Source organism: Oncorhynchus clarkii, chromosome 5, assembly GCF_045791955.1.
Source record: "Oncorhynchus clarkii lewisi isolate Uvic-CL-2024 chromosome 5, UVic_Ocla_1.0, whole genome shotgun sequence".
NCBI lineage: Eukaryota > Metazoa > Chordata > Actinopteri > Salmoniformes > Salmonidae > Oncorhynchus > Oncorhynchus clarkii.
Genome location: NC_092151.1, coordinates 61,217,102 through 61,289,190, shown reverse-complemented (window position 1 = coordinate 61,289,190; position 72,089 = coordinate 61,217,102). Strand labels below are relative to the sequence as shown.

At 43.5% G+C, this 72,089-nt stretch overlaps 1 pseudogene; it reads left to right on the top strand.

Annotated features, from left to right (window-relative positions):
• The first annotated feature begins 44,971 nt into the window (after positions 1 to 44,971).
• On the top strand, positions 44,972 to 68,963 carry LOC139409731 (uncharacterized; annotated as a pseudogene).
• Positions 68,964 to 72,089: the final 3,126 nt, after the last annotated feature.

Genomic DNA, 72,089 nt, shown 5'->3' with positions numbered 1-72,089 from the left:
ACCATTCTCAAATTCCAGGAAATCTGTGTGCATTGACCTATTCTCACCAGGACTAGAACAGCACTAATGATTTAAGGTTCTTGAGATGGTAACACCATTTACACTCATATTATGAACACTCCAAAATATTACAAATATCATGATCTAGTATATTTTGAGAAAATCACATTCGGATGAAAATCACATTTGGATGAAAATCACATTTGGATGAAAATCACATTCGGATGAAAATCACATTCGGATGAAAATCACATTTGGATGAAAATCACTATGGTGAGAAAAAAAGCTATTTTGTCAGAGCAGCATCAAAGCTTTAAGTCTAAGATTGAAGGAGTCAGTATGATTGAGCTGCAATATGTGACCCCTCCTCAGCTCCTCCACTGCCCATCCACACAGATCTAAATGATATTGACAGTGGAATACATTTTCTGCATGAAATCTTGTCACCCCCCCCCCCCCCCCCCCCCCCCCCCCCCCCCACCTCTCCTACCCAGTGAAGTGCTAAATAATTACATTAATATCCAGAGCCTAATTTGACTGAGAGCAATAATCTAGTCACACAACGTCATTTATTTTTCCTTGATTTCAATGTCAGTTGTGGTAAATCAAATTGAACGATAGGTTGTGACCAATGGTCCCATAAGCACAGCTTCCATTGTAAAAATTCAGAAAGGTTGTATTCTCTTAAGAGTGATTTTTCTGTGGTTGACGGAAGTGTCCTAAAAATTGTCTGTTTATTTTTAATGGAACGTTAATCAAGTTCACTGCGTTTCCAAGTCCTACTGTGTCCTTTCTTCACAGTCTAGTGGATGCTGACCACTACAGACGGAGGCAAGTTTCTGAATGTTTGGTATCGTTGTTGTCTGCTTGGTGTCAGTGGGTGAATAAAGTAGTATGTGCCTCTGTGGTGTTCACTATTGCTGGTATGTAAGTAAAGTTGAGTCTGACTGGTATTTCCAGTGCGAGAGCAGGGAGTTTCCTGCCCCCTGGTATTTCAATCACTTTGTGTCTGACTTCTTTGACAGTGTGACTTCTTCTCTTTGTTATCTCTGGGAGGATAATGAGGCGTTACATCACCTCTGGAGGAGAGAAGCGCCTCTATCTCGCTCTCTCTCTTTGTCAATCTACTGAAAACCTACTGCTTCAATTAAAACTAGACAATGCTAGACTAATCTTGCAATTGCCTGATTGATCCAAGTGTAACCCAGACAAAATGTTGTTTAATGATTCAGGGAACCTAGACATTCAAGTGGATGAAGAAGCATTACTCCATTGTGTTATTGTTGTCCATTAGCGCACTATGCAATTCCATCTCAACAGATTTGTAGTGTAGTGAGAAACATGAGGTTTGGCATGGACAAAGGTAGTTTTCTGCAGGGTGAAAGCAACCTCGGCTAAGTACCATTCAAGCTTCCTCTGGCCGAAAAGCCTTTTAATCCCGACACGGACAAACAGCGTGCTGATGACAGAGCAAGGGGTAACACTGAAGGATGAATGATGATAATGATGAAAACAGAGAGCCTGACTGCCCCTTTCCCATGTGTAGACACACACACACACACACAGAAATGCATGCACATACGCACGCTGGTATACTCAAGCCTGAACCTAACACGCGCGTACACACGAACGAATGGGCACACAAACACACATACACACTCACACACACACTCAGCGAAAAAACACATTATATAAACAGACATCATTGTGTGTACAGGAAGCTAACATTCCCTGTTCTGAGGGAGTCACATTTCTCGCCCTCTTTGACACAAGCTCTCCCACCTCCAAATGTATTACATCTTACCATCATCATTGCCCCTGACCCCAAAGCTCAAGGCAGTTTTACCCAAACTTCCCTCCCTCCCTCCCGCTCCCTCACTTCCCTCCCTCTCTCTCTTCTTTCGCCTCCTTTGGCAGCTGTGTCAACACACACATGGCCCTGGCCTTAAACAAACCCTGACCAGCGCTATTGTACATTCTCCCCTTGTAGAACTAGCTACAGGAAGTCAGGACAGACAACTCTAGAAACGGCGAGAGTCAGCCCACAGAATAACATACATTTCACAAAATGTATTTTACTTGGTTTATTTTTAGGGAGTTGCTAATGGTTAAAGGAAAAAGGAGCTTATGGGGCCGATTGATATTTGTGTTCATTCTCCATTTTCCATTTTCTTTTTAACTTGTTCTTAAATAATTTTTGGAAACACTCATTTCCCTTTCGCTCAATGGGTCTTTATTGCTAACATAAATTGCGAGTGCAGGCTTTTTCTCCAAGATCAGGCCTCTCTGGTCAAGGAGTTTAGGTGGATATTATTCTAACTGCTGGACATTATTTATCTTTAATTTGGACATTCTCTCGTTTCCCCTTTAGTATGTTTTTTTTCCACCCCGCCTGTTGTTTTGTGTCATAACAAACTACCGTGCCCTAACCCAGTGGTTCTCAACCAGGGGTACTAGGACCTCTGGGGGTACTTGGCCTATCCACAGGGGGTACTTGAGAAGACTCATGTTTCCATAGGGTTGCTGGTCAAATGCACGTGAGGGGGTACTTCAGGGCTACTCCGGGCAGAGCAAAATTTATTTGGTGATACAGCAACCAAACAAAAATGGGAACCATTGCCCCAACCTATATTCCCTCATCTATTTTCATATGCTCTACTTGGAGTGAGATTGTGTGTGTGTGTGTGTGTGTGTGTGTGTGTGTGTGTGTGTGTGTGTGTGTGTGTGTGTGTGTCTTTTCACTCCACAGTGATTCTCTGCCTGATTTTCAGTGGAGCAGCGATGCACAACGCCTGGCTAGTTATTTCCTCTCCTGGTCATGGGGTGTTAGGCTATTTTATTTCACAAGGCATGTCTGTCGGGGTGGTATGACGACAGTGGCTTGGAGGGTCACTGGGAGCTGAGGTAGGTCTGTGCGTCTGTGGACCCATTACGGCTCCCCCTGTCCTGTCCTGAGACTACGTAGTGTAAGTGAGTCACATCTGCCATACCCTTTATGGGGCCGGTGCCACGGTGGAGCTGAGACCAGAGAGCCAGGTGATGATAGCCGCCTGCTGCCCCCTGACACTCCACAATATTCACGGTAGCTGCAGCCACTGCCAGCTCTCTGTTTCCACCACTCGGCCTGATGGCATGTAAAGGTTCTGGAGTTAGCGAGCTCCTCCTGGAACCGCCGCAGGCTTGGCTCAAGGCCCTGCCGGGATCATAGCGTCACACAGCCCGGTGAGTAATGGGCCTGGCTGGGTCTAGGGACACACACGCACAGATGCACGTAGACAGCACTTATGCACGCATGCATGCACTGAGGCACACACTCTCTCTCTCTCTCTCACACACACACACACACACACACACACCCACACGTACGCACAAGAGTACACACACACAGGGAAGGGCTCTGTCTGTCCCTCTTGTCTGTCCCTCTCTGCCAATGGCGACACAGGGGGATGCTGCAGGCAGGCCAGGACACAGGCCACAACAGTTCTAGAATACGACTTGCTCTCAGGATAAATTACATAATGTAGCTACCAAAGACAGCCTGCGACCCATCTAAACAGCCTGCAGCAGAGAACTGACTGAGAATTACATCACACATGAGTCACTGCGGCGAGAGGGCACCGGGAGCAGACATGATGTACTATCTATCTACAGTGCCTTCAGAAAGTATTCACACCCGTGACTTTTTCCAAATGTTGCTATATTACAGACTGAATTTAAAATGTATTAAATTAGGATTTATTTTTGTGACCAGCTTACACACAATACCCAATAACGTCAAAGTGGAATTATTTTTTCAAAATGTTTACTAACTAATTAAAAATGAAACGTTGAAATGTCTTGAGTCAATAAGTATTTAACCCCTTTGTGATGGCAAGCCTAAATAAGTTCAGGAGTACAAATGTGCTTAACAAGTCACTTGATAAGTTGCATTATCGGTAAGGTCCCTTAGCCAAACAGTGGATTTTAAGCACAGATTCAACCACAAAGACTATGGAGATTTTCCAATTCCTTCGCAAATAAGGTCACCGATTGGTAGATGGGTAAAAAAAAGCAGACATTGAATATCCCTTTGAGCATGGAGAAGTTATTAATTACACTTTCGATGGTGTATCAAAACACCCAGTCACTACAAAGATACAGGCATCCTTCCTAACTCAGTTGCAGGAGAGGAAGGAAACTGCTCAGGGATTTCACCATGAGACCAATGGTGACTTTAAAACAGTTACAGTTTAATGGCTGTGATAGCAGAAAACTCGGGATGGATCAACAACGTTGTAGTTACTCCACAATACTAACCTAAATGACAGAGTGAAAAGAAGGAAGCCTGCTAAATAAAAATATTCCAAAACATGCATCCTGTTTACAACAAGGCAATAATGTAGTACTGAAAAAAAATGAGGCAAAGCAATTAACTTTTTGTCCTGAATACAAAGTGTTATGTTTGAGGCAACTCCAATAAAACACATTGCTGAGCACCACTCTCCATATTTTCAAGCATAGTGGTGGCTGCATCGTGTTATGGGTATGCTTCTAATCGTAAAGGACAGGAAAGTTTTTCAGTAAAAAAATGTATGGAATGGAACTAAGCACAGGCAAAATCCTAAAGGAAAACCTGCTTCAGTCTACTTTCCACAAGACACTGGGAGATGATTCACCTTTCAGCAGGACAATAACCTTAAATACAAGGCCAAATCTACACTGGAGTTGCTTACCAAGAAGACAGTGAATGTTCTTTACAATTTTGACTTAAATCTACTTGAAAATCTATGGCAATACCTGAAAATGGTTGTCAAGCCATGATCAACAACCAATTTGACAGAGCTTGAAGAATTTTGAAAATAATAATGGGCAAATATTGTACAATCCAGGTGTGGAAAGCTCTTAGAGACTTAACCAGAAAAATTCACAGCTGTAATCACTGCCAAAGGTGCTTTTACAAATTAATGAATACTTATGTAAATTAGATATGAGATATTTCTGTGTTTTCAATCAACTTGAAAACATTTCTAAAAACATGTTTTCACTTTGTTGTTATGGGGTATTGTGCGTAGATGAGTGAGAAAAACATACATTTATTCAATTTTGAATTCAGGCTGTAACACAACAAAACGTGGAATAAGTAAAGGGGTATGAATAATTTCTGGAGGCACTGTACATGCAATGATAAGGACTCAGCTGGACTTCGAAAGAGTAAAGATAAACATTTTCTCTTCAGGTTACTTCCTGGCCCCGGTTCTAAGTTTGGTCCTGGCAAGAACCAAGCACATCTCACCCAGCCCAACATGTGGCTGGGGGCCATTTCCTGAAGTCTTTAACCTTTCTGTCTCTCTGCCGGAGATGAAGATCTGTGAGGCCCGGCTGCTGACACATCAAACCACAGAGAGAGAGAGAGAGAGACAGAGACAGAGCAAAAGAAAAGAACTGCATGGCTGACAATGCTCTTGAGCAGTGATTGTTGAATAAAATCCTGGTGAATGCTGAACTAGGGTACTGCTCCCTGGTCGCCCAGCACAGGAAGCTACCCTTTTGTGTTGAGCTTTTTAACAAAGAAACTAAATGCTGACCACACACCACAGACCCCGGCACACAGCGCAGGCACTTTTATTGGTGACCTTCAGATTGGTTGGTTGGCTCTCTGATACTAAAGTTTAGTTAAAAAAAAACCTCTCTTATCTTCCATTTTAAGGGATCTTTGAAAATGGCCTCTCCTCCTTGTGTGTTGACTCTGTTTGCTTTGTCCAGGGGTTCTCAACAGAAGTAATCTTTTCAGCTTCGCAGAGCGATAAACCATGACTGGGCAAAGAGAGAGAGGACTCAGAACTACTTGCAGATGTCAACAAAACTGCACTTCCCATGTCTATACCACTGTTGTTTTTCTCTATGGGGTTGCTTCCTCTTATTTCTTTGAAAGGTCCAATGCAGTTTTTACCTCAATATCAAATCATTTCTGGGTATAAATGAAGTACCTTACTGTGATTGTTTTCAATTACAATGGTCAAAAAGAAACAAAAATAGCTTCTTAGCAAAGAGCAATTTCTCAAGCAAGAATTTTGCTAGGACTGTCTGGGAGTGGTCGGATGGGGAGGGGAAAACTGACAATTAGCTGTTATCTTTTCAAAGAGCTCTTACACTATCATCATTTTCACAATTATTCCAACATGATATTGTGGAAATATATATAAAACACTGGAAATTCTAGTTTTTGACTGCACTGTGCCTTCAACAGCTACAGCATTAAATGTATCATGAATCAATGTGTTTTTCTCATGTAATCAGAGTAAACTCAGTCTGAAAATATGATTTACATTATATTAGGTTGTTCCATTACTACCATGTTCCAAATATGACCATTCTTCACCGAAATCAATATCCCACTGATGTGAAGCTTACATAAATATTGTTTTATACTGTGATCCATTTGTGTTGGACAGCACTATCCATGTGTTCAAACTATACTTTGACTGCCACAAAACCTCTCGTCTGTATGGTTTTGTCATTACATGCCCCATTGACTGAGCTTTCTGACCACAGCCCTCTAGTAGCGGTGCGTGGGTAAAATCAATGGGGAAGCCGAGCCAGTGGAAAAGCCATATTACAACCGGTGTTGTGATAATTGCATTGTTTTCTCTATAACCCGTTTGTACATTTGCCACCATGATATATACAGTGCCTTCAGAGAGTATACATACCCCTTGACTTATTCCACATTCTGTTGTGTTACTGCCTGAATTCAAAATGGATTAAATAGATTTTGTTTCTCACCCGTCTACACACAATTCCCAATAAAGACAATGTGACAAAATTAATTACAGAAATACAGTATTTAATTTACATAAATATTCACACCCCTGAGTCAATACATGTTAGAATCACCTTGGTCAGCCATTCAAATCAAATAAAACTTTATTTGTCACATGCGCCGAGTACAACAAGTGTAGACAGTGAAATGCTTACTTTACAAGCCCTTAACAAACAGTGCAGTTCAAGAAGAGTTAAGAAAATATTTACCAAATAAACTAAAGTAAAAATAATAAAGAGTAAGACAATAAAACAGCAATAACGATGTCAGGATGAAACAGAGGTCACCAAGCGCAACATAGCTTCAGCATGTAAATCAGCTGGAAAGATGTGTTGGCATCGAGTAATTGTCTTTGGCCCCCTCCCAGTTAGGAGGAGTGATGAGCTCTACAGCAGAGTCTCACAACTCAATCGCTGGTTGAAAACTGTATATGGCCTCCTGGGCCATATACAGCATTCCTCCACTGAGTTCGCCGAATTCCTATCGGACCTTGTAGTCATAGCAATAATATTCTAATTTTGGTGACTTTAATATTCACATGGAAAAGTCCACAGACCCACACCAAAAGTCTTTCGGAGCCATCTTCGACTCAGTGGTGTTTGTCCAACATGTTTCCGGACCTACTCACTGCCACAGTCATACTCCGCACCGAATTTTGTCCCATGGAATAAATATTGTGGATCTTAATATTTTCCCTAATAATCCTGGACTATCGGACCACCATTTTATTAAGTTTACAATCGCAACAAATAATCTTTTCAGACCCCAAACAAGGATCATCAAAAGTCGTGCTATAAATTCTCAGACAACCACAAAGATTCCACGATGCCCTTCCAGACTCCCTCTGCCTACCCAAGGACGGCAAAGGACAAAAATCAGTTAACCACCTAACTGAGGAACTCAATTTAATCTTGCGCAATACCGTAGATGCAGTCGCACCCCTAAAAAGTAAAAACATTTGTCATAAGAAACTAGCTCCCTGGTAAACAGAAAATACCCGAGCTCTGAAGCAAGCTTCCAGAAAATTGGAACGGAAATGGCACCACACCAAACTGGAAGTCTTCCGACTAGCAGTATCGAAGAGCCCTCACTGCTGCTCGATCATCCTATTTTTCCAACTTAATTGAGGAAAATAAGAACAATCCAACATTTATTTTTGATACTGTCGCAAAGCTAACTAAAAAGCAGAATTCCCCAAGAGAGGATGGCTTTCACTTCAGCAGTAATAAATTCATGAACTTCTTTGAGGAAAAGATCATGATCATTAGAAAGCAAATTATGGACTCCTCTTTAAATCTGCATATTCCTCCAAAGCTCAGTTGTCCTGAGTCTGCACAACTCTGCCAGGACCTAGGATCAAGGGAGACACTCAAGTGTTTTAGTACTATATCTCTTGACACAATGATGAAAATAGTCTTGGCCTCTAAACCTTCAAGCTGCATAATGGACCCTATTCCTACTAAACTACTGAAAGAGCTGCTTCCTCCTATGTTGAACATAATAAACGGCTCTCTATCCACCGGATGTGTACCAAACTCACTAAAAGTGGCAGTAATAAAGCCTCTCATGAAAATGCCAAACCTTGACCCAGAAAATATAAAAAAACTATCATCCTATATCGAATCTCCCATTCCTCTCAAAAAAATTGAAAAAGCTGTTGCGCAGCAACTCACTGCCTTCCTGAAGACAAACAATGTAAGCAAAATGTTTCAGTCTGGTTTTAGACCCCATCATAGCACTGAGACTGCACTTGTGAAGGTGGTAAATGACCTTTTAATGGCGTTAGACTGAAGCTCTGCATCTGTCCTCGTGCTCCTAGACCTTAGTGCTGCTTTTGATACCATCGATCACCACATTCTTTTGGAGAGATTGGAAACCCAAATTGGTCTACACGGACAAGTTCTGGCCTGGTTTAGATCTTATCTGTCGGAAAGATATCAGTTTGTCTCTGTGGATGGTTTGTCCTCTGACTAATCAACTGTACATTTCGGTGTTCCTCAAGGTTCCGTTTTAAGACCACTGTTGTCGACCACTATTTTACCTCGTGGGGATGTAATATGAAAACGTAATGTTAACTTGCCCTGCTATGCGGATGACACACAGCTGTACATTTCAATGAAACATGGTGAAGCCCCAATATTGCCCTCACTGGAAGCCTGTGTTTCAGACATAAGGAAGTGGATGGCTGCAAACGTTCTACATTTAAACTTGGACAAAACAGAGATGCTTGTTCAGGGTCCCAAGAAACAAAGAGATCTTCTGTTGAACCTGAAGTAATCTTGATGGTTTTATAGTCGTCTCAAATAAAACTGTGAAAGACCTCAGTGTTATTCAGGACCCTGATCTCTCTTTTGACGAACATATCAATACTGTTTCAAGGACAGCTTTTGTCCATCTACATAACATTGCAAAAATCTGAAATGTTCTGTCCAAAAATTAATCCATGCTTTTGTCACTTCTAGATTAGACTACTGCAATGCTCTACTTTCCGGCTACCCGGCTAAAGCACTAAATAAACTTCCGTTAGTGCTAAATACGGCTGCTAGAATCCTGACTAGAACCAAACAATTTGATCATATTACTCCAGTGCTAGCCTCCCTACACTGGCTTCCTGTTAAGGCAAGGGCTGATTACAAGGTTTTACTGCTAACCTACAAAGCATTACATGGGCTTGCTCCTAGCTATCTTTCCGATTCGGTCCTGCCGTACATACCCACACGTACGCTACGATCACAAGACGCAGGCCTCCTAATTGTCCCTAGAATTTCTAAGCAAAAAGCTGGAGGCAGGGCTTTCTCCTATAGAGCTCCATTTTTATGGAATGGTCTGCCTACCCATGTGAGAGACGCAGACTCGGTCTCAACTTTTAAGTCTGTATTGAAGACTCATCTCTTCAGTAGGTCCTATGATTGAGTGTAGTCTGGCCCAGGAGTGTGAAGGTGAACGGAAAGGCACTGGAGCAATGAACCGCCCTTGCTGTCTCTGCCTGGCCGGTTCCCCTCTCTCCACTGGGATTCCTCTGCCTCTAACCCTACTACAGGGGCTGAGTCACTGGCTTACTGGTGCTCTTCCATGCCGTCTTTAGGGGTGCGTCACTTGAGTGGGTTGAGTCACTGACGTGATCTTCCTGTCTGGTTTGGCGCCCCCCCTTGGATTGTGCCGTGGTGGAGATCTTTGTGGGCTATACTTGGCCTTGTCTCAGGATGGTAAGTTGGTGGTTGAAGATATCCCTCTAGTGGTGTGCGGGCTGTGCTTTGGCAAAGTGGGTGGGGTTATATCCTTCCCGTTTGGCCCTGTCCGGGGGTGTCATCGGATGGGGCCACAGTGTCTCCTGACCCCTCCTGTCACAGCCTCCAATATTTATGTTGCAGTAGTTTATGTGTCGGGGGGCTAGGGTTAGTCTGTTATATCTGGAGTATTTATCCTGTCTTATCCGGTGTCCTGTGTGAATTTAAGTATGCTCTCTCTAATTCTCTCTTTCTCTCTTTCTTTCTTTCTCTCTCTTGGAGGACCTGAGCCCTATGACCATGCCTCAGGACTACCTGGCATGATGACTTCTTGCTGTCCCCAGTCCACCTGGCTGTACTGCTGCTCCAGTTTCAACTGTTCAGCCTGTGGCTATGGAACCCTGACCTGTTAACCGGACATGCTACCTGTCCCAGACCTGCTGTTTTCAACTCTCTAGAGACAGCAGGAGTGGTAGAGATACTCTCAATGATCGGCTATGAAAAGCCAACTGACATTTACTCCTGAGGTGCTGACTTGCTGCACCCTCGACAACTACTGTGATTATTATTATTTGACCATGCTGGTCATTTATGAACATTTGAACATCTTGGCCATGTTCTGTTATAATCTCCACCTGGCACAGCCAGAAGAGGACTGGCCACCCCTCATAGCCTGGTTCCTCTCTAGGTTTATTCCTAGGTTTTGCCCTTTCTAGGGAGCTTTTCCTAGCCACCATGCTTCTACACCTGCATTGCTTGCTGTTTGGGGTTTTAGGCTGGGTTTCTGTACAGCACTTTGATATAAATACAAATACATTTGATTTGATTTGATTTGGGTACTGGTACTGAGTCTGTGTGTGGCGGTACAGGTTAGAGGTAATTTGTACATGTAGGTAGGGGTGAAGTGATTATGCATAGATAATAAACAGTGAGTTGCAGCAGTGTACAAAACAAATGGATGGGTGAGTGTCAATGTAAATAGTCCGGTGGCCATTTGATTAATTGTTCAGCAGTCTTATGGCTTGGGGGTAGAAGTTGTTTAGGAGCCTTTTGGTCCTATTCGCTTGTGGTAGGTATGGATGGCTACTACGATTTCCTATTTCTATCATGTTCAATATTAGCCACTATGAGTATCAACCTTCAGTAGGCCTAATAACAACACTTATTCAACTGCCAATTTACTGTTAGTTACCTTCAGTTTGTATAGCCTACATTATCATTCAATTTAAATCCATTGTTTAGTTCACCTTAATTTACTTCCTCTGTAAACGCCACCACGGTCGTGTGGTTGTTGCTGAGGATCATTATAAACAGTTGACACTATAAAAAATACATGAATTAAATCATTATGGAGCAGAGCGCAGACCAAGTCGTAACAGTTTAAACCCAACTCATGGCGCAACACTTAGCTGTGTCATCACACAGTTCCATAGTTAGTTCAGGCAATAGAGGAGGGTATAGCCTACTTTTGCACGCTGTTCTACCTATTTTAATTCTATGTACACTAATCTTCCAACATTGACATGGGTTAAAGAACTGAATGTGGCAATTTTCTGAATTAATCAAACCACTGTATTTCTTGTTCATCAATATATTTAGTGCGTGAAGGCTCTCCAAACCATTTTTTTAATGATTCATACATATCTTCCTAAACCTAAAATGTGCCTAAATAATCAACAAGACCAGAGTGTTTTTTAAATTTACCAGGTAGTGTTGAAACAGAGACTAATATACATATACATATACTTTCATTGATTCCTATTTTCTGAACCTGTTCTCTCAAAGTACTCTACTCTGTTGACACAATTTTAATTAAATTGTACAATGTATTTAAAGGGATGGCTTAAGATAAATGTAAAACTGATAAATGATCAACTGAAAACCCTATTGAATGAATACTCTGCCGGCCAGCAAGTGGGAGTGTTTTCAGCGGTTGAATTACATTTATCAGTGAGCGTAAGGGAACCAAGCCTGCAAAGCCCATTATGCACCTTCATAAGGTAAGTCTAAATACCAACTACTGAGAAGTGTGTAGGAAAGGCGTGCATAGGAAAGGAGAAATTTTAAAAGAGCTTTTCACACCTGGATTGTACAATATTTGCACATTATTCTTTGTAAAATTATTTGAGCTCTGTCAAGTTGGTTGTTGATCATTGATAGACAGCCGTTTTCAAGTCTTACCAAAGATTCTCAAGCTGGTTTATGTCAAAACCGTGGGGGGGCTGTCATTACGCACATCTGGTCCCTATTCCCATTTGATTAGTAATTGTATAAGTGTGCCTTTTGTTCACCATTGTCCTGTTGATTATTGTTCCAATGTCCGTTGGTTTGTGTGAGTACTTGTGTTGTTTTTGGCTTTTTTGTGCCACATATATTGTGCAGATGATTACGGGTCTCGTCCCGTGTGATAATCATTGTGCGATTGTGTATTTATTCGAGGAACTCCTGGCTCTTTGTTTGGGTTTCTACCCTGTGTTTTGTATACGTGTTTGTTTGGTCTTCGTCCCCGTGCCTTTACACAACACAATGTCATTTGGGAAATAAAAACCCCTATTACGCATTCCTTCGCCTGTCTCACGATCCCTTCATACCAACGTGACGCAATTCAATATTACTTTTCTAAAACAGTTAATGGCCAAAAGTTAAAGCTGTCTTACAAACTAATGTAACAGTATTTATTCAACCTTAAAAAGAGTAACACTTCCATGGCCACATTATGAGGCTACTGTCAATATAACTGTCCTCTTCTATAATCATAGACAGCGTGCATGTTCAACATAGCATGCAAAGGTCACAGATCTGTGGAAATCCTCACAATTGCTATAATAATCTGCACAGAATCTCGAACAGCATTGATCACTTTCATTATGTACTTTTAATGTAATATCAACTACAATCCAGGTCATTTGGTTGTGCTATTAGATGAAGCACAGTAATAACACATTCATTTGTTGCATAAATACAACATATCTGGCATTGTATTCCCATTTGAACTTTGTTGTGATTTTAAATGCAATCCCGTACCTTTCTGATTCAGAGGGGTTGGATGAAATGCGGAAGACACGTTTAGGTTGAATGCGGTCAGCTGTGCAACGGACTACGTGTTCCCTTTCCTTTTGTAAATGTATTTTGTAAACAATACAAACATCCACAAACATACAAACGGCAACATACAGACGCACAACATACAGACGCACACAAACATCCACAACATCACTGCTTCCCAGACCCACCTGCTCACACCCCCTGTCACGTTCTGACCATCGTTCGTGTGTGTTTTCCTTGTTTTAGTGTTGGTCAGGACGTGAACTGGGTGGGCATTCTATGTTGGATGTCTTGTTTGTCTATTTCTATGTCTGGCCTGATATGGTTCTCAATCAGAGGCAGGTGTTAGTCATTGTCTCTGATTGGGAACCATATTTAGGTAGCCTGGGTTTCACTGTGTGTTTGTGGGTGATTGTCCTTAGTGTTAGTTTGCACCAGTTTAGGCTGTTTCGGTTTTCATTACGTTTATTATTTTGCACCGTTTGTATTTAGATTCGTGTTGCTATAGTCACATTAAACATGGATCGCAATCTACACGCCGCATTTTGGTCCGACTCTCCTTCTCACCTAGAAAACCGTTACACCCCCATCTCCAGTGTCCGTATCACTCTCCGCCACATGGCCTCAAACTGCACCATTCTGTTTCTCTCTGTTACCCGCACACTTTTAAAAAAGGAAGCATTTGACCTTTCAATTGTGTTAACAATGGTGGGTTGGTTAAGTTCCAGTTTTTAAGTATACATTTTTTTCAAGATGATTGATGAGAAAAGTGTCGTCTGACCCATCGGTATCTTACTGTATTCTCATATGCCATGTTTTGAAATACGCAGACAGACAGATTAAACATACATTTACATTGTAATACTTCTGACAACCAACTTTCTAACTCCGCCCATAACTTGTGGACTGTTTAGCATTCCCAGAATGCATGGATTATTGAGTAATTGTTAGTTTTACACTTAAGACATGACTCTGCCATTGTGCTGTAAAATTTGTATTTTGTCTCTTGTGTATTAGACATGTTAAAAATATTATTGGGATGAGCATGTGCATTTTCCATAATGTACCCATTATTCCTCTTTAGTGCATTTCAAACCCTGGGTGGAGAGTTGATACAATTCCAAGTCCGGAAGGTTAAATCCACCCTCAGACTTAGGAAGATGTAAAACTGTCCTTTTTAGTCTATGAGTTTTATTTGCCTATATAAAGTCTGTTATGACCGAGTGTACTTTTTTAAAGAATGTCTTCGTTGGCGTAATTGGTATTACTGAGAATAAATATATAAACTTTAGGAGCCATGCCATTCTGACAAGGTTTATTCTACCTATAATGTTTATGTGTCACGAATCCCGTTTCCTGAGTCTGTTTTTTGCCTATGTTCTGTCCTGGAGTGTTTTTTCCGGCGTCCTGGAACGCACCCTGTCTGGTTGCTGGGCAATGTAGCCAGTTGGGGTTTCTGATTACCCGCACCTGTATCCCATCAGCTATCTGCACACCTGGTCCTGATCATCATCTCTCCTCTTCATAAGCCCGGACCTGACATCCATTCCCTGCCGGATCGTTAGCCATGAACAGTATGTTGTGCCATAGTATCAGCCTCAAGTTGGATAGAATTTGTTTTGTTGTTTTTTTTCGTATTGCTTGCCTTAAACTTACCTCCGTTTGTTCTGTCTTCAGTTACTCACCCGGATCATTTACCCCATTCCCGCCTGGTCGTCGGAGGATTCCGCTTCCCCATTGGATCCACCTATTTACTCCCATCAACTCACCATCGCTGCCCGCTACGCCACCTGGATATATCTACCCATTCACATTCACTTGTAAATAAATACTCACCTTCTTCCTACTCTCCTTGTCCTGGTCTGCTTCTGGGTTCGATTTTGAAGAAATGTGACATTATGAGAAGATTGTTCCATTTAATTCGATCTGCTTTCTTACGGTTGAGTAATGGGATAAAGTTATCTTTATATATTTGTTTGTTGTCACTTATTAAGCATCCTAAGTATTTGATAATTTTTTTTGTCCACTTACTGTAGATTATGAGTTATTGTTTTTCTTTATCCTATTGTCATTTTTCTCTTGCGAATTTTATATAGTATCCAGAGATTTTAGAGTATTCTGAAATTATTTTTTTGCAAGAGGGGCATTGAGATTTCAATATTGGTCAGGTATATCAGGAGATCATTTGCAAATCAGTTTAGTTTAAATTCATGTTTACCAATACCTGTTACATGTGGGTCCTGTCTAATTCTTTCTGCATGAGGTTCAATTGCCAGTGCAAACAGGAGGGGGGAGAGAGGACATCCCTGTCTTGTGTCCCTTTCTAAAGAAAATGTCATCCGTTTATGTATTATTTGTGTATATCTTTGCTTTAGGACATTTATGTAATATTTGTTATTTATAGCTTCTGAAGTTTTGAATAGAAAAGGTCATTCATGATGGTCAAAATTCTTTACAGCATCAACAGCTGTTATTGATTAATCTATATCTTATTTTTGCGTATTGTATTAAACTCAAACATGTTCTTGTATTTGTAAGTGTCTATTTTAATAAACCCTGTTTGATATGTATCAAGTCTGAGACGTTTGACATTATATTGCTTTTGAGCTTTGTTATTATTTCATCAAAATGTATTAAACTTATAGGTCTGTAATCAGCAGGGGACTCTCCAGATTTACATGTTTTTAAAATAACTGAATTAACTGTTTGATACATGGAGCTAGGAAGTGTGTTGTCATTTGTGTAAATAGGGGTGCTACTTTGTCCCAAAATGTAATATTTAATTCTTTGGGAAAGCAGTCCAATCCTGGTGCTTTTCTCCGTGCTAATGTTTTTTTTCGATGTCTAATATTTATTTTTGGGTGATCTCTGTTTTTAGTGGTGATTTTTTTTGTCTGCTGATAATTGCTTCAGTGTTGAGTCTAAGAAGGCTATAGGATCAGCCCAACTGTTGTTAAAATGTGTTTATTTATCATTAAGTATTATGCTTTATTTGTGTTTCACTTGTAGTTGTTGGCTCTCTTCAAAAGTTAAAGATCATATTCCTGGTTCGTTCAGACATTTAATATTTTTTAGGGGATTTTCTAAAATAGTAATTTATTTTTCTTAAAATTTTAATAATAATAAAAAATGTGTCTATATTTTAATATATTTGTATTTATTTTTTTATATTTTTTGCACTCCAAAAACAAACGTATACATATACTAAACAAAAATGTAAACAATTTCAAAGATTTTACTGAGTTACAGGTCATAAGCCTGGAAATCAGTCAAGTTAAATAAATAAATTAGGCCCCAATATATGGATTTCCCATATCTGGGAATACAGATATGCATATCTTGGTCACAGATTCCTTTTTAAAAAGTTAGGGGTGTCGATCAGAAAACCAGTCAGTATCTGGTGTGACCACCATTCGCCTCGTGCAACGCTACACATCTCCTTAGTTGATTAGGCTGGTGATTTTCTTAAATGTAACTCTTGCAGGAAAAAAACATCTACTGACAATCTCTTTAAGTGTTCAATAACCGTATGCTTTTTTTCCCCATCATGGAGCCCATGCACATTCCATGTAATAAGTTGGATTTTGCTGATCTTTACTTGCATAAAATCAAAGTTAACCTTGTCTGTTCCGTCCTCTTTCCCTTTCTCTTCCCTTAAATGGTTGAAAGCGTTGTAATAACACATTTAGATGACAAATAAACCAAAAAATATAAATGTTTTTGCCATTTGAATTTGGATGTGCTTTTAGAATGTTGAAAGCATAGTGATAACATTGTCACGTTCTGACCTTAGTTCCTTTTTTATGTCTTTGTGTTAGTTTGGTCAGGGCGTGAGTTGGGGTGGGTAGTCTATGTTCTTTTTTCTATGTTGTATTTCTGTGTTTGGCCTGGTATGGTTCTCAATCAGAGGCAGCTGTCGATCATTGTCTCTGACTGAGAATCATACTTAGGTAGCCTGTTTTCCCCATTTTGGGTGTGGGTGATTGTTTTCTGTTTAGTGTATGTCACCTTACAGAACTGTTTAGTTTCTTCTATTTCACTTTGTTATTTTGTTTTTTGTGCGTTCAGTCAATAAATTATGACGAACACTTACCACGCTGCATATTGGTCCGATCCTTCTTACTCTTCCTCAGATGAAGAAGAGATTCGTTACAAACTTATAGGAATTTAACAAACTTCTGGCTGTCCTTTTTGAGCTGGTGAAATCTCATTGATCAACATCTCAACCAAATATTACCCACATTTCCACATTGAAATGATGTGATGCGCCCAGTGTGACGTTTGAGTGAGAATAAAGATGACTTTTGAGTAGTAAGACGTCTATAATAGCAATAGATACCATTAATAAGAAGTGGCTAGAAGCGTCTTATGTGGTGAGCTACCGAGTGGCTAGGACAGGCAAGTCCACACTATTGTAGAGGACTTAATTTTCCCGTTGCCGGGGATATGGCTGGGACAATGCTGGGGGAAAAGGCCAAAAACCTATACAGACAATGTCTTCATCAAACAACATTGTCTCATGACGCACCAGTGACATAGCAGGAGATGTTTTGAAACAATTACTGCTTTGCATACAAGCCAGTGAATTCTATGTGTTACAGCTCGCACAGCTCCTGGTATATGTCCGTTACTTTTACGGGGGGTCAATTAAGGAAGACATCCTATTCTACAAACCTCTGAAAACCAGGACATCAGGAGAGGATATTTTTAAAGTACTGGACAGCTTTGTGACATCAAATGGACTTTGGTGGTCAAGATATGTTGGTACTGTACTGATGGCGCAAAAGCCATGACAGGGAGACATAGTGGAATGGTAACACATGTGCAAGCAGTTGCTCCCGAGGCCACTTGGGTAAACTGCAGCATCCACCAAGAGGCTCTTGCTGCCAAAGGAATACAGGTAGGACAGCTTGAAAGACTGTAGTTTTGGACACTACAGTGAAAATGGTTAACTTTGTTAAAGCAAGGCCCCTGAACTCTTGTGCATTATGCAATGATATGGGCAGCGACCATGTAACGCTTTTACAACATACAGAAGTGCGCTGGTTATCAAGGGTATTGACACGTTTTTTTAAAATTGAGAGACGAGCTTAAAGTTTTCTTTACTGATCATAGTTTTCACATGTCTGACCGCTTGCATTATGACGAGTTTCTCACACGACTGGCCTAACTGGGTGAAGTTTTTTCTCGCCTGAATGATCTGAATCATGGATTACAGGGACTCTCAGCAACTATATTCAATGTGCGGGACAAAATTGAGGCTATGATTAATAAGTTGGAGCTCTTTTCTGTCTGCATTAACAAGGACAACACACAGGTCTTCCCATCATTGTATGATTTTTTTTGTGCAAATGAAGTCAAGCTTAAGGACAATGTCAAATATGATATAGCGAAGGACCTGAGTGAGTTGGGTGCGCAATTACCCAGGTTATTTCCCGAAACGGACGACACAAACAACTGGATTCGTTATCCCTTTCATGCTCTGCCTCCAGTCCACTTACCGATATCTGAACATGATGCTGATTTCTATGTGTGTGTGTGTGTGTGTACTCCGTTCTGACACCATTGGTCTCTTGGCCCTCCCACACAGCACACTTCAAGCTCTTCTCTGTCCTGGCACCCTAATGGTGGAACCAGCCCCCCCCCTTCAAAGAGTATCTTAAATAATCCCTACTAAAATACTTGTTTGCATCAATGAGCCAGCTAGTTAACATTTTCATAGGCTACTACATCTAACTAGTTACATATTAAACTTCCATCCTCTCAGGCCAGGGGCACAATGTATGGATTAATGTTTGGATCAGAATCACCATAATAATTACTGTCCGGAACGGAGAATTAAGTAAAACCACAGGTCCAAATTCCCATCTCCATCCATTTAGGAAAACGATTATTTTAGCTAGCTAGCCACCGGAGGACAACGACACAACGAGATGCTACAATTATAGTTTTTTATGTCAATTATGTTTTGCTTTTGATGTGATGTGATTGGTGTGAAGCCAAATCCAAACTGGCTTCCCTTGACAGTTTTTTGGGGGGGGCACTAGGACCATTCACATTTGAGCTCACTCAGTTTAACTCAACGCTGATTGGCTATGCTTTTATACTTTTTTATCAAGGGAGACCAAATGCTCCCTGGTATTGAATTCAATGAAACAATGTCATACCATTTTTGGCCAGACAGCATCAGATACATGGGCTATGCATATTGAGACAGAGGGGAGCTGTTTCGCTCGCTCTGATGTTTTCTCTGGTGAGATACATTCAGCCATTTGCGAATTGAAGGACAATTATGAAACAGAAAGACGAAAGATACATTATTTCATGTGTTTTCTTTCTTTTTTAAAGTAAAATGTTTTAGGGAAGCCTGGCTTCCCTTGGCAACCATGAATACACGCCACTGCAGCTATCAGCCACTATATGTCCCATCTCCACCCCTCTCTTTCTCCCTGACCAGTCTCTCTACCAGGCCTTCTAACAGAGAGAGAGAGAGACATCATGGCCGACTAGTAACACCCCACTTCCCTCCACCACTGCTCTGTTTACCAAACACTAGTCTGGTACTGATTACTCAGACTGTACCAGGCCTTGTTGTGTGTATACGTTTACTGATAGGCTTTAGAGGGGGAGCTGCCCGGGCTTCTTCAAAAAGGCCTTGTTGTGAAATGTAGATGGCAGTTATCTGGGCGAGCGCTGTGGTCAATTCTTACATGACACTTACTTAAACACTCTCCACGATTAGGTCTGCAGTGTGGGCAGGATATTTAAAAAAATAAATAACCACAGTGAGAGTGGAGGAGAGGAGAGGAGGGGCGATGAGGAGGGGTGAGGATAAGTCTATGCCCACACAGGGGCACTTCCCACAGGCTCTGTGTCTCCCACGCTTGGCCCAGTCCCCTGTTCTGTGTCAAGGCTTGGGTCTGTCACACCTCAGCCCTATCCCTGGAGCTTCTGGCATGTCTGGCCTAGCCGCACGCTGGCGGTGCGTCACCACGCCTCGCTCTCTCTCTCTCTCTCTCCCTGTTTCTCTCTCTGTTGCTCTCTCTCTCTCTCTCTCTCTGTTGCTCTCTCTCTTGTTCTATCTCTCTCTCTCTCTCTCCCTCTCTATTTATCTCTGTTTCTCTCTCTGTTGCTCTCTCTCTCTCTCTCTCTCTCTGTTTCTCTCTCTCTTGTTCTATCTCCCTCTCACTCTCGCTCTCTTTCCCTCCTACTCTCTCTCAAACAGTGGGATGTAGACATCTACGGCTCAGATGTTTCTACAGACTGGGACACATCATTGTGCCCAGGATAGAATGGTCAGTCAGTGGCGGTCTGATAATATCATCTCCACTGGTGTCCCTTCTGGGCTATATCATCATGCAGAAATTCAAATATGCTTTAGACGCGCAGAGAGAGAGAAGTACAGATACTTAATTAACGTCATGCTGAATAAAGTGATTTATCTGAACACAGGGGTAAATAGGCAGTGTGTGTACAGTATCTAAATAGTCCCCTAGGCAAGACAAGAATGCATTAGCATATGACGCAGACTCCCTCACACTGTTGTGATTCAAACAGGAGAAGGATGATTGAGGAGGAACGATATAAGGAGGGATATATTGTACTGTATATCTGAGCTGGTTTTGTGAGGTGGTGCTGGTAGTGGTGGTGGTGGTGGTACTGCCTGGCTCTGAGTACTATGTTTATACCCTGAGTTTTAAGCGATGGGATTAGTCTCTGTGATTGTTGGCGGCATTGTGCACTTAGAGGATAGGCACCAAAATCCCTTTTTCAGCCACCACTACTTATCCTTGTCCCTGTGTTGTCTCATTCAAACAGAGGTGCCTCACTCTACACACATGTAATCTAGGTGACAAGAAGGAAAAGAAAGAGAATTGAATTTGTGTGAAGGGACTGGAAATGGGACGGCGGAGGGGTATGAGGAGGGATAGAAGACTGCGATGCGGAGGCAGGGGAAAGTGAAGGTGGATTAGCCGTTTGTCTTGGTGGCGGAGGTACCTCATCTTTTTAAGTACATTTCAAAGAGGGTGGGCAGCCTTGTAACGTGAGCACAGTGCACTTATGTCTGACATCAGCATGTGAATAATTCATACTCAACTTCAAACGTTAATTATTGATGTGTGAGGAGAACAGAGAGACAGGCAACAGAACACGAACTTGCTGTCTGTAGCTGTCTCTGCTGCCTGCCTATGGAGGCTAGCCAGACTGATGCAATGGAGAGAAAAACTATTGTTTTATCATTATATTCCATACTTATTCATACTTTTAGGGACGTTATTCCCAATTATTCACAGACACAGTGAACTAACCCAAGGGGATTGAGCAGCAACTGTAGTCTGAAAGGCTCCAATGGGTCAGCAGCCCCCCTACCTGCTATTGTCACATTACATTTTTACTATTTTATTTAACTAGGCAAGTCAGTTAAGAACAAATTGTTATTTATAATGACAGCATACCACTGCCAAATCCTAATGACGCTGTGGCAGTTGTACTCCGCCGGGCCAGTTGTACGCCGCCCTATGGGACTCCCAATCATGCCCGGTTGTGATACAGCCTGGAATCGAACCAGGGTCTGTAGTGACACCTCTATCAATGAGATGCAGTGCCCTAGAGCGCTGCGCCACTCAGGAGACCACTACGCCACATCGGATTGGTGCAGTGCAATGTGTTGTTTTACTGCAAAGGTCTCTAACCTTTTCTAGCATGAGAGCTTTCATATAGGCACTTTTTTTGCATTTTCCCAAATTCCGTTTTCTCTGTTTAATTTTTCCTGGTTTGGGAGGTTTTTTGATAGTTTTCCACTTTCAAAATTATAATTATTCATAGTGAAACAATGAAATTGTTCTGTTTCCATGTCAATGACTAAATCACATCAGAATACAATTCTTGAGGGCTGGGGAAAAAAATAACAAATTCAGATTTTTTTGTGTAATACCCCTTTAATTGCGAGAGTGGCATGCCGCTTCATATGTCATGACAGAGTTTGCAAAACAAAAGCCCATCCAATTGATACAAATAATCATGATATCATTCTGCCAGGTAAGCCTACTTTACATTTAACATTTAATAAAGAAGGTTTTGGGGAAAGTCTTTCTGTCTACCCAGAAGCCAGTTATCATTTACGCTAACTGTCTACACAAAGTGAACGATAGACAAACTGCACACAACACACACCACACAAACATACAGAGGCAATATTGCTGGAAATTAATTGACAGATATTGTGTTACGTTTGTTTTTTTTAAGCTAATTGTGACCAACTAGCTATAATGTCAATGTGGATTGAATTGGACAGTAGCCGGGAGCTTGAGGTGTCTGATACTTGAAAGTTTGCATAGAGTTCTCATTCTCAGGCCACCTGACAGGCACAACCGCCCAGACCGATCTTATAGCCTACAGAATAATAAAATGCTTGATTGTACGTATTTAAAAGCATTGATTGATTGATTATATTGAAGTAGACTAAGTTACGTTAAGACAGATAAAACAGGACACGCTCTCACAGCTTGATGGTGGATAGATTATATAAGGCCACTATGTGGTGAGTCAAAAGATAAATAATACATATGATTCGGGCTATATTATTGCATGCTAAATGTTTCTGATCAGTGATAGATGAGAAAACAAATAAATGAGCTACCACTTCCACTCGTTCATCCATATTTAACCAAATATACAGACAGAGATTCAGTGAAACAAAACAACATTGATTATCAGACAGGCATTTGGTCGGGTGTAGGACAGGCTACTACGTGAGTGGAGAGCAAGCTACATAACATGCTAGCAAAATCAGCTAACATGTGAGCAAAGTAAAATAAAGATGATGAGCACTCACCTCATTTTAGCTAACATTTTCACAGCCTAATTGTTAACAAATATCCGAACGGAGATTAATAGAAAACAAAAACATGACATTGATTGATTTATAAAGAAGAGTCCTCCACGCTCGTCGCAAATCAGCGCGATGGCACTGTCCCAATCAAAATGTGCTGAAATGATCACACACATGACCATTGCTTTAAACAATTCTGAAAAAAATCACAAATTTTTCAGAATTATTTGCTACTCAAAGGTGAACTGTGAGCTCACGATTGACCTGTTGGAGACCCCTGTTTTACAGGGTCAGCCATAGAAGGACTGTACCCTTGGAGCAAATTACATTTAAGTGCCTTGCACAAGGGCACATCAACCAATTTTTCACCTTGTTAACTCAGGTATTCAACCCAGCAACCTTTCAGTTACTGGCCCAACGCTCTAACCACTAGGCTACCTGCTGTTCATAACTGCCCAAATCACCATGAGAAGAGAAACAGAGAGAATATATAAATAAATAAATATAAATAAAAAAAGAGAAAACAAATTGAGTGAGTGGGATAAATAAATAGAAAGCGAGGCAGGGAGAGGGGGACCTTCCCCTTCTCTCCAAGTCTGTGTTCTGGGAGGCCACAGAGAGGCCACAGAGAGGCCAAAAGCAGGTCAGTCAGTCGCTGTGCTGAGGGGATTGCTGCTTGGTGAGCTGGAGGGGAACACTACTAAGAGTTAATGAAGCACTCTCTCTTTCTTTGTCCTGTTATCCCCTACCCACAGCTCTGTGTGTGTGTGTGTGTGTGTGTGTGTGTGTGTGTGTGTGTGTGTGTGTGTGTGTGTGTGTGTGTGTGTGTGTGTGTGTGTGCGCGCGTGTGCGTGCACGTGCGCATGCGCGTGTACATGTGTGTTTGTATGTGTGTGTATCTGTGTGTGTGCGCATGTGCGTCTATGCTTGTGTGTGTGTCGGCTGCTCGGAGAGGCACGGGGCCCAGACACTTGGAATCATTTAGTGAGAATGTCGAGTGTGGGAGGAAAGGAATGTGCACCCAGATAAAAAGAAAGAAAGTGAAAGAAAAACAGAGTGGAGAGAGGGGGTGGAGAGCGAGAGAGATAGACACAGATAGGCAGAGAGAGCGAGGGCAAGGAGAGTGAGGTGGGTGAGGAGAAGTGGATGGATGGAAGGAGGGAGGGGTGGGGTGGATGTGCCACCTGAGAGAGAAACATTTGGAGTGGAGGAAGACAGGCGTGGGGTTGAAGAACATGGAGGTGAAAGAGAGGGCATTGAGAGAGGGGGGAGAGAAGAGGGAGAGTGGGAGAAGGGGATAGGGAGAGAATGACAGACAGCGGGAGAAGGGAATGGGGAGAGAATGACAGACAGTGGGAGAAGGGAATGGGGAGAGAATGACAGACAGTGGGAGAAGGGAATGGGTAGAGAATGACAGACAGTGGGAGAAGGGGATGGGGAGAGAATGACAGACAGTGGGAGAAGGGAATGGGGAGACAGACAGTGGGAGAAGGGAATGGGGAGAGAATGACAGACAGTGGGAGAAGGGAATGGGGAGAGAATGACAGACAGTGGGAGAAGGGGATGGGGAGAGAATGACAGACAGTGGGAGAAGGGAATGGGGAGAGAATGACAGACAGTAGGAGAAGGGAATGGGGAGAGAATGACAGACAGTGGGAGAAAAGGAGAGAGAAAGCAGTGAAAAGCATCGAGCAGTGCAGCCCACTCCTTACCTACTGTTCTCCATTAAGCAGATTTTCAAATGGCTTTTGCAGGTCTCGCTTAGGGGAACATCTATTCCTATCACAATGCAGCCTACACACCTCGCCGTGACAGGCAGAACGTGGGGGAGACAGAGAAAGGAGAGAGAAGGAGAAGGAGAGGGACTCTTGTATGGCTCTCTAACGATGCAAGCAGAGTAAACAGAGCATGGAGACTGATTATCCCCCCAGGTTAAAGTGAGCAGAATGAAGGACAGAGATCAGATCTCCCAGATCTCATTCTAAAGGTTGGAGAAAGGTCTCTACTAAGATCTGTCCTTCCATTGTTCTCTCTCTCTCTCTTTCTTTCTCTCTCTCTCTCTCTCTCTCTCTCTCTCTCACACGCACGTGCGCTCTCTAAACGCTCTTATCTGTCTTTCATTTCTCATACCCTCTTTTTGTAGCTGGCCCCCTCTTCCTTTTTTCTCCCGAATCATTCCTTTCTCCTCAATCCGGCCCCTCTTCCCTCGCTGCCTGTCAAAGCTAACAGTTCCATGTGAGCATCGCTCTATCTCCTTCTCTCTCTCCCCCTTCTCTCGCTCTCTCTTTCTCCCACTGTGTAGGACTGCAGTGGAGTGAGTCTGCCTTTGCTGCCAGAGAATTCCAACAAAATGTGAATGATATCTCCGCTTTTCGGTATCTCCGCTTTTCAGAGCGGGAGAAGGGGATGGGGAGAGAGGCCCAGTGTGCGGGGAACGGACACCTGTCCAATTTAGCTTCTGATCCAGACATGGATGATATTCTAAGGCTGATATCGCCGAGCTGGAGATGGGAGGAATTCCAATGAGAGGATTTTGCAGTGCTTCCAATATACTGCCATACTGGTTCATAATATTGTTGGGTGATCAGTTGTTGTGATAAATTGTTTTGTATGTTTTTGTAAGTTTCAAATCCAGAGACATTCTCCAGTAGCAATTTGATTGACAAAGGTTTAAATGAATAGGCTTTGATGATGTTTTGATGAAATTTGCCTGCCCATGCACAGCTAGCATTGGCCTTGTGACCCAGTTGATGAGGTATGCAGCGGTTGGGGAGACAGTGAAAGCAACACCAAATCAGCCACCATTGTTGGTTATTGACCAGACGATTCCCTAGCCAGCACCCTGCCTGCAGGTCAAGATGATTGCCATCCAAAATCAATCTGCCAGAGTGTGCATATGTGTGGCCTAGCCTTATCTAGCAGGGATATATGCGCAGGCTGCAAATTAAAAAATCTAATGACAAATCACAGTTCCATTGATGTACGTAAGGTGCTATTCACTCACAAAGGCAGCAAAATGAACTGGCCAACCTGACCCCGTGGCCTGGCAACGAAGCGGGCACATTCAATCTCACTTGACCCACTCAGCTTTCACCTTTGACCACTGGCCAAGCCCATGCAGCATGAACTTTCACCCTTGAAGATCAATGGTTCTTGACCATTGCCCGGGGCCCGGGGACCTGATAGTGAGGAGGGATGACCTCTGAGGTGCGTAGGCCAGTAGGGCTAGTGTCTAATGATGATGATGATGCAGGCTTTCATAGTGGAATGGGCCTGTGGGGATGAGGGGGCCGCTGTGAGGGAGAATAGCATGGGTATGTGGATTTGCAATCTACCATCTACCCTTTAGCCTATATTAAATAACTATCATTCTCACCATGACTTTGGATGTGACTTGTTCCTGTGGTGTTACGAAATAATACTTTTTCCCAACTCAAATTGTTTGGATTTTGTCTGTCTGTTTGTTTGTTTTTGTCATCTAGTTTAGAATGAAAGCGAAGCTAATCCTCTTATGCTGGAACAGAGTGCCAGTATCTGCAAGTTGAGGTGCCCTGCTCATTAACGAACAAAGAGAACAGGGCTTTGATCCTTTGTAATGAAAATACTCTCCCGTCATTGCTTGAATTGCACTGGATTTCAATGTCACTCACAGCAACATAACCTCAAACAGACTCAAATACCTCAGCTGGTCACATCCTTTGGCCAATGGGAACTTATCTAATGTCATATAGAGCCCCACGGTGGAAGTGTCATAATACCTAGCGGTCAAACAGGGAAATGGTTCCAATCGTTTTTCCCATTAGGGGATTTTAGAAATATTTTTTTTCCAATCAAATCAAATCAAATGTTATTGTCAGATGTTATTGTCGGTGTAGTGAAATGCTGTGTTTGGTGTAGTCTTACCCTGGCATGACATTTTGATAACCATGTAAATCTCTTGGACAAGGTGACTTTTATCAATATGTTCGGCTCAATGTACTCTCAGATTAGAAAACGCTAATTAGCATCAACATCAGACATCGTGCGAGACTACACATCCATGCAAGCTCCTGCAATGTCATCTCTAGCTGACACCTTTGCTAACAGATAATGTGTCACGGGAGGCTGGTGGCATCTTAATTGGGGAGGACAGGCTCGTGATCATGGCTGGAGCAGAATGGGTGGAATGGGATCAAATACATCAAACACATGGTTTCTATGTGTTGGATGCCATTCCATTCGCTCCGTTCGAGACAGTATTATGAGCCGTCCTCCCCTCAGCAGCCTCCTGTGTATTGTGTTTGGCCGCTACACGCATGTAAATGAAACGGAATTCCATTTATATAAACTTTTCTCGTATTCTGAAATTGAACTTAAGTATGGGGAAATGCATGTGCCAGCCAGGTATTGGTTTGGCGTGGAGATCACGGAAATTGAGGTGTGGCAGAGGTGTGTCTACAGATACACCGTATTCTGACGTTGACTTAATTTCCTAATAATTCCACCACCTTTACACATGAGGAAATTACGAGTAATTTACGAATTACGAGTAAGGTTGACCTGCTGCTTCCAAGTGATAAAAACAGCGAATACATTTTTTTCCCCGATAGAAATAACACCATTCTCCATGCAATGTAATTCATACATTTATAAGAGGTATTGATTGATAAGAGCTAGGTAAACGACAAATCCGTTTGGATAAGGGGATTGTAAATATGAATACAATTTGTTTTAGATCTATTTTACCTTATGATCCCTGGAGGCATATCAGTTCTATGATCGGTGAGGATAAGGGTAGATGTATAGGACTACAGGTAAACCCTTACTGTTGCAGTCTTCTCCCCTTCCAATATTGAACCACTGAATGGCAACTTACAGGATTAATCAAAGCTGTATTTTTGATTCCCTAATATATTTTGTGTGTAAAGGCTCTGAAAACCATTTTTTTATGAAGTAGGTTCCTTACCCAAAATAATCAACAAGATCAAATCCTTCTTACATCTGCCAATTGGTGCGGAAACAGAGATGTGCATGGGCCTATAGTTTGATGGCTTTATTTCATTGATCTGGTCTACTATAGTGAGTCTGTCAAGAAAGTTTAAGGTATACGGTATTTAAAAGGATGGCTCTAGATAAGTGTACTGAAAACCCCGTTGAATGAAAACTCTACGATGAAATCTGTTGGCCATCAAGTTGGAGAGTTTTCAGCGCTTGAATGAAATGTATTCAGTGTGCATAATGGAGCTACTCCCAAACAGTTGTTGCACACCAGCGTAAAGTAAGTCTGCATACCAAATACTGAGGATTGCGTGAATCAAAAAGCGTAGGAAATGCATACATTTCCTTTGTCTAAATCAGGTCCATACTGCATTGTCATATCCGTCTCCATGGCAACGCGAGCCATACTAAATGAAAACAATGTTTGGTTGTCTTTAGTGAGAGGCTGAGTGAGTGGAATGCTATCTCTGCATCTCTGTGCAGATAGACAGACCAGCTATGTCTCAGTGGGGAACAAAAACAAAAGCCTGGGTGGTGTTACAACACCACTGAGTCACTGACAGCAGCCTGGCAGAACACAGAGAGAGCAGCTCCCGTCTCTGAACGCAGCCTGACTGGCCCTGGAGACCTGGACCCAAAGACAGACTCTGACCCACATCTAAAGTTATTCAGACAAAGTTCAAGAAAACATCCTCCAAGAACTGAAGTTGCATCCATTTAGAACTATCTTTGTCAGAAAGGTTGAATATCTTCTGTAGATCCAGTTTACTCTCTCCATTTCATGCATTCAATTGTAATGCATCTTGTCTGCAAGGTTGAAACAATAGCCTATGTCTCAATACTCTTCCTAACCAACAAGAACTTGGAATGTAGGTCTAATTAAAGCTCATCACAGGTCATCCAGTTCCTCTCTGGCTCCAATCTGACTCATCCTAGAGAGCTCATAATGTGACCCATGTCTGTCTGCTCTCATTTCCCATGCTGTCTGTCTGTCTATTTGTGGGTTGAGAGACAGCAGAGTCCATCTCACGAGATGAGAACCATGACTCACATGGCTCGCAGGGCGGTGAGTCAGAGAGGAACGAGGGAAGAGAAAAAGAGAGAGCGGCAGAGAGAGAGGGAGAGAAAGAAAGAGAGGCAGAGAGATGGCATGCATTCACCTCACCCATCCAGGGTACCACAGAAGAGCAGCTGGACATGAATAGATGAGTTACAGCATTACCCCCATTCCACACGCACACAGACACACGCTCACACTCGAGCCAGAGCAGGCTGAATATAGGCTGTGTCGAAACAGAGACCCTCCTCAACATCTGCTAATTATCTGGCAGATAACCGGGATGGGCTGTGGATCAAAGCTCTGCTCTCACAGCTGTGGCATAGGGAGAATGGCGTTTTTCAATAGCAGACAAAGGGCTGTACCAAAAACCAACCCGCCTAGCCCACTGCGGCCAGAGCATGGATCAGTCTGTCATAAACACACAGATTTATTTGATCCATATGTGCTGTGGAGAAACAACCAGGGCCCAAACCCCCAGCCCAGCCCAGCCCAGCCCAGCCTTCCAACTCCATTGGCAGGCATCGCAATATCCTTGACAGGCGTCCACCCTCCTCCACTGCCTCTAGCTCTCTCCCTTCCTCCCCCTCTCGCTCCGTCCCTCCCTCCATTGCTCTCCTCTGCTCTCAGAAAAAGAAAGACAAACTAATTTCCATACAAATGGAGTGTGAGCCTGCAGCCCAGGGACCCTGTGGAATTGCAAATATTTCATCTTTGCCTAGGAGCCTGCTGCTATTACTCCTTAGCCATTACCCTTTCTCCTCCACTCCCTCCTTCCCTCTCTCAATCCATCCCTCCATTCTCTACCCAGTGCCCACATTCCTGGCCACAATGGGTGCCCAGCAGCTGCAGGGTCAACACAGGTGCCCGAGCACAATTTACATTGGCATTGCCCTCCCCACAGACTAGCTGCCAGTTGTGGAGACAGGCACATCAGAGGTTTACTACGGTAAAGAGGATTAAAGAATCTAAAAGCTTTTCCCTCCAACCCACCAGGTATCCCATCCTCCAACCCACCAGGTATCCCATCCTCCAACCCACCAGGTATCCCATCCTCTCTCCCAGGTCTTTACTTCCAATTAGTCCACAGGAAGCCCCTGTTGGCAGCAGTGATGGATGCAGTGTCTTATTTTGATCATTTTCCTCTGACTTTTCTATCAGGTGGAACAGAGGGAGGACATGAGAGGCCCAGGTGATCAGTGTGTAATGCAGTTAGTTATAGTTAGCCAATTTGCCCACACTGCCAGCAGCTCCAATTACATGATCTATTTATCCCTCGCTCTTTGGCCCCTTTGTTCCTGTCCCACTCGTCCCGCAGCACCCAGGCCACACACAGGCCAGAGATGAAGGGAGACAGAAGGACATGGTTTTTATTTAATACAACTAATAAACCTAAGCACCTGAAATATATATACAGTATACTGTACATACATACATGTTTATAAATATATTCACATGATGATGTTTCTACTAGTTAAAAACACAAACAGTTTGTTCTTAACATTTGAAAAATATCTTTCTTAAATGAACTATGTGATTGTAATACCCTGAATTCTATCTGTAAATGATTCCAGTCAGTTGGGCCTTGATCTGAAAGATCTTACTCCAACCTCATGATGTACCCTTGGAATTTCTAGTTGCTGCTGTTTGTAGTTGCTGCTGTTTGTAATTGCTGCTGTTTGTAATTGCTGCTGTTTGTAATTGCTGCTGTTTGTAGTTGATGCTGTTTGTAATTGCTGCTGTTTGCAGTTGCTGTTCTTTGTAATTGCTGCTGTTTGTAATTGCTGCTGTTTGTAATTGCTGCTGTTTGTAATTGCTGCTGTTTGTAATTGCTGCTGTTTGTAGTTGCTGCTGTTTGTAATTGCTGCTGTTTGTAATTGCTGCTGTTTGTAATTGCTGCTGTTTGTAGTTGATGCTGTTTGTAATTGCTGCTGTTTGTAATTGCTGCTGTTTGTAATTGCTGCTGTTTGTAATTGCTGCTGTTTGTAATTGCTGCTGTTTGTAATTGCTGCTGTTTGTAATTGCTGCTGTTTGTAATTGCTGTTGTTTGTATGCATGCAGCTGTAGAGAGGATCCACAGCAGCACACGGTGTGAAGGACTCCACAGCTTATTTAGGAATCTTTATTTTCTAACAGGGGAGCAACATAAAAATGCAATGAAGGTATTAATAATTCAGTCTCAGTTTTCACCAAGAAAACGGGTTTTCTGGGAAGATAGAGAAGAAATCAATGCTGCTTCTCTCTCTCTCCTCATACGTGCAAAGCAGAGAGAAATGGAGATTCGTTATGTGTGTTTGTGCGTGTGTTTTCTGTGTGTGTGGGCTGTGTGCTTGATTGTTCGTCTTCGTGTGTGTGTGCACTTCTCAATGTGAGTGTGTGGTGTGGACGTCAGCAGTTTGCATGATTGGCCCTGCTGCTCTTACTCAATATATCTCCCCAGAGGAGCAGATTCATACCCAGTCATCACCATGTCTTCAGGAATTTTGAGACATATCTTAGAAAATGAAGAAGTCTTTAAATACCAATGTCTTGAGACATCCGACTCTGCTCTGGAACTCTAGCAACTACTAAGGTAGTTGATCAGATCAAGCGTTAATTCTTAAAAGTCTAAGGCGTTGGAGGGGTGGGGGCATGTCTAAGCAGCCATATGGAATTGTTTTAAGACGGACATACCATGGGCCATTTAGCTATTAGATTTAGAATTTCAGGGCCCCTTTAGGTATAAAGAACAAATATAAACATTTTTTTTTATAAAATATTGAATTTGGCCTTTACATATTGAATAACACATTCATAAATGGAAAAAATTAGAGTAAAAAAAAATAATGATAAGGAATAAGGATTTTGTTAAATGATAAGGAATACGTGTCTGTTCTATATCTAGGAGATATAAGAAAGCTCAGGAAATATATACAGTATGTATATATATATATATATATTATGTATATATGTATATATATATTTTTTTTACATATATTGAACCCCTTTTTTGGGGGTAGGCACAAAACTACCTCCATACTTCCATTCATTTTCTAAACCGGTACAGGTAACCTTCAGATGAGTCCCGTGGCACTTGTGGGGGTCGTAGAGAAAAACGGAGAACACAGTTGTGTTTGTGAGAGTCTCATCTTTCAATGGAGTGGACACTTGTGGACGTTTGTGTGAGAAGACCAATTTTTCGGGATCATGGTCTCATGGTCTGCCAGTGCTCCAGAGTCCCTCGTTGCAATGGGAGAACCTTCCAGAAGGACAACCATCTCTGCAGCACTCGACCAATCAGGCCTTTATGGTAGAGTGGCCAGATGGAAGCCACTCCTCAGTAAAACGCACATGACAGCCCGCTTTGAGTTTTCCAAAAGGCACCTAAAGGACTCTCAGACCATGAGAAACAAGATTCTCTGGTCTCATGAAACCAAGATTGAACTCTTTGGCCTGAATTCCAAGCGTCACATCTGGAGGAAACCTGGCACCATCCCTACGGTGAAGCATGGTGGTGGCAGCATCATTTAAAAAAAAAAAACTTTTATTTAACTAAGCAAATCAGTTAAGAACAAATTATTATGTTCAATGATGGCCTTGGAACAGTGAGTTAACTGCCTTGTTCAGAGGCAGAACAACAGATTTTTCCTTGTCAGCTCAGGGATTCGATCTTGCAACCTTTCGGTTACTAGTCCAACACTCTAAACACTAGGCTACCTGCCACTCCAGCATGCTGTGAGGATGTTTTCCAGCAGCAGGGACTTGGAGACTAGTCAGGATCGAGGGAAAAATGAACGGAGCAAAGTACAGAGAGATCCTTGATGCAAACCTACCCTTGATGCAAACCTACCCAAAGTGCTCAGGACTTGGGGCGAAGGTTCACCTTCCAACAGGACAATGACCCTAAGCACACAGCCAAGACAAAACAGGAGTGGCTTCGGGACAAGTCTCTGAATGTCCTTCAGAGTGCCAGCCAGAGCACGGACTTGAACACGATCGAACATCTCTGGAGAGACCTGAAAATAGCTGTGCAGCAACGCTCCCCACCCAACCTTACAGAGCATGAGAGGATCTGCGGAGAGGAATGGGAGAAACTCTCCAAATACAGGTGTGCCAAGCTTGTAGCATCATACCCAAGAAGACTCTGGGCTGTAATTGCTGCCAAAGGTTCTTCAACAAAGTCCTGAGTAAAGGATCTGAATACTTATGTAAATGTGATATTTCAGTAGTTTTTTTTATACATTTGTCAAAATGTCTAAAAACCTGTTTTTGCTTTTTCATTATGGGGTATTGTGTATAGATTGATGAGGGGGAAAAACAATTGAATCAATTTTACAATAAGGCTGTAACGTAACAAAATGTGGAAAAAGTGAAGGGGTCTGAAAACTTTCCGAATGCACTGTTATAAGTACTTCCCAGCTAACATGACCCCATTGGCCCCATGTGGGTATTCAGTGGGCAAGGTGGGTACGGGCTAGCCCACACTAACGCCACACCAGCCCAACACAGGCTGGCCCACACCAGCCCAACACAGGCTGGCCCACACCAGCCCAACACAGGCTGGCCCACACCAGCCCGACACAGGCTGGCCCACACCAGCCCAACACAGGCTGGCCCACACCAGCCCAACACAGGCTCGGCCACACCAGCCCAACACAGGCTGGCCCTCACCAGCCCAACACAGGCTAGCCCACACCAGCACAAAACAAGCTAGCCCACACCAGCCCAACACAGGCTGGCCCACACCAGCCCAACACAGGCTAGCCCACACCAGCACACAACAAGCTAGCCCACACCAGCCCAACACGATACAATGTATCACGTTACCTAAATAGCTATAAGGCTTGAAAATTATGCAATTTATGCATTTTATCAATGCGCATCGGCTCTATGTGGGCAGCCTACATGGGGCCAATACTTTAGGCCGCATTGGGCCCACATCGTGTCAATGGCAGGTTGACTTTATGGTCATGAATCTTGCCCTTGAGGCAGCACTGCGCCAGCTGCAAAGTCAAAATTGGCTATATTGTAAACATTTTTGTTCTTAATTTAAGGTTGGGTTAGGCATTAGGGTTAGCAGTGTTAGCAGTGTGGTTAAGGTTAGGGTTAAGTTTAGGGTTAAGTTTAACATCAGATTTTATGACCGATCTGCAGAACTGCCTCCAAGTACATGAGTCTTGACAACATATGCCAACCTGCGTGCCAATGTGGGCATGTTTGCTGGGAAAAGATTGGCTTATTTCAGGTAAAGTGAGGGCTGCCCCCACCTGACATGGACTACCCACACCGGGCCACACTGGGCAAAGGCGTTGGGGGGCCAACGTGGAACCGATGAGCAAAGGCGCATTGGCCCAATGTTGGTAGCCTACATGTTGGGCCAATATTCTAGCCCGCATTGGACCCACATTGTGCCAATGTAGGCATGTTTGCTGGGTTGACACCTTGCAGGGCCGTACAATTACCCAATTGGCAATTACATTCACTTATCCATTATGCACAACCAGAATGACACAGACATATGGAAACCAGAGAAACCCCAGGAACCATACATTGAATGAAATAAGCAGAACTTCTACTTCATTAGATTTGTGAATGTTCATTTAAACATTGCGACCACTCAGAAGGCAAGAAATGGTCAATAAAAATGTATCGTCTGTAACATGAAACAGAAAAGTGGTGCAATAAACTGTACGGGATGTACTGATTAAACATTAGCAATTATTATCACATATGCATTAAAACGTGGGAAAGCAACAGCAAACATTTCAACAAGAGAACAAAGCGCTCTCCACTGGCGGGACTTTGGAGATCCCAAGTGGATAGACACGCCTTAGGTGCGTCTTTGCCACAGTAATAATGGATTTTAACAACAAATTCCAAATCTAAGCTTCATAAATAAATCCTCAATTTCCAGCAATTATCTCCATGCCAAAAGATCAGTATGCTAGTAATTGTTGCTTGGTGACCCATTGCTGGTGAGCTTGCAAAGTAAACAGTTAACGTTCTTGATCACCCACATTTTTTTGGAACAGCGCATTTGTTTATGACAATCCTTTCCCTACAATTTGGCATTTGCGCTGCAACCGATCCTATAGCTGTACAGCAAATCAGATATCTGTTCGCTAGCTCACCCGACCTGTGGTGATTGACAGTTTGCTGGTCCAATCAGAGGCTAAAGCGCATCTGATTGAATTAAATATTTTTTAAACCTCCCACTTTGGGATGGATGTGTCAATGTGTTGTTCAAACATGCATAATCTATTAACATAATTTCTGAGACTGTTTTTCTGGAAGCTGTGCTGCGCCATTTTCCCTACATTTTCCCCCACGTGGGCCAGCACCCTAGCAATTTGAGTTCAACCAATGAACTTCAGCCCCTCACCATATGAGTGACAGTAAGCAAGATGCACACACATGATGCACACACAGCAGAGCGAGGGAGAGAGAGAGAGAGAGAGAGAGAGAGAGAGAGAGAGAGAGAGAGAGAGAGAGAGAGAGAGAGAGAGAGAGAGAGAGAGAGAGAGAGAGTAATGACTTAGTGCAAATATTTGCACATATGTGACGTAGTATGCCATTTTCCGGGACCATCTCCAGATCATTGATCATTTATTGTAGTTTTCATGTTTTATTAGTTATTAATACTTATCACTCACTATAGAACTCTCGTGCACATCCAAAAGCACAAATTGTATTTCACACCCAATCAAAGTAATCGAGATTTATTAACCAAAATAACAATTTCAGATGCAACAAAATAACTTTTGGTAACGGCGGTTTAGAGCTCCAAACAACGGCTATCTTCAAGTCTTTACAAACAGATAGTCATGTCTTTTTGGGTATCTCAGATCTTAGAGCAGCTCTTCTTAATCTCCAGGGGGGGGGGAAATGCCATTAGGTATCATATCATACGCATAGCAACATCAACAACAATACCATATCTACCTTGCTATTTTCCTGTACTTTAATTTGAAAGAACAAAGCCCTACTGTCCATGAGGGCTTAATGTTTGACACCAGATTTATTACATACCCATTCTGAAAATAGAACGAATCAGTTAAGCGCTGTGTGTTCTCATAGAAGAAATGAACATGTGTTCCTTTTTTTGCAATGCAGTGTTGTAACTTGTATTTGCCGGGTGACACTTGTATATGCTGGATGACAGTTTACCTTGATTGAGTTGAGTTGCTGACGTGTCTTCCATTCTCGTATCCTGACACGAGAGAAATAGGCCATGTTCAATTACACAATAACTATCAAAGCATTCCAGTATCCAATCGTAACAAACCTCCTCAGTGTACCCATGTCTAGAGGTCAGCACTCAGATACGTCCAGTCTACTCTGCAGCATGAGAGGTTAGTGTCCCTGATCAATAAAACAAAACAAAACAAAATAAATAAATGCTCGAGCCATTTATCTATCATTTAATTTGGGGCTATAGTTGATGTAACATTTCAATGAATTCTCTATTTAATAAAACTGCGCAGAAAGTACCAAAATTGCAGTCACCTGTTAACTAAGGTACTCTACTTTATGTCTCAAGTGTTTACGAAGGTACTCCACTTTATGTCTCAAGTGTTTACGAAGGTACTCTACTTTATGTCTCAAGTGTTTACGAAGGTACTCTACTTTATGTCTCAAGTGTTTACAAAGGTACTCTACTTTATGTCTCAAGTGTTTACAACGGTACTCTACTTTATGTCTCAAGTGTTCACTAAGGTACTCTACTTTATGTCTCAAGTGTTAACAAAGGTACTCCACTTGATGTCTCAAGTGTTCACTAAGGTACTCTACTTTATGTCTCAAGTGTTAACAAAGGTACTCTACTTTATGTCTCAAGTGTTAACAAAGGTACTCTACTTCATGTCTCAAGATGGCTGTGATGGCTGAGCTATCATCGAGGTTGAGACGTTTGACATGATTCCCTTCCCCACGCAAGCTTCAGCCTCACCACTGACAGAAAGGGTCAGGGGAGAAAGATTCAGTGGGCCAGGACAAAGACGAACAAAACAAAAGGGAGCACGTGCAGAGAAAAACAGGCTGCACATTGACTCCCATTCAGAATGAGCTTCTCTTGACGATCAAAAGCTATTTTGAGGTCGATGCATTAGCTGAATAGACAAAGAAGCGGATTATCACTCCTGTCAAAGAGACATGGGAGATTGGAAAGACAGCCAGGCAGACATGCTACTGGTGCATGGTCTAGATTTATTGCCAGCTCTTCAAGGTTTCGATATACTGACCCTGCCCGACTCCTACTGAACCCACAGGGAACTACATTTTATTAACAATCCGTATTATCTGAGCCTTGCACGCTGCCTGGTCTCTTCTCTCTCTCCCGGCTTACTCACTGCTCCCACTGCGCTGGGTTGTTGTCACTTGTCCTCCACAGTAATTGACGGATGGGAGTTTAAACAGATGCTAAAAGAGCATGTGGGCATCAAAGCTCATAAATGGTTTCAGAACACTTCAATTCTTGGTTAGGAGGATTTTTGTGACGTGAGGCTTTGACGTGAGGTGGAGATGTAGGACAGGGAGATCTGTGGGAGGAAGGCTGTTGCCCTCTGGTTCTAGTTCACTTCTTTAAAGAGAAGAGAGGCTCTAATTCAATCCGCATCTCAGAAGTTCAGCGTAACAGCGTGATTGTCTTTAAATTTCAATGTTTCCGCTTTAGTGGAGACGACATTTCCGGTAAATGTCGCATATGTCACCTCAATCAGAAATTACCTACATTTCTATCTCTCAATCTGTAATGTTTCAGCATTACAGACTGAATAGAGCACTTTGTGTAGAAGGGCTTGATGTTGTTGGGAGAGAGAGAAAGCATCGATGACAGATGAAGGCTGTTGGTCTTATTTGGTGGTACATAGGCCTCCAGAGGCAGATAACAGTCAACATGGACTTCCTGGGATTGTGGAGGGGAAGCCTTGTGCGGCGTGAGCATCTGGCACCGGGATATGAGTGTGTGTGTGTGTGTGTGTGTGTGTGTGTGTTTGAAAGATGGGGAGGCTGTGCACCTCTGAGATGGGCACTGTGTCATACAGACATATCCAGGGTAGAAAAAAATCATTAATGTTTTTTCACAATAATAAATTAGTCAGTTGAAGTAACCCAAGGCAAGGAAATACAAGGTTAATAATGTGCTGTTATTTCCCACTGGCAGAAGTAAACAATCTCCTCTGTTTATTTGCCTTTTTCTACTCCCATGAGATGAGAGAAGAAGCAGGACAAAGGAGAGAGAGAGAGAGAGAGAGAGAGAGAGAGAGAGAGAGAGAGAGAGAGAGAGAGGGAGGGCGTTTGGGGGGAGATGGAGAAAAAGAGAGACAGGGTGAGAGAAAGTGGGAAAAAAGCAGAAAGATGACAGATGGATGATGTTCCAATCCCACTCTGCCTCCCACCTCCCCATCCTGCTGGGCCCTCGGTCCAACCGTTGCTGCTGTGAAAGAAACAGGTCGACCCACGTCTTTCCTTTCTCTCCATCGGTCTGCTTCCCTCTCTCTCTCTTTCTCCCTCCCTTTCCCTCCCACACCTGCCCATTGTGTAGGTCAGGAGTCACCACTGGCTCCTTTGAACACTCCCCCCCCCCAAACTCCTCCTCCCTCCCCCTCCTCACTTTCATTCATCCATCACTTCCTACAACTGACAGCAGCTGTCGGCCCACTCTCCTATCAGTTCTCCATTTCTCACGGAAGACAAAATGAACTTCATTGATTTCCATGTACTGTATTTAGTCTTCTATGTGAATATTTTATGTTGTAACATTTGATGTTTTTTGGAGGTATTATTGTAATGACACCATTAATAATGCATATCATAATCATCATTATCATAATACCACATTATCCTAATCACTCCCATACATTACCTCAATCAAGCAGGTTCTGTAGCCTCTTCCGTTTGTGCTTGCCAACCCATATAAGTGTTCCACGGTGCCTCTTTCATATACGAGCTGAAATCACACACACACACACACACACACACACACACACACACACACACACACACACACACACACACACACACACACACACACACACACCCACACTACACAACCTAATTGGCTCAGCTCATAACGCAGTCATCACCAGCAGGTGTAATCACACATTGTAGGCTGCGCTTCTCAAATGACACTCTGTGCCCTATACCCTACATGGTGTATTACATTAGACTAAAGCCATTCCCTATGTAGTGCACTTGACCACATCCTTTCGTGGCCCTGGTCTATAGAGGAATAAAGTGTCAATTGAGATTTGCAGTTGAGTAGAACATAGCTGAGGGAGGAACTAGCTTCCACCGACAGAATCTGTTCCTGTGACCATGTCACACCAGGCAGGGTACGTGTGTGTGTGCATGGTGAGACCCCTGGCCATTATTCACAGTGAGGTTTCTTCATTAGGCAGGCTGTGTGTGGTTCACTGTTAATTACACCAATCAGATGTAGGGACAGAGGAATGTTCTGATAGAGCACAGGCCTATTATCAGCCCCCCTGGACCAGAGACGAGAGGGGTGGAAGGACTGAGACAGTGTTTTACATCTCAGAGACTTGTAGTGCACAATAGTGTCTCTAACCTACTGTTTCTATTCACACACTCCAGTTTCTATCAGTAAAGTCTTTCATTCTGAAGGCTCGGAGAGCCAGTGTCACTTTTGAACTTCTCAAAGTTCGGCAACCACACTTTCAGATGAGAGCGATCCATAGAAAAACCAGTGTAGTAATGGACCAAAAGGCCCATGCTTTGAGGCTATGTCCTCTTCCATGTCTCTGTTTCTCACCTCACCTCCCCTCTCACTCTCTCTCTCTCTCTGACACTCTGGCATAACAGGATGTTCCCTAGTGATTAGATGGGGGAACAAGTTACAGCATGTGGAGAGAACAGTGGCTGGCAATGAGAACACACACAGACATCCAGGCAGACAGTTGTGACCTCAATACTCCAGAAGCGCCGCTTCTCAGAACCGTTTACCTTCCGAGGAAACCTGTGATGCATATGGAGGCCTAATGGGAGCTTTGCTTCCAGGTGAAATAAAGGAACAAAAAAGCCTGAACGTAAAGAGAGATCTTCAGGTTTATTAAATCAAATCGAATGTTATTTGTCACATGCGCCGAATGCAACAGACCTTACAGTGAAGTGCTTACTTCCTACAAGCCCTTGTAAGGCTTTAACCAACAATGCAGTTTTAAGAAAATCCCCCCAAAAATAACAGATAAGAATAACAAATCATTAAAGAGCAGCAGTAAATGACAATAGCGGGGCTACATACAGGGGGTACCGGTACAGAGTCAATGTATCAATGTGCGGGGGGCACCGGTGTCGAGGTAATTGAGGTAATTATGTACATGTAGGCAGAGTTATTAAAGTGGCTATGCATAGATAATAACAGAGTAGCAGCAGCGGGAGGGGGGGGGGGCAATGCAAATAGTCTGGGTAGCCATTGGATTAGCTGTTCAGGAGTCTTATGGCTTGGGGGTAAAATCTTCCGGGGCGGTAGCAGAGAGAACAGTCTATGACTAGAGTGGCTGGAGTCATTGACAATTTTTAAGGCCTTCCTCTGACACCTCCTGGTATAGAGGTCCTGGATTACATGAAGCCGAGGTGATGTACTGGGCCGTTTGCACTACCCTCTGTAGTGCCTTGCGGTCGGAGGCCGAGCAGTTGCCATACCAGGCAGTGATGCAACCCATCAGGATGCTCTCGATGGTGCAGTTGTAAAACGTTTTGAGGATATGGGGACACATTCAAAATCTTTTTTTTTTGTCGTGCCCTCTTCACGACTGTCTTGGTGTGTTTGGACCATGTTAGTTTGTTGATGTGGACACCAAGGAACTTGAAGCTACACAGGCATATTGTACTATACCTCTGGTCGTGGAATATCAAGAGTGAACAGGGGATGATAGAAAATGGTGGGAGGCAGTGAAAGACACTGCAGAGTGAAAAGAGAGAAAGAGAGTAAAGAGTAGAGAGATACAAAGAGCTAAAAAGAGCAGACAGGCCTGTTATTCGTACGCACAGTGAGGACCCACCACGGGGACTGGCTAACTAGGTCATTCAGGACCTTTGGGTGTCTTTGAATGCGCTGCACTTTTTTAACGAGAGGAGGGTGACTTATCTCCCTAAGTAGAATAGAGAGTTGTGATTCAACTTGTCCAGCCTAATTTCCAACTAGGGAATGCCTATTAAAGTCTAACAGCCACCCAGATCATTTTTTAGCATTTCCCCTGATAAACACTTATTTTATGCGTCTGCCTCCGGTCTCTTCTGCGCTGTCGGTGCATCACTAGAATGAGGCCAACATCAATCTATTGATTTCTTTACAAGGTTTACGCTCATAGGAATGATCGCAGAGCAGAGCGCTCTTAAAATATGGGCTCATTTAGGTGAGAAAACCAACCATCTTTCTCTCCATAGGGGCTCTCTCGCCATTTGTCCTGACAGTATAAAATATTCTTAACATACCAGTGAGGAGAAATGGTTGCGGTATCTCAACCATTGGGGTGGCATGTAGCCTGGTGGGTAGGAGCGTTGGGCCAGTAACCCGAAAGGTTGTTTGATCGAATCCCCGAGCTGACAAGGTAAAGATCTGTCATTCTGCCCCTGAGCAAGGCAGTTAAACCCATTGTTCTCCAGGCGCCGAAGACGTGGATGTCAATTAAGGCAGCCCCCCGCATCTCTCTGATTCAGAGCGGTTGGGATAAATGCGGAAGACACATTTCAGTTGAATGCATACAGTTGTACAACTGACTAGGTATCCCCCTTTCTATGGAATAACATGATTAGAGGTCGACCGATTATGATTTTTCAACGCCGATACCGATTATTGGAGGACAAAAAAAGACGATACCGATTAATCTGATTTGATTTTTTTTTTTGTAATAATGACAATTACAACAATACTGAATTAACACTTATTTTAACTTAATATAAAACATCAATAAAATCAATTTAGCCTCAAATAAATAAACATGTTCAATTTGGTTTAAATAATGCAAAAACAAAGTGTTGGAGAAGAAAGTAATATGTGCCATGTAAAATAAGTGCCATGTAAAAAAGCTAACGTTTAAGTTCCTTGCTCAGAACATGAGAACATATGAATGTTGGTGGTTCCTTTTAACATGCGACTTCAATATTCCAAGGTAAGAGGTTTTAGGTTGTAGTTAACATAGTATTTATAGGACTATTTCTCTCTATACCATTTGTATTTCATATACCTTTGACTATTGGATGTTCTTATAGGCACTATAGTATTGCCAGTGTAACAGTATAGCTTCCGTCCCCCTCCTTGCCCCTACCTGGGCTCGAACCAGGAACACATCGACAACAGCCACACTCGAAGCATCGTTACCCATCGCTCCACAAAAGCTGCGGCCCTTGCAGCGCTAGGGGAATAACTACTCCAAATGTAAAAGCGAGTGAAGTTTGAAACAGTATTAGCGCACACCCAGCTAACTAGCTAGCCATTTCACATTGTTTACACCAGCCATTAGGCTGATAGGCTTGAAGTCATAAACAGCGCTGTGCTTGCGAAGAGCAGCTGGCAAAACGCACAAAAGTGCTGTTTGAATGAATGATTACGGTCCTGCTGCTGCTCAGTCAGACTGCTCTATCAAATCAGACTTAATTATAACATAATAACACACAGAAATAAGAGCCTTTGGTCATTAATATGATCGAATCCGGAAACTATCTGTCACGACTCCGACTGAAGGTGGCTCCCCTTCCCGTTCGGGTGGCGCTCAGCGGTCGTCGTCGCCGGCCTACTAGCTACCACTGATTCTTTCCTCCCCCTCCTTATGTGTTTATTGGTTACACCTATTATGAGTTTGTGGTAATTAGTTGGGCTTTATTAGTCAGCCGGCCCGCCCGTTTCTTTGTGCGGGATTAATTGTTGTAACCTTTGTGTATGTATTAGACGAACGTGTTTGTTCATGGTCGTGGATTTTGCTGGACTGTTTTCATCCCCCGTGTTTGGGGCATTTGTTTTGAGCACCCAGTGTTTCGTGGGGTGGCCGTTGTTCACCGTGTGTGCATTAAATAGCACTATATTGGAAACCCCTGAGCTGACAAGGTGAAAATCTGTTGTTCTGCCCCTGAACAAGGCAGTTAACCCACAGTTCCTAGGCCGTCATTGAAAATAAGAATGTGTTCTTAACTGACTTGCCTAGTTAAATAAAAAGTAGATCTTTTTTTTCAAGTTAAATTTGTAAAATGTAATAATCGGAAATCGGCGCCCAAAAATACAGATTTCCGATTGTAACGAAAACGTGAAATCGGCCCTAATTAATCGGCCATTCCGATTAATCGGTCGACCTCTAAACATGATCACATATTTCCTCCTCGTATCATGCCGCACACACCTGTCTAATCAGAGGTAATCTGGAGATTTTTCTTTAAGGGTCCATACTTCTCCTGTGATGTGATTGGAGAAATGATAGGATCAGTATGGGTTTCTCACACTAAGGGAGTTCAAATTATATGAGAGAGTAAAAGCAAGAGAGATGTCAGAGAAGAAGGGAGAAGTTGGGGCCTTTGTCTAATTAAAAGCATGTGAGACTTAGCAGGTGTGATGAAGGCCTGCCTACTGGGGATGGGTGGAGGGAAACTACACTGTCACAGAGGAGAGAGAGATGAGAACAGATGAGTAAAAGATGGAGAGGAGGTAGTTTGAGGGAAGAAAGAGAACAACTGAAATGAGGTGAGAAAGAGGGAAAAGGGACAGGATGTGTGTGTGTGTGTCAGTGTGTACATGTGATTGTATCACCTGTACACTTTATTTTTTTTGTGTGTGTGTGTGTGTGTGTGTGTGTGTGTGTGTGTGTGTGTGTGTGTGTGTGTGTGTGTGTGTGTGTGTGTGTGTGTGTGCACGTGATTGTATGACTCTTAAACTGATATCAGTGTGTGCACATCTGCTGTGATTTGGCTTGTTGTGTCAGACAGAAGTGCTGTGAGTTCTTGGCTCAGCAGCCTGTAATCAAAACCCACACCCATAATCCACACGGTGCAGTGAAGCCCGCCCATGCACTCCCCCCCCCCCCCCCCCCACACACACACACACCCCCCACACACACACACACACATACACACACATTGACTCACACCCACATACACTGAATGCACATCCGGTCTCACAGGCAGGACGTTAAGACCAACCACAGGCATAAACTCTCTCACACACATACACACACACCTATAAGTATGTACCTGCTGCTTGCACAGCACTTCCTCTGCACCCATTACACACTTCAGCCACCCACACATTACAGTATTTGTTCTCCTTTTCTCTCCTTGTGAAGCCATTCCTTTTCCCCATAATGAGGCCAGGGAGACAAACAACAGCAGTCATCCTAGCCCATGCTGTTATACCCTGGTCTATGAGTTTTTCCTGGTCATGCGGTGGGGAAAACTCTTACCCCATTACCGTCGCCCCTCTACTCACATGTATGGCCCACTCCAGTACATATGGCTGGTCAAGGCAAGGACATGGAACTATTAACTCTATGACTCACAAAAGAGGACCCCGAGAGTGACTCACACTCTCTCTCACACCCTCCCCTGCCGTCACTCACACACCTATCCCCAAACCATGTATAAAACAACATAACCGCATAGCTTCACTCTCCACACCCACCCGGTCCACACATACTATTGTTCCTGTTTCATGTGGTCTGCTTTCTAAATGTACAGTTTGTGTTATTCACCTACTATTGGGTCAGTCATCCACCTTCCCTCCCTTCAGTCCCGTTCAGTAAAAGGCACACAGATGTCACAATAGTGTTTCATTTCACCAGAGTCGCTCACATTTGAAACTTTTCTGAGACATTCACTAGAAAGGTTTGGGTGGGTTGGATTCCATACACGTCAGCAGTGAAACTATTATTTGAAGCATGGATGAGTGAGATTGTGAAACATGATTGTATCCTGGTTGAACCTCATCTTTTTCTAAATATGGTTATGTCCCCTGCCTTGGCCATGATGACGGGTTGAACCTCATCTTTTTCTAAATATGGTTATGTCCCCTGCCTTGGCCATGATGACGGGTTGAACCTCGTCTTTTTCTAAATATGGTTATGTCCCCTGCCTTGGCCATGATGACGGGTTGTAACAAAATGTTCTCCACCGTCGCAGTACAGTGTGCTCACATGTACCAAGCAAGATATCCGAATGGCTCCAATGGGGTCATTTTAAACCATTCTGCACCATCTCAGACATGTGCTTGTCAACACATTTCATACCACAGATATGAGGAGTGTTAGATTTTACTCAGACATGTTTATGATGATAGACTGATGAAGTTATTAGGTATGAGCTATCTGAAAAGATTCATTGCTAATTGAGAATAGAACCGTAAAAGGCACTGTATCTTAGCAGCAGTGGGTTTTTTGAGCTGCTGTGTGTGCAGTGTAGTCCGGGTCAGTCACTGTGGGGTTGTTCTCTTTCTTTCTGTGCTGTGTTCCCAGGCTCTGTGGACCTGCTCCCTGCCTAGCCCCCTGCTCTTTGTCACTCACAGCTCCTCCGGTTACGACCCTGCATCTCCAGAGGCCTCCGAGGCCTCGCCTAAATTGGTTTCAGCAGCTCTGCGGACAGCACCAGGAACCTGAGTTAGGATGTTAGCAGGCTAACCCCTATGAACCTCCTGACTCAAGGCCTCTCAAAGCCTCCCTGCCTTTGAAGTGCCTTATGACTTTCCTTCCTTGCCCCCAAACCACTTCAACGCTGTCACCCCCATCCTCACCACAACCTCCTCCTCACACGCCAAGGTTTCTTCACTCCTCCCTTTCTCTCTATCCCTCCCTCCATCGCTCTGCCCTCGGGCCTTGTACTCCACCCTCGTGTTTCGCCCCTGACTTCCTCCCACTCCCATTCCTCTTTCCATTCCTCCCCCTCTTTCCCCCTTTACCCCTCTCTGCCTCTCCCCTGGCCCTGTCCCCAGGGCGCTGCGTGCCTCACACATTCCTCAGCGCTGACTGGCTGTGTTTACATAGACCCCCTCTTTCTCTCCAGTGTGGACCCGGGCTGCAGTACCGCAAGGGCGGCAGGCTGCAGCAGGGCTGCCACTCCACCAGAACACTGAGACACGTTCAGTAACCCCCCCCCCCCTCTGTTCTACACCACTGGCCCCTACGACTTCTTCTCACACACGTCACTTGCTGTTACAGTACCGCTGTGTGAAAACTGTGAAAATGCCAGAAGCCTTGATTTGAATTGTATTGGAGAGGACATTGTCATGGAGAAATTCAAAGTTCAAATGGAAGTTGTTATAATATAGCATGGAGGCTGCAGTGGTTGAACAAATGTCGAGAGCAGAGCCTGTACTCATTTGTCATTTCATACGGGAAAACTGTAAGTGGGCCAATGGCGTGTGCCAGATTCATTGATAAAGAAATGGTAGGTCAAGTTAATATTCTTATAGCGCTCGTTCGTGGACAATTCAGCAGCCACCTGACTTTGGTTTATTAAGGACATCTCATTAAGGAAACAGAAAGAGAGGGGGTGTGGGAAAGACGGTGGTCAATAAGATCTTGACAAACATGAGTGCATTAGCAGTTCCTCTATCATCAATGTACCACTGGCTATGCGTCACTTGCACTGCGTTACCTATGACAAAACAGTCAGCACATTCAAATATCATTGTCTGCTGCTGCTGCATAATTCAGTCTTTGGAAAACAGTGGTGCAGGTTTCTGATTTCAATGTTCTTATTCACCCTAGTTCCCAGACAATTCCTCGTCTTGTGAACTACATTCCAACCCCCCACCCTGCATCCTCTCCCCTAACCCTCCCATATTAGGATATTATTAGTGTGACACTTGTACGACCATTTCCTGGTTGCACTACTGTTCATTGTGCCTGTACTCGCTTGGCAATTTGCCATGTTAATATGTCTCCATACTTAGTATAATAGCCCATTGTGAACTATTTGGAATAATAGAGGCGGCAACAATGGTAATCTTATCCTTTGATCTCCTGCTGCAGGTGAGGCTTGGGTAATGTGTTTGTTGGCACCTTCCATGTTTCATCTCAATTCCAGTAAACCCAGTAACATTGAGGTAAACAGAGGAGTGACCTACTGATGCCCTACCCTCTCTTGTTTGTTTGTCTTTCTGTCTACCCACATTGACACACAACCAGTGTGTGGCCAGGGCATGTCCTTCAGGTTAGGTCACATGATGGCAAATTCCTAGGTAAATAGGAAACATTTGCAGTCTATTCATCTTCTACTTTCATATTGTGTTAGTTTCCCAGAAAACTCAACTCCCAAGCTGTGTCTGCCTCTCTGAGTCTCCTGCCTGCCACCAGTGGGACAGTACAGTAATACTGGAGCAGTCCCTCTTGGAAAGAAAGGCTCTAGCAAGGAGTTAAAAACGCCTGAGACGGAGAGGGGGAGGAGTGGGAGGAGAGGGAGGGAGCGGCTGGCTCAAAGGTGATGAGCTCAGGGCCATGGAATCAGAAGTGCACAGACGTTGCTCTTTGCTCTAGTACGCCCCTGCAACACCACTCCACCCACACCTCACGCCCTCTGCTCTGCCTGGAATGCCGGCTCTCGCCCCTCTCCACTCTCCCCCTCCTCTCCCTGGCTCCCTCGCCCCTCTCGCCCACCCTCCGGCCTCAAAAAGGAGCTCAGACGGCTGCAGCATAACAGTTCCATCCAAAAACCACTCTCACTTTGAGGCCACAGGAAAAAAATAGAGCAACCCAGATTCGTGTCTGTGCTCCTCAAATACGCCGCAGCATAAAGAACCATGGACTAAAAATATCCCCGAAAGCAGCAGGAGGAGGAAAAGCCTGATCCATTGGAATTTTAAGTTCATAATTAACCCACAGACGCAGCAAACTCTGATGCTAATACTAAGCTAGTGGTGTGCTGGTAGAACCACAGACACAGTGTTTGTCTATTATCATGTCTCTGTGAGTCAGAATGGAAACTCTCTGTCTGTGATTCAGGATGGAATAAGACTGTTAGACTGTTTTCTCCTCAGCACAAGGTGCCCATCAGCAGCCCATGTTCTTGAATGAGCTGAGTCAAGTTAACCTTTTGAAGGCATGAGACAGACGGCAACACATCAGGTACTGCTAGAATAAGTACCCATCCCTTTATTCATTACTGTCTGTCTGGTGCTGTCTCAGAGCTGGACAGTACAGACTGTCTACTGATGTTCTCTATGAATTATCTATGACTATGAATAAACCCCCTGGTGATTATTGCTAGTCATGACATTTTCAATTCAAACACTTTGCTTAAGTCACACCCTGATCTGTTTCACCTGTCTTGTGATTGTCCCCTACCCCCACCAGGTGTCTCCCGTTACCTCATGTGTACTTATACCTGTGTTTTCTGTTTGTCTGTTGCCAATTCGTCTTGTCTCGTCAAGTCCTACCAGCGTGTCCCTGTGCACTAGTGTTTGCTTTTCCTAGTCTTTCCAGTTCTGACCTTTCCGCCTGTCCTGCCTGACTCTGATTTGGATTACGACTCTTTGTCTGCCTTGACCTACAGATTGTCTGCCCCTTGTACTGAAATAAACTCTGAGACTCGTACTATCCACCTCCTGTGTCTGCATCTGGGTCTTAGCCTGAGCCATGATAGGTTCAATGTGCGATAATGCTATTTGCTAATACTGTATGTTCCAACATAACAGAAGTGATGCTTTTCCATGCAGTAACATTTTGCACAATAAAGCTGTCGGTGTGATTAAGGCGTTAGAGAAAGAACAGCGAGAGAGTGCAGGGGGGGGATGCGCCTGTCATCCAGTTAGGTGTAAAGGATGCTGGTTTTCCTCCCACAGGAGGGAAGGAGGGTAGAAAAGATTGCCAGACTCTCTCCCCTCCTCAAGAAACCAACACTCGACCCCTCTGACGTCCAAAACTACAGATCAACATCCCTTCTTTCTTTTCTTTTCAAAACACTTGAGTGTGCTGTCTATGACCGACTCCCTCTCTCGGAACAATCTTCACTAGCCAGCTACCGCAGGTACTCTGCCTGGCACCTTAGACACTGACACTAGCCAGCTACCGCAGGTACTCTGCCTGGCATCTTAGACACTGACACTAGCCAGCTACCGCAGGTACTCTGCCTGGCACCTTAGACATTGACACTAGCCAGCTATCGCCGATACTCTGCCTGGCACCTTAGACACTGACACTAGCCAGCTACCGCAGGTACTCTGCCTGGCACCTTAGACACTGACACTAGCCAGCTACCGCAGGTACTCTGCCTGGCACCTTAGACACTGACACTAGCCAGCTACCGCAGGTACTCTGCCTGGCACCTTAGACACTGACACTAGCCAGCTACCGCAGGTACTCTGCCTGGCACCTTAGACACTGACACTAGCCAGCTACCGCAGGTACTCTGCCTGGCACCTTAGACACTGACACTAGCCAGCTACCGCAGGTACTCTGCCTGGCACCTTAGACACTGACACTAGCCAGCTACCGCAGGTGCTCTGCCTGGCACCTTAGACACTGACACTAGCCAGCTACCGCAGGTACTCTGCCTGGCACCTTAGACACTGACACTAGCCAGCTACCGCAGGTGCTCTGCCTGGCACCTTAGACACTGACACTAGCCAGCTACCGTCGATACTCTGCCTGGCACCTTAGACACTGACACTAGCCAGCTACCGCCGGTACTCTGCTTGGCACCTTAGACACTGACACTAGCCAGCTACCACCGCTGCCCCTTAGCGACTGCTGCCCCATGTATATAGAGACATTGAACACTGATCACTTTCAAAATGTTAACATATTGTTTATCCCATTTTAAGTGACTTCAGGAAGTATGATTTTTTTCCAAATGTTGTTGTGTTATAGCCTGAATTATTTTATTTTTTTTGCCTGATAATGTCATAGTGGAATTATGTATTATTATAATTTTTTTGTACAAATTTCAAACCCCTTTCTTATAGTAAGCCTAAATAAGTTCAAAATGTGCTTAACAAGTCACATAATAAGTTGCATGGACTCACTCTGTGTGCAGTAATAGTGTTTAACATGATTTTTGAATGACTAGCTCATCTCTGTACCCCTCACATACAATTATCCATAAGGTCTCTCAGTCGAGCAGTGAATTTCATACACAGATTTAATCACAAAGACCAATGAGGTTTACCAATGCCTCACAAAGGGCACGTATTGGTAGATTAATATCCCTTTGAGCATGGTGAAGTTATCAATGACACTTTGAATGATGTATCAATACACCCAGTTACTACAAAGATACAGACGTCCTTACTAACTCAGTTGCCGGAGAGGAAGGAAACCGCCCAGGGATTTCACCATGAGGCCAATGGTGACTTTAAAACAGTTACGGAGTTCAATGGCTTTGATAGGAGAAAACTGAGGATGGATCAACAACATTGTAGTTACAGGTTCAAAATATTCCAAAACATGCATCCTGTTTGCAACAAGGCACTAAAGTAATACTGCAAGTAATGAACTTCTTGTCCTGAAGTGGTGTGTTTGGGGCAAATCCAACACAATATATCCCTGAGCATCACTCTCTATATTTTCAAGCATAGTGGTGGCTGCATCATGTTACTGCTCTTTTGGAGCTAGAAACATAAGCATTTTGCTGTACCTATGATAACATCTGCACATCTGTGTACACGACCAATAAACTTTGTTTTGATTTGACCCTAACAGTCAGGCTTTAAGATGGCTCACTAAAAAGACACCACTCTCCTCTGTGTCACAGAGGCTCTCCGCTCTGCCAAAGCTGACCCTGTCTCCTCTGTGTCACAGAGGCTCTGCCAAAGCTGACCCTCTCTCCTCTGTGTCACAGAGGCTCTCCGCTCTGCCAAAGCTGACCCTCTCTCCTCTGTGTCACAGAGGCTCTCCAAAGCTGACCCCCTCTCCTCTGTGTCACAGAGGCTCTCCAAAGCTGACCCTCTCTCCTCTGTGTCACAGAGGCTCTCCAAAGCTGACCCTCTCTCCTCTGTGTCACAGAGGCTCTGCCAAAGCTGACCCACTCTCCTCTGTTCTCCTCCTCCTAGATCTATCCACTGGCTTCGACACCATAAACCATCAGATCCCCTTCTCCACCCTCTCAGTGCTGGGCGTCTCAGGCTTTGCACATTCCTGGATTGCATTCTACCTGGCAGGTCGCTCCTACCAGGTGACATCGAGATGATCTGTGTCTTCACCACGTGCTCTCACTACAGTTGTCCTCCAGGGCTCAGTCCTAAGCTCTCCTCTTTTCTGTATACACCAAGTCACTCGGCTCCGTCATATCTTCACATGTTCTCTCCTATCATTGCTATGCGGATGACAACTCAACTCATTTTCTCCTTCCCCCATCTGACACCCAGGTGGCTCTTCATTTCTTCGTGCCTGCCAGACATCTCAGCTTGGATGTCGGCCCACCACCTCAACCTCGACAAGACGGAGCTGCTCTTCCGCCTGGGGAAGGCCTGCCCGCTCCAAGACCTCTCTATCACAGTTGACAATTCCACAGTGTCCCCCTCCCAGAGTGAAAATAACCTTGGCGTGACCCTGGACAACATCCTGTCATTCTCTGCAAACATCAAAGCAGTGACTAGGTCCTGCAGGTTCATGCTCTACAACATCCGTAGAGTACAACCTTTCCTTACACAGGAAGCGGCACAGGTCTTAATCCAGGAACTTGTCATCTCCCGTACGGACTAATGCAACTCTCTGTTGGCTGGGCTCCCCGCTTGTGCCATCAAACCCCTGCAACTTATCCAGAATGCCGCAGCCCACCTGGTGTTCAACCTTCCCACGTACTCCCATTTCAACACCGCTTCTCCACACACGCCACTGGTTTCCAGTCAGAGCTCGCATCCACCACAAGACCATGGTGCTTGCCTACGGAGCATAAAGGGGAACTGCCCCTCCCTACCTTCAGGCTATGCTCAAACGCTACACCCCAACCCAAGCACTCTGGTCTCATGGCCATCCCATCCCTATGGGGGTCAGCTTCCTCTCAACGCAGTCAAATGTTTTCTCTGTCCTGGCACCCCAATGGTGGAACGAGCTTCCCCCTGATGCTAGAAAAGCAGAGGTCATGCCCATCTTCCGAAAACATCTGACACCCTACCTCTTCATAGAGCATCTTAAATCAGACATACATGTATCAGTCTTACACCCCCCCCCCCCCCCCCCCCCCCCCCCACACACACACACACACACACATAAAAAAATAAGAAAAAAAGCTTACACTTGTCTTAACCTACTAGCTTTGACTTTGCTGATAACTTCTTTATTGAGCAAAAATGCACTTACATTTATCGGCGGTGACAGTGTTTCCTAGCCACAGTGCAGTGGGCAGCTGGGAGGAGGTGCTCTTATTCTCCATGGACTGTGATATGTGGTTGTCTCACCAAGTTGAATGTAACTGTAAGTCACTCTGGTTAAGAATGTTTGCTAAATGACAAAAAAAATAACATTTTAATCTAAAATGACGGATCATGGAGCCTGAGATATACTAAGGAAACAAACAGCCATCTTTTTCTGGGCACATTGATTTCCACATGAAGAGCAAATACATCCACTCTGTTTGCTCTGGAACCCTTGTGGGTCAGACAAGTTTGCCTTTGACATCATGTCCCAACTACAACATTTTCCGACAAGTTAGAACTGCCAAAGGGGGCGGAGTTGCAATCTACTGCAGAGATAGTCTGCAGAGTTCTGTCATACTATCCAGGTCTGTGCCCAAAACGTTTGAGCTTCTACTTTTAAAAATCCACCTTTCCAGAAATACAGTGCCTTGCGAAAGTATTCGGCCCCCTTGAACTTTGTGACCTTTTGCCACATTTCAGGCTTCAAACATAAAGATATAAAACTGTATTTTTTTGTGAAGAATCAACAACAAGTGGGACACAATCATGAAGTGGAACGACATTTATTGGATATTTCAAACTTTTTTAACAAATCAAAAACTGAAAAATTGGGCGTTTCAAATCTCTGAATGATCCAATGTTGACCTAAATGACTAATGATGATAAATACAATCCATCTGTGTGTAATCAAGTCTCCGTATAAATGCACCTGCACTGTGATAGTCTCAGAGGTCCGTTAAAAGCGCAGAGAGCATCATGAAGAACAAGGAACACACCAGGCAGGTCCGAGATACTGTTGTGAAGAAGTTTAAAGCCGGATTTGGATACAAAAAGATTTCCCAAGCTTTAAACATCCCAAGGAGCACTGTGCAAGCGATAATATTGAAATGGAAGGAGTATCAGACCACTGCAAATCTACCAAGACCTGGCCGTCCCTCTAAACTTTCAGCTCATACAAGGAGAAGACTGATCAGAGATGCAGCCAAGAGGCCCATGATCACTCTGGATGAACTGCAGAGATCTACAGCTGAGGTGGGAGACTCTGTCCATAGGACAACAATCAGTCATATATTGCACAAATCTGGCCTTTATGGAAGAGTGGCAAGAAGAAAGCCATTTCTTAAAGATATCCATAAAAAGTGTTGTTTAAAGTTTGCCACAAGCCACCTGGGAGACACACCAAACATGTGGAAGAAGGTGCTCTGGTCAGATGAAACCAAAATTGAACTTTTTGGCAACAATGCAAAACGTTATGTTTGGCGTAAAAGCAACACAGCTGAACACACCATCCCCACTGTCAAACATGGTGGTGGCAGCATCATGGTTTGGGCCTGCTTTTCTTCAGCAGGGACAGGGAAGATGGTTAAAATAGATGGGAAGATGGATGGAGCCAAATACAGGACCATTCTGGGGGCTGAGGGGGGTCTATTTGCACCCCACTATTTTTATTTCTACTTTGCACATTCTTCCACTGCAAATCTACCATTCCAGTGTTTTACTTGCTATATTGTATTTACTTTGCCACCATGGCCTTTTTTTTGCCTTTACCTCCCTTATCTCACCTCATTTGCTCACATCGTATATAGACTTGTTTCTACTGTATTATTGACTGTATGTTTGTTTTACTCCATGTGTAATTCTGTGTCCTTGTATGTGTCGAACTGCTTTGCTTTATCTTGGCCAGGTCGCAATTGTAAATGAGAACTTGTTCTCAACTTATCTACCTGGTTAAATAAAGGTGAAATAAAAAATAAAAAAATAAAATAACAAGCGGCAACAGTGAGAGACTTACACCCCTCATCACTGTCAAACACTCCCTAAAATATTTCAGCGAGCAGGCCTTTCTAAACGACTCATCCCGCCAGTAGAGGATACCTAGTTGTTCTTTGAAAGTGCTTTCCTCACCATATTAAATAAGCATGCCCCATTCAAAAAATGTAGAACTAAGAACAGATATAGCCCTTGGTTCACCCCAGACTTGACTGCCCTTGGCCAGCACAAAAACATCCTGTGGCGCACTGCATTAGCATTGAATAGCCCCCGCGATGTGCAACTTTTCAGGGAAGTTATGGACCAATATACACAGTCAGTTAGGAAAGCAAAGGCTCGCTTTTTCAAACAGAAATTTGCATCATATAGCACTAATTCCAAAAAGTCGTGGGACACTGTAAAATCCATGGAGAATAATTGCACCTCCTCCCTGCTGCCCACTGCACTGAGGATAGGAAACACTGTCACCACTGATAAATGTATGATAATCGATAATTGCAATAAGCATTTTTCAACGGCTGGCCATGCTTTCCACCTGGCTACCCTTACCCCGGCCAACAGCTCTGCACCCCTCGCAGCAACTTGCCCAAACCCACCTCACTTTTCCTTCACCCAAATCCAGATAACTGATGTTCTGAAAGAGCTGCAAAATCTGGACCCCTACAAATCAGCTGGGCTAGACAATCTGGACCCCTACAAATCAGCAAAGCTGCCGCGGGGCTGGCGGTACTGAAAGAGTATAATCTGAGACGACATTATGAAACGAAACACGCGGACAAAAACAAGAATATGGACATGGAACAAAGACAACAGAGGTGCGATGGCTAAGCCAGGGAAAGGTGCTTCAAAGATGTTTCGAGCTTCGTGAGGAGATTTGTCTGTTCTTGGACAGCAAAGGGAAAGACACAACACAACTCCGAGACGAAATGTTTCTGTGTGAAATGGCTTTTCTGTGTGACATTACGAGTCATCTGAATGCAATAAACTTGCAGCTGCAGGGTCGGGATCGTGTCATCTCTGATATGTACAGTACAGTGAAGGCATTTAAAACCAAACTGACTCTGTGGGAGACGCAGATGCGGAAAGAAAATTTGAGCCACTTTCCCAGCTGCCAGACCATGAAAGAGAAGCTCTCTACCAGTGCGTTCCCGAGCACACAGTTGGCTGATAAAATAGGTATGCTTGCCGCTGACTTTCGACGCCGATTTGCTGACTTTGAAGCACAAAAAAGCAGGTTGGAACTGCTCGGTAACCCATTTGCTGTTGACGTGGAAAGCTCACCACCAAACCTCCAAATGGAGTTGATTGACCTCCAATGCAATGATGCACTGAGGGCAAAATATGCGGCAGTGGGTGCTGCGGAGTTCGCCCGTTTCCTCCCCGGCACAATGCCCCAGCTGCGCATCCAGGCTGCTCAAACGTTGTCTATGTTTGGCAGCACATCTGGACCCTCTCTTTGCAATAAAATTATCTGCCGCATTTGTTGCAACCCCTATTACTAGCCTGTTCAACCTCTCTTTCGTATTGTCTGAGATCCCTAAAGATTGCAAAGCTGCCGCGGTCATCACTCTAGACCCAAACTGTTACAGACCCATATCTATCCTGCTCTGCCTTTCTAGAGTCTTTGAAAGCCAAGTGAACAAACAGATCACCGACCATTTCGAATCCCACCGTACCTTCTCCTCTATGTAATCTGATTTCTGAGCTGGTCATGGATGCACCTCAGCCACGCTCAAGGTCCTAAACGATATCATAACCGCCATCAATAAAAGACTCCTTGCTCGCACATGCTTTTTCAGTTCTGCCCACACATTATCTATAGGATTGAGGTCAGGGCTTTGTGATGGCCACTCCAATACCTTGACTTTGTTGTCCTTAAGCCATTTTGCCACAACTTTGGAAGTATGCTTGGGGTCATTGTCCATTTGGAAGACCCACTTGCGACCAAGCTTTAACTTTGACTGATGTCTTGAGATGTTGCTTCAATATATCTACATATTTTCCATCCTCATGATGCCATCTATTTTGTGAAGTGCACCAGTCCCTCCTGCAGCAAAGCACCCCCACAACATGATGCTGCCACCCTCGTGTTTCACGGTTGGGATGGTGTTCTTTCACTTGCAAGCCTAGAAGGCCAGCAACACGGAGTCACCTCTTCACTGTTGACATTGAGACGGGTGTTTTGTGGGTACTATTTAATGAAGCTGCCAGTTGAGGACTTGTGAGGCATCTGTTTCTCAATCTAGACACTCTAATGTACTTCACCTCTTGCTCAAGAATAGTATAAGATTTTCAGAAAAAAGTCCTGATGCTGAGTATCTGATGCTCCAGATAGTCAGCTAGTCTAAAGAAGGCCAGTTTTATTGCTTCTTTAATCAGCACAACAGTTTTAAGCTGTGCTAACATAACTGCAAAAGTATTTTCTTTTGATCAATTAGCCTTTTAAAATTATAAACTAGGATTAACTAGCACAACGTGCCATTGAAACACAGGAGTGATGTTTGCTGTTAATGGGCCTCTGTACGCTTATGTAGATGTCCCATAAAAAATCAGCCTTTTCCAGCTACAATAGTCATTTACAACATTAACAGCTTTTTTTCTTTCAAAACAAGGACAATTCTATGTGACTCCAAACTTTGAACGGGAGTGTATGTTTTGAGCAGAATAGTGTTTTTTCTTTGACACAACTGCAAACTTCAAGGTGTAGGGCATTCAGGGAGTTGGTCTGATGGTGACTTTGGGTTGTCATCAGCCTCCCCCCTTACTTGTGCTATATCATGAGGATACCTATTAAGATGTGCCTCTTGACAAGTAAATCAGGTGTTAAATGAGGTGAAATGAAAATTGGGGTAGGACTTAAAGCTAAACTGGATACTCCCAGTTAGTCTGTCAGAGAGGTGTTGTTTGAAAGAGGCATTAATATTGAAAGCCTTGGGTCTTTAGTGAGTCACTGGGACTAAAGGAGTCTGCATACTAGGTTCGGCAGACTCCCTTAAAAGACATTCGCTTAAAAAACTAGACAAAAATGGCAATAGTAGTTTGACCCTTTTGAGACGCCTTAGCCACTTCTTCAAAATAGTCTGAATTAATCTAAGATAAATTAAGAAATCGGTCATTAATTTTCACATTTTTGCCGAGGAGGTCTTAGTCGCGCAATTTTACATCTAACTAAGATGTTTGGTGCAGTATTTCTCAAGTGAAAAAATGTGTTGAATGACAGCACTTCATTGAAGAATCCCTACTGTTGACCAATCAAAGGGGCGTAGACTTTGGCTACTTAATTTCGGTTTGCCTCGAGAAAATGTTTTACATGCACGGACAGCCGAAAAAACCCTTGCTGAAGACCAAACGAACAAACGTCACAACCTATCGTCATAATATACGCACAAACTGTGAAAGTGATTCGCATGTGGACGCCTTTAGGCATAGAGGAGTCAGGCAAGTTCTACGTGCAGACTGCCTGTTCCTCCTCACAATGAAAAATAAAGAGGTGACATTCACAGGCCTGACCTGCATGGATGGCTGGAACAATGAAGGTCAAGGAAGAGACATACTCATGTCCTGCCATTTAACAGCACCTTTGAAACGGTGGTATTTTCCTTCATTTCTTTCCAGGGGGCATCTCTCAAAGGGGAGACCCTCTGGCAGTGGCCATCTGTGTGTGTGTGTGTGTGTGTGTGTGTGTGTGTGTGTGTGTGTGTGTGTGTGTGTGTGTGTGTGTGTGTGTGGCTTTAACGATCTGTGTTACCACCATCTGACTCCACTTGTGAAACCTCTTCATGTTCCACCCACTGAGTTTCCACTCCTCCAAAATGTCCTTGAAGACCTCCACAACCAGAGATACATCCTAAAAGTGAATAAATGTGCTAGATTCATTTTTGTTATGTTATTGTTTATCGTTCATTCTGATGATCATGGAATTGTTATTTTGGGGATTTTCAATTGAAGTTTTGTTGTGGAAATAAAAAAAAAGGCAGCATAGGAGGTCATTGTGTAGAGTTCTGTAGATTTGGCTTTGATCAGATAGAGCTGATGCAACCAAAATGTCACCACTCGTTCAGCACGTCCACTGGAGAGGAGCTCTTTTCAGCTAACCTTTTATCAACAATACCACACTTTACGCCGTGACGGCAGTGGAATTCCACATTCAATGAGCGCCGTTCTGCCCATACCAAGCCCTTTTTTCAGCATTCCCAATGTGCTTTGAAGAACTGTTGCCCAGTTGGCAAAGAGAGAGTGGATATAAGCGCCTTGTTGACAAGAAAAACAAAGTTAATCAAACACTTCAGGGTGTGTATGATGTCATGAGTCATAAAAAAAGGTTTGTTTTGCTGCTAGTTACAACACAGCGAGGCCGTTCAGATGAGGCTGCCCTGTGATATATAAGGCTAGTTCAACTTTGGTCATTGACACACCTCATCTCACAACCCACAGTCTCTGTGTTTCTCCACTATCCTCATTCCCAAAGCTTTGTAACCTCTTCACAGGTGTCACCTCCCACTAGGTACAAACGGGTTGAATCAACGTAGTTTCAACGTAATTTGTCAACATATTGTGACATGGAATCTATGTGGAAAATATGTTGGATTTGGAAAAAACGTAAACTGTTGTTTTGAGGGTTATATCCACAGGATTATGTCATCATGGTAGCATCATTGTCGACAAGTTAACAAATGATATGTTGGATTCACATCTCCATCTCAACTAAAAATAAAAGTCAAAGAATATGATTAAGTCAGTGGCCCTGATGGAACTATCCAAGCAACAGATACAGCCCCTTTAAATGTTCATATTTGTTTGCGTTGTCAACCAAACACAATTCAATATTACTTTTGTAAGAGAGTCAATAGCCTAAAGTTACAAAATAATGTAACAGTATTTATCGAACCATTAAAACAAGTAACACCTTCATGGCCACATCTTGAGGTTAGGATAACAATAAATGTCTTCTTACGTAACCATAGAAAGTGTGCATATTCGGGGTCGCAGGTCAATTGCTATAATAATCTGCAATACGTCTTGATCACTTGGACCATGTACTTTTAATGTAATCTCAACTGCAATCCAGGTCATTTGTTTGTGCTATTAGATGAGGTACAGTGATAACACATTAAGTTGTATAAATAAACAAAATATCTGACATAGTATTCTTATTTAATCTTTGGTGTGCTTTTCATTTTCCATTGGAATTTGGTTATGCTTTAAGATGGTTGAAAGCATAGGGAAATTCAACAAACTTTTGGCTGTTTTTGAGTAGGTGAAAATAGGTTAGAATCTCATCAACGTATCTATCAAATATAACCCAATTCTTCACATTGAAATGATGTGTTGTGCTCAGTGGGCATTCCATTGTTGTATTCCAGGTAAACATCATTCCACACAGACAGTGACACATTGTACAGGCCTATGATTCACAACAGGGTGTTTGTCAGCGTGGGTGTTTGACATCCTGGGCGACCATGTTCTTCTGCAATGTCCACCTGTTCAGTAAACACCAGGGGATGCTCTCAACCCAAATATGGCCATGTAGGCCTACATAAATCTCTGTTGGGGGACACACAGTAAAACATACAGGCCCTGGGCTGACATAACATGACCCAGCAAGCAGATACCATGAGATGAGATGGCTCAGGCATCAGAGCTTGGCATAACATGAACATATTTCATAATTTTCCTCCCTTTCTTTCTTTTTTCCTTCCCTCTAGCTCTCTCCCCCCTCTCTTTCCCATCGCTATTCCTCTCCTCCCATTTTCTGTATCCCTTTCTCCCCTGCCGCCTCCCTCCCCTCCTCCCTGTATCCCCTCCCTGCTCTCTCCACATTCCTCAGTGAGTGGGCGGAAGGTTCAATGGGGATGTGGGAGCCCGAAAGGGCAAGGGTTCGCTATTCGCTAGACTCTGCCAGAGAGATATGTTTTATCAGCCATTCCCATCTTACTGGAGCGGCTACTCCGCTCCAGTAAGTGTAAGTGGGTCACTGGACTGCATGGTTGTCCGGAGCCTTGAAGGGGGCAGAGGGTTTGAAATGTGCCTCAGACAGCTGCTCTATACTGGGGTCACTGGATAGAGAAGTGCTGCAGTTCAGTCACAGTGAACAGATCAGCTGCTCTCTCTCTCGGGATAGAGAGGACAGTCACAATCATCAGCTAATGAGTGGAGGACCCCTGGTGGACACTAAGCGCTACTCCAGCTCTGCTATAAAATAGATCTTCGCTTTTTCCTTGGAAGTCCAGACTGTTTTATTGGGATGTACTTTGAGACAAGCTTGAGACAAGTGACAGATAAAAACCATTCAGGTTACATGACTTTAACTTATCTGTAATGGTGCTCATAACAGTATTTATGAATCCTAGTGACTCAGCGTACAGATCTAGCCAGAGATCATCTGATCTGGAATGGATCGTTTTTTCTTGCATAATCTTGCTGCAGTGGCATGACAGACAGAGCCATTGTTTCCTCAGAAGGAGCATTCCAAAGCCTTCTCTCACTTTGTTTGTCTTAGAGCTTCTATCTTATCTCTATCTCAGTGCCTCCAAACAAACTGGTTTTAGATGCAGTGCTGGTCCGTGGGCTGAATGAGTAGGCGACAGAGACACAGGAAGTAGTGGGCGGCCAGTGAACTGTATTTCCTCTTCCTGTCTCCTCACTCCCTATCCCGGGTTATTACTGCAAATCTCAGCTACCCACCATACACCCACATGTGCTTTTGGGAGCACACACGCATAAACACACATACACACGCATAGGTGTATAAACACACACACACACACTTACTGATGCCAAATGATGTCCACGTATAATTATAGCGTAATAAGCATTCAGTACATTAGCTGTTCAGAGGCATGTATTTTTGTCCTCTAGGAGATGCATCATATTTATCCTCCTCTTCAGCCATTACCCTCCCCACCTACCTAGCTGGCTCATAGGCCAGAGACAGCAGGTGGCAATTAAGTGGGTGTCCATCACTCAATCACTCTGTCTATCACCATTAACGAGGGAGGGAATGCAAGGCAGGAAAATACCAAACACAGTGATAATGTGGCCTGTCACACCTCTACTGCCTGCACCTGAACCACAAATATACGCACATGCATGGACACACACACGCACACATGCACACACGCACGCACACACACACACACACAAACACACACACACACACACACACACACACACACACACACACACACACACACACACACACACACACACACACACACACACACACAGTGCCTTGAGAATATTCATACTCCTTTAATACACACAGCCTGCATTCTAAATTGATTAAACACACACAATACCCCATAATGACAAAGTGAAAACATGTTTTTAGAAATATTTGCACATTTGTTGAAAATGAAATACAGAAATATCTAATTTACATAAGTATTCATACCCCTGAGTCAATACTTTGTAGAAGCACCTTTGGAAGCGAATGCACCTGTGAGTCTTTCTGGGCAAGTTTCTAAGAGCTTGATCAGTGCTAGACAATCATTTTGAGGTCTTGGCATAGATTTTCTATTAGATGTAAGTCAAAACTGTAACTCGGCCACTCAGGAACATTCAGTGTCTTCTTGGAAAGCAACTTCAGTGTAGATTTGGCCTTGTGCCATCAAGTAGACTGAACAAGGTTTTCCACTAGGATTTTTCCTCCATTCTGTTTCTTTTTTGTTCTGAAACTCCCCTCTCCTTGCCGATTACAAGCATTCCCATAACATGATGCAGTCACCACTGAAAATATGTGGAATGGTACTCAGTAATGTGTTTTGCTGGATTTGCCCCAAACATAATACTTTGTATTCAGAACAATAAGTTGCTTTGCCACATTTTTTGCAGTAGGCTTCCAGTTTATTTTGCGCAGGCTTCCTTCTTTTCACTCTGTCATTTAGGTTAGTATTGTGGAGTAACTACAATGTTATTGGTCTATGCTCAGTTTTCTTCTATCACAGCCATTAAACTGTAACTGTTTTAAAATCACCATTGGCCTCATGGTGAAATCCCTGAGCAGTTTCCTTCCTCTCCGGCAACAGAGTTAGGAAGGACGCCTGTATCTTTGTAGTGACTGGGTGTATTGATACGCCGTCCAAAGGGTAATTAATTACATCCCCATGCTCAAACGGATATTCAGTGTCAGACTTTTTCATTTTTACCCTTCTATCAGTTGGTGCCCTTCTTTGTGAGGCATTGGAAAACCTCCCTAGTCATTGTGGTTGAATCTGTGCTTGAAATTCACTGCTCGACTGAGGGACCTTGCAGATAATTGTATGTGTGGGGTAAACATTTAAAAAAACATAATTCCACTTGGACATTATGGGGTATTGTGTGTAGGCCAGTGACAAAACAAAATCTCAATGTAATCCATTTTAAATTCAGGCTGTAACACAACAAAATGTGGAAAAAGTCAAGGGGTGTGAATACTTTCTGAAGTCACAGTCACAGACACAAACAAGCCCCCCCCCCCCCCCCCCCTGAAAACACACACACATGACAGATGTTCCAGTACATTGTACAGTTACCCCCCCCCCCCCCCCCCCCCCCCCCCCCCGTCCAGCTCAGAGAACAGAACACGTACTGGCATGATTTATCATGGTGAATCACACAGGCCAATTATACGGCACGCAGAGAGAGGTGTTGCTTTTAACCAGGACACTGGCTATTTATAATGGCATGGGCGTGCACACACTCATTATAGGGCACAGAAGATGGTCACAATGGAAGGGTGGATGAGGGGTAGGGACTGGTTTTGAATGTCACAGGGAAGGTATCCTCTTATCTAAATAGCTGCGGCGGGTCTATTGAAAACACCACTAGAGGACCATTTTAGAAGGAGACAGAGAGGCCCTGGACCCCCTATACGTAAAATGTATGCACGCATGATTGTACGTTGCTTTGAACAAAAGCCTCTGCTAAATGGCACATACAGTATTATTATTAATATCATTATTATATATTAGAAGGAAGGAATAGAAGGGGGTGTTGAAAACCATTGGTGTTGTACTGGTTGGTACACTGGGACATGAGAGTAGTAGAGGGGGTTGAGACGATGGTTGATATGGAAGCTCAATTTGCACTGAAGAGACATGTTTCTGTTCCATCTTGTTTCAACAGGCCAAAACAAAGTCATATGGAAATAGTGAAAAAGCAACTGTCACCGACATGATGTCAATGCTACATTACGTATATCACCAACAGTCATACATCTGAGATCAACCGTGGCAAATTCAGGATAGCCTATCAATTAATATAATATAAAGCTGTGGTGGGTAGCATCAAATATGAATATATTAACCAACCTCCCAACCATGGAAGGCAAACTCTGGAAAAAAAGAATTATTCTCTTTACCTTTAACTAAATTCTGCTTAATTGGCTTGTTAAACTCTAATTAGTCTAACAAGTTGCAGGAAAACAAATAAACACAAACATAATTATCATATCAAATACATTAGCTGTTGGGGATGATAGACTCATTTGACAAACACTTTGTTCTTCTGGTTTTCATTAAAGCTTTTTTTCCCACGTGCCAATCATGCTGCTCCATGCATCAGAGGGAAGTGTGGAGAATTGCTGCCTCATCTACCCTAGCTAAATTCAGAATTTAAATATATCTGTTGTTTGTGGCAATGATTCTGTATTTAAGTGTAGCTGCCTCATTTTGAATAAACTGTGCTGAATAAAGCAGCATTCTCAAACCATCATCACAAATGCCATTGATTTTTTGCATTGACTAGCATTGACCAGCATTGACCAGCATATAGGATTGACCAGCATTGACCAGCATATAGGATTGACCAGCATATAGGATTGACCAGCATTGACCAGCATATAGGATTGACCAGCATTGACCAGCATATAGGATTGACCAGCATATAGGATTGATCAGCATTGACCAGCATATAGGCTTGACCAGCATTGACCAGCATATAGGATTGACCAGCATTGACCAGCATATAGGATTGACCAGCATTGACCAGCATATAGGCTTGACCAGCATTGACCAGCATATAGGATTGATCAGCATTGACCAGCATATAGGTTTGATCAGCATTGACCAGCATATAGGTTTGATCAGCATTGACCAGCATATAGGTTTGATCAGCATTGACCAGCATATAGCATTGATCAGCATTGAACTGCCGATAGCATTGATCAGCATTGAACTGCCTATAGCATTGATCAGCATTGAACTGCCTATAGCATTGATCAGCATTGAACTGCATCCTCATGTATTCAAACTCCCTCACAACACAACTCCTACAAAATAACAAACATGGAATTGTTGAATCTGGTAGAACAAAAATGTGGAAAATTACAACAACAGGAACAAGCTCAAGAGACAAGGCTGGTAAGAGGTAAGAGGTAAAAGCCTAAGGAGGATGATCTGAGTGACTTCATTATCCGACATGTAAGAGCATGCGGTGCTGCTGTACCCACAACTGTTGCCATGGCAACCCTCTTGTCATGTCAGCTGTGTCTCATCTTGGATGAATGGAAACCTGAGTGACATGTGAAGGCCCTCCCCCAGGAGCATGGGGCGGAGTGGTAGTGCGTCAGGCAGCCAGGCAGCCAGGACACACCCACGGCAACCAGGGCTGTTTGTTTGTATCCTCCATGCCAGGATATGATGACGTTGACGCTGGCTGGCTGGCTGGCTGGCTTCCTACAAGACTCTTATGTTCTCACCGGAGGGACACCATAACAACAACAACAACATAGCAACTCCTCCCTGTTCTGTGTAGAGATACCTCTGGAGCTGGAGGACTATATTTCCTGTAACCTCTATCAAGGAATGTTTGTCTCTGTGCAAAGCCTCGTTTGGAAAAGTAGGTATTGAAATGCAGTTATCCGGATCCATGCTGCTTTTGTGACACCTTGATAGGGGCATGAATAGAGGCAGGTGGAAACCAAGCAGATTAGAATGGATAAGACATAAGTAGGACACCTGAATGCATGTGCTTGTACTTGAGGAGTTCACTGCCTATGAGCAGCACTCTCTCCTATATCTGCAAACAGACCTTTTTGCTTCCACTGTTTTTCCTCTTGATGTCCTCCATTCTCTTGAGTGCAGATAGGAGGGATGAGGGGATGAAGAGGAAGGCACGGCAGGTTTCCATGACAACAGCTTTTTATTTGCTCTTCCTCCATGGCGTTGGTGTAGAGGAAAGGGTCTGGCAGAGATATTAGGCAGAGAGACAGGCTGGTGGGCCGGGGTGGGCAGGCGGGGGTGGAAGCCAGTTCGCTGGAAGCTGGCTTTGTCTAGAACAGAATGTCCTCTTTGTACACACCCCTCCCTGTCAGCCAACTTACCAACTCGCTTACCAACTCCCAGCAAACCAAATTGGGACTGTTTGTCCCACACCAGCCCAACATGGGCTAACCCAGCAAGGGCAAGCCCACACCAAGCCCACACAAGCCCAAAATGGGCTAGCTCACACGAACCCCAACACTGGCTAGTTCACACCAAGCCTAGTCCAGACCAGACCAACATGGGCTAGCCCAGCACAGGCTAGCTAACACCAAGCCTAGTCCAGACCAGACCAACATGGGCTAGCCCAGCACAGGCTAGCTAACACCAAGCCCAGCTTGTCAACTACTTCATAATGTAGAAGCGGGGACTCATTAGAATATTTGTGCGTGGTTTGCATACAGTTCTTTTTGTGTAACCGTTACTGAGAGTGTTGTTCCAGTTTAAAGGGAAATTTCACCTTGGCTCTGGCACTGTATATAGTCATTACTATATTAACAACATTATGTTTTGTCATAAACATAAAAAATCACCACACCACAAGCTAGAAGAAGTGAATTTGAATTTCACCAGAAGAGTTTCAACTTCCTGTGTATTCCCGCACTCATAGTGAATGCACGACGCACGGCGGGGCCAGAGAAGGAAGCACCGCCCCACACCAAGCTGTACAAAACGAGGCAACAGTGTGCTTTAGGACCATGTGGATGCCACCGAGTGGCCGGGGAGGCTGTTTGGAGTGCTTATCCGACTGGATTACTATTATTATTATTTATTTTTTTAAGTTGTCCTTCCCACTTCTAAAACAAAAGTTGCGCCCCTGAATAGGAGCATTTACATTTAACATTGCTGAAAGATGTCCAATTGCTCTATCGAAAAAGGACAAGCATATCTACACGCACACTAACATATACTGCAATCAGTATAACATAGAGGCTTCGCGAAATGCCACAAAGCAGGACTACATTCATTTTCAGATCTCGTCCACCCTGTCAATACACTGGATGCGGTCAGTGGGTGTATCAAACCCAGACACGCCTTCTTGGTAGCCAATTATGTGTGAAACACATCTCACTGATGTGCCTCGAACACGATCAAAACAAACCCAGAATCATATTAAGGTGAAATTTCCCTTTAAGTGTTCTGTTGTGTAACGCTCAAAAAGTGTTTATCTTATAAAAAAACATATACAGTATGTGATAACAACAACTTGGTTGTCTTTCTGATGCATTGTAACACATTTCCTAAATAGGTCAAGACATGAAAATTATGCAATTAATGCACTGAGTTAAATTGTGATAAATACAAATCCTATTAAATAATAGAGAAAACTGCTGAATTGGCATAGAGTGGGCTGCCCTGGGCCAATGCCTTGGCGCTAATGTGGAGTGGATGAGTAGGACACATTGCCCCAAAGTGGGCAGGCGACATGGGGCCAATATTTTAACCTGCATTTTTGTTCCTCTCTGATAGAGGGTTGATGCTGACCATGGAAGACTTGGTGGACTTTGGAGTTTCAAAATAAACCTTTTTGCAATAATTCACAAGGACAACACAATCTTGAGTATCCATGTAAACGTTTATTTTAACATTGTGAAATATTCAAATCAATTGATTTAGGGGTTTGAGCATGTCATACTGCATGCAAATTCCTCACTGTACTGTACGGGTGTCAGTATCTTCAAAAACAGATGCATCCCAGACAAAGTACACAGGATAGAGGGGCTCAGTGAACGGGGTCTGGACTCTGTGGAGGAAGATCATTCTGTCAGATGTTGAAGAAGGACAGAGTTCTTGCACTGTGGTCCAGGTACATTCCCAATACTACTATTGAGGGGCGGTAAACAAGTGGGCCTATGGCAGTAGTCTTCATATTATTGTGCCAGAAAACCCAGCCACTGCAATGACTCTCCAAACCCCAGAACTGATCACTGCCTCCAAACCTCTCCTCTCCTGCAGATCCATTTCTATGAGACAGCTAGAGAAACACGTGTGTGTGTGTGTGTGTGTGTGTGTGTGTGTGTGTGTGTGTGTGTGTGTGTGTGTGTGTGTGTGTGTGTGTGTGTGTGTGTGTGTGTGTGTGTGTGTGTGTGTGTGTGTGTGTGTGTACTTACAGGTTCTTCCGTCCCTTAGCAGTTTGATATAGGTCACATGGACCATGACTATTTCTTGCACATGCTCACACACACATCCTCATGCAAATGGGCACAAGCACACACATACACAGAGCCATGCACAGATTTCACACACCGCACACACACACACACACAAACACAGATAGTCTGTCTGAGTTAAGCATGACTCACCTCCTCTTCACCTGGAGTACTGCCAACCCTCTCCAGCCTCCACCCCCTTCATTTGCGTGAGCCCTTCAATTCACTCCAGCTCCACTGTAGAGAATTTCAATAATTACTATTAGCTTTAATCACTAGTCTTACACTTAGGGGTAGGGACCGCAGCATGTCCCTGAACATACTTCAACACACTTAATACATTGATTTATTGCATTGAGCCTGCTGTGAATGGGCTTTCTAAGGTGAGTGGGGAGAAAAATGCAAAGCCTTTTCCAGGATATGCCTACATCTCAAAAACAATGGATGAAGTTAGCTTTATAATGACAAGGGACAATGACCAGTGCAGTGTTGAAATCGGGGAAGTGTAGCATCCAAGGCATCAGCTGTGGTCTCCACATAATGACAGAATTAGAGGTCTACTAATAGCTTTGACTAGTCACGGCACAGCACCACTTGGGAGAATCTTTGGGGAAATTATCCAATTTCCACCATGGAAGATCTATAAAGCAGAGAGGACACTGAAAGGACCCCCCCTCTCCCTCCCTAATCCATATTGCCCCCCGGAGACACATGTTTCGAGACTCCTACACATCTCCACACCACCATCACCACCACTATCCGCCCACCTCCACAAGCAGCATGTGGACAAACCCAGAATAACAATGTGATCTTATTTTGCCTCTTAAAGAGACATGGCCATGGTTTGCGTCAGGAGCTGCTATTTCAGCTGTATATCTGAACGTTTTCAACGTTGATAGATGTATTCTTCTCTTCTGGGAGGTGTGGTCAGTATAATACAGCTTAAAGGGGGAGCAAATGGGAAAGGCTTGCTATTTATGTGATTGGTGCTTGTACTTTTGTTACATACAGTGACTTCTGATTGTACAACGTTCTTGAATTGCAGTGGCATTTGTATCCCTTTGCAACCGTGAAAAACTTAAAAATTGACAAATACACTGAACAAAAATGTAAACACAACATGTAAAGTGTTGGTCCCATGTTTCATGAGCTGAAATAAAAGATCCCAGAAATGTTCCATACTCACAAAAAAATCATATTTCTCTCAAATTTTGTGCACAAATTTGTTTACATCCCTGTTAGCGAGCATTTCTCCCTTTCCAAGATAATCCATCCACCTGACAGGTGTGGCATATCAAGAAGCTGATTAAACAGCTGGGGACATTAAACGGCCAATCTAAAATGTGCAGTTTTGTCACACAACACATTACCACAGAGGGAGCATGCAATTGGCATGCTGACTGCAGGAATGTCCACCACAGCTGTTGCCAGATAATTTAATGTTAATTTCTCTATCATAAGCCGACCTCCAACGTTGTTTTAGAGAACTTGGCAGTACGTCCAACCGGCCTCACAATCGCAGGCCACGTGTAACCACGCCAGCCCCGGACCTCCACATCCGGCTTCTTCACCTGCAGAGACCAGCCACGTGGACAGCTGAGGAAACTGTCAGAAAACCGTCTTAGGAAAGCTCATCTGCGTGCTTGTTGTCCTCACCAGGGTCTTGACCTGACTGCAGTTCGGCGTAGTAACCGACTTCAGTGGGCAAATGCTTACATTCGATGGCCACTGGCACGCTGGCAAAGTGTGCTCCTCACGGATGAATCCGATTACATCTTCCGATTACAACTGGTGGCAGACAGCCTGTATGGCGTCGTGTGGGTGAGCAGTTTGCTGATGTTGACATTGACATTGTGAGCAGAGTGCCCCATGGTGGAGGTGGGGTTATGGTATTGGCAGGCATAAGATATCCACAACAACACAATTGCATTGTATCGATAGCAATTTAAATGCAAAAAGATACCGTGATGAGATCCTGAGGCCCGTTGTAGTGCCATTAATTTTCCGCCATCACCTCATGTTACAGCATGATAATGCACAGCCCCATGTTGCAAGGATCTGAAAATGTCCAAGTTCTTCCATGGCTTGCATACTCACCAGACATGTCATCCATTGAGCATGTTTGGGATGCTCTGGATCGGCGTGTATGACAGCGTGTTCAAGTTCCCGCCAATATCCAGCAACTTCGCAAAGCCATTGAGGAAGAGTGGGATAACATTCAACAGGCCACAATCAACGGCCTGATCAACTCTATGCGGAAGGAGATGTGTCGCACTGCATGAGGCAAATGGTGGTCACACCAGATACTGACTTGTTTTCTGATCCACGTCCCTACCTTTTTGTGTGACCAACAGATGCATATCTGTAAATGTTATGTTTATTCATTGTTTGATTAAAGTACTGGGGGTAAGCAAATTGGCATGTCCCAGTAGTGATGTGTAGAGTTGTAGTGACAAGTGACAAGGGATTAAGAGATATATTATTTTGAATGCAGTAAAGTGAACAAAAATATTGAATATATTGTAAGAATGTATAAAAACAAAGGAGGCTATTAATTAAAATAACTATTTTTGTCCCTCAGTTTTATGTCATAGGTAAATGTTAAAGCCTTGTTAATCACTCATTACAAAGACATACAATGATCTTGACCATTCCTTCCCGTGGCAAACTGTTATTGGCTAATCACACCCTTTTAGTACGTCATAAATTTGAGGATTCCTTATTGGTGTGTCTAAATCAAAGTGTCACTTGGTGTTAGTCAATTTTAATGAACGTTAATTACATTGTTAGCAAAAATGATTAATCATATCACTTCAGTAAATTATTTTTAAAGGGTTTAAAGACCTTATATTAGAGAATATGTGGCCTCCGTTTAAGAAAATCCTTGATAACCTAAACATTTGAATTGGTGTTACCATCATACTTGGTGGCACAATGGTATCATAATGGTAGAAATGATTCTGCCGTATTAGTTGATTTAGACACACATAAATGATGTTCATTTTTCCCAAAATGCCATGCCCAAATGCCACCGCAATTCAAGAATGACCACTGCGATCCTATTTTAGCAGAGGTCTTGTTTTTTCTTTCGTCATCCGTTTTGACTTGGCAGTGGTGCTCAGAACCAGAGCAGACAGTTCTGTTGTGTGGGATAATCAGTATGAGTTAAGCAACACGTATGGCAGCTAAGCCTGAACACATCCAGGTTCACACAGCCTCTGCAATGCTGCATTCACATAATAGCAATCAACATCTAACAGAGAATCCACTGCCAGGACACAGCACTATCTGCTGCAGTCAATAAACTTCTGGAAGAACTGGTCCAGGCAGCTGGCACTTACAGCAACCCCCTTCATCTGACTGCATGTTAGTGCAGCTATACCAGAAATAAACATTCTGTTAATTTCATCTGCATTCCATAGGCTACCATTAATTGAGGTTGCACAGACACACATACTAATACATATGTTTAAATGTGCACGTTTTGTGGCATTCATCACTCTTCTCTCACATTAGTTTAATTATTACTAATGTTTTGGGGTCCTGAGTGAATAATGGGACATTGTGAACCAGCCTATAGCTGAGAGAGTATGAGGAGGCGGTGAAGCAGTCAGCATTGGGTGGAAAACCGTGGTAACGAACAGGAAGCCGCAGAGCGTGTAGGAGGTAAGGCAGAGGATAGCAGCACTCACGTTGGCCCGGCAGCTCTGGTATTTATAGCCTGGCTGTGGTCGGCACCAATATGCTCCTCTGTCTTGTGTAGTGCAAGAACAGCAACATTGGAGGGGCTGCAAAACTGTCAATCTGATCAGACAGGTCTGGTGAATAGGTGTTTTGAATGGCATGGTTATCTCTGGCATGTTTTATTCTGTTTGGTCCCTTGCCTTTGGTTTGTAGACTTAATGTAGCCTACATACAGTAGCTTTGGCTTATTTCAGAGAACAAGTGAAAATGTAAAATCCCTATCTTCAGGAAACATGCCCCCCAGGTATACCTCCATTTTCTCTCGTCCATGTGCACCTCATGGTGCCATCCCAGACCACAATGCAGCGAATTGAGAAGTAGCGCCCTGACTCAAATCACAAATAAATTAAAGGGGAAACTGGCTTGTTCTGCGTCCTTTCTCTCATTTGAAACAAAGCAGATGTCCTTTCTTGGGTTAGTTTAATATTTGCTTGAACTCAGGTTCCTGCAACTGTCAGTCTAACTCTTACACCAAGTGTAGTCAAAATAACATGACAATAATACCACACGTCTTAAGAGAATGATTGAAAATACAGTAGACCTAGCCTACCCACAAGATTTTATTTTATTTGACCTACTTGTCCACAACAGGGTGGTTATGATGTGAACTATACTGTTGCTTTACCGCCACCCACTGGACTGCGGAGAAACTACTCGAGGCATGCACACACACAACTTTAGTTATTTATTCATGACTCATACAGATGCTCATAAACAGGGAGGGGAAGGGAGGATGACGCAATGCAGAAAGAACGGCGCCAAGTGCAAACCCGTAAAAACCTTAGTCTCCCGAATACAAGCCTACTAATCTCACGTATGAATCGACAATGGGAGTGATGTTTACATGCTCCTCTCCAAAAAAACTCAAGAAGGAATTGGTTAGTGAAGAGCTCGAAATGTCCACATCACCAGCAACAAGAAGCTGGGCACTTTTAACTCAGTCAAAGAAACCAAAAGTGGACTTGTGTTGATGTTCTGTGTG